The 72,089-nt window shown below is 38.3% G+C and overlaps 4 protein-coding genes across 4 annotated transcripts; 3 read left to right on the forward strand and 1 right to left on the reverse strand.

Moving 5' to 3' along the window:
* Positions 1–9,484: 9,484 nt before the first annotated feature.
* Positions 9,485–31,698, reverse strand: LOC117377868 (alcohol dehydrogenase class-3-like). Its single transcript, XM_033974378.2, has 9 exons — positions 31,609–31,698; positions 30,996–31,097; positions 26,577–26,727; positions 25,498–25,585; positions 18,472–18,691; positions 15,060–15,323; positions 14,060–14,192; positions 13,617–13,755; positions 9,485–10,244 (listed from the first exon to the last, which is right to left on the reverse strand). The coding sequence occupies exons 1-9, from the start codon at positions 31,624–31,626 to the stop codon at positions 10,217–10,219; spliced, it is 1,143 nt and encodes a 380-aa protein (XP_033830269.1). The 5' UTR covers positions 31,627–31,698; the 3' UTR covers positions 9,485–10,216.
* Positions 31,699–32,874: 1,176 nt separating this feature from the next.
* Positions 32,875–35,368, forward strand: gar1 (GAR1 homolog, ribonucleoprotein). The gene is made up of 6 exons (XM_033974379.2): positions 32,875–33,067; positions 33,369–33,523; positions 33,907–33,966; positions 34,252–34,378; positions 34,579–34,704; positions 35,002–35,368. The coding sequence occupies exons 1-6, from the start codon at positions 32,887–32,889 to the stop codon at positions 35,010–35,012; spliced, it is 660 nt and encodes a 219-aa protein (XP_033830270.1). The 5' UTR covers positions 32,875–32,886; the 3' UTR covers positions 35,013–35,368.
* A 1,235-nt stretch (positions 35,369–36,603) lies between these two features.
* adh5 (alcohol dehydrogenase 5) lies at positions 36,604–46,757 on the forward strand. The gene is made up of 9 exons (XM_033973971.2): positions 36,604–36,711; positions 38,052–38,153; positions 38,987–39,128; positions 39,223–39,310; positions 42,240–42,459; positions 44,117–44,377; positions 44,976–45,111; positions 45,615–45,753; positions 46,573–46,757. The coding sequence occupies exons 1-9, from the start codon at positions 36,694–36,696 to the stop codon at positions 46,595–46,597; spliced, it is 1,131 nt and encodes a 376-aa protein (XP_033829862.1). The 5' UTR covers positions 36,604–36,693; the 3' UTR covers positions 46,598–46,757.
* A 1,423-nt stretch (positions 46,758–48,180) lies between these two features.
* Positions 48,181–57,158, forward strand: LOC117377528 (eukaryotic translation initiation factor 4E-1A-like). Its single transcript, XM_033973972.2, has 7 exons — positions 48,181–48,249; positions 49,802–49,905; positions 50,567–50,662; positions 50,741–50,804; positions 53,024–53,137; positions 55,262–55,401; positions 56,759–57,158. The coding sequence occupies exons 1-7, from the start codon at positions 48,232–48,234 to the stop codon at positions 56,871–56,873; spliced, it is 651 nt and encodes a 216-aa protein (XP_033829863.1). The 5' UTR covers positions 48,181–48,231; the 3' UTR covers positions 56,874–57,158.
* The last annotated feature ends 14,931 nt before the right edge of the window (positions 57,159–72,089 follow it).

Raw genomic sequence — 72,089 nt, forward strand, 5'->3', positions numbered from 1 at the left:
TACAAGATAAGCACATTTAAAAACAACACACATATTTGGTTGTAAAAACGTGTTTACAGTTACACAATAAGCACTATTAAAACTAACTGTCTTATCTGTCCTTATTTCATGTTGCTTCACAGCTCACTCCATGCACACATGTACACGATGCACAAATACCACGGAATCGGCTCTCACGGCGTCACAAAGTAAAGCTGCTGAGCGCGTCCTGATTTTGCTGAAAATAAACAACAGTTTGGAGGATTTGTTGTTCTAGCGACATTAAGAGTCTTTGGTGAAACAAATGTGTTCGATGGAGCTCTGACGGGATAATCCTGCAGTATTTCTGTAAAGAGGGGGATTATCCAGAATAGCACAGCGCCCTCTAGTGGACATTCTCACAACTGCAACAGCGACAATAGCATAATTTGGAGACGGTGAAACAGAAAAAGTTGCAATTATTTGAATAACTTTTTTGAAACAGCTTCTTTTTTTTTTTTTTTTTTACCTCTAAGAGTAGTTTTATAACATCATACTTTTACTTGAGTAACCTTTTAAAGAAATTGTACTTTTCTGGCAGCATACTTGAGTGAAAGTGTGTTATTCTTCCAAACAAGTGACAAAAGCTTTGTGTCGACGATATGAAATGATTTGGACATTTGTGTTTCTTGCACCGCTCCTTCAGATACGATTTAGGTTAGGTCTAGGTTAGGTTTCATTTTTATGTCTGCCAGGTTGTAGTTGTTTCCCCTTCTTATTTACCCTCTTGAAGTTATATTTGGAGTCATTTGTGCATGTCTGGGCAATCTTTAATCGCTTATTTTCAAGGCACCATTTTGCTGATCAACCCCCATTTTCACCACCACCAGCATAGGCCAACTGCTGTTTTCGGTGATGTCAGCTCTCGTACGCAGAAATCAGAGGACTTGTTTATTTTATTAAGTCGTTTTAGACGAATATTGCGATTTTAAATGTGCAAATTACAACATAATGATCCAGGGGTGTTATAGATTATAAGCACGATATGTCTTCTTTAAGTTACTCTTACTTTAGTTGTAGTTTTCTCAAATCATTTTCTCATCGTACTTGAGTAATTTTATGGACCACTACTTAGCCCTTCTACTTGAGTAATATATTTTGAAGTAATGTTTCTTACTTTAGTACAGTTTTTGCCTTGTGTCTGTGTTGGGTCTCCTCCTGTTGTCTCATGCCCTTCATTTCAGAGACCGCACCTAAACATAAGACTTTAAGTGCTCCTAAGCAGTTCTAATCACCCGGATGCAACGTTTATTTAGGTGACCCCAAGCCCCCAAGCCCACACAGGTACGAAGATCTGGGAGAGCATTAAAGGAGACATACATTACCTGTCAAAAGTTTAGACACATGCATGTTTCTTCTTCCATGATTCTCACTGGAGGCATCAAAACTATGATAACTCCAAAGTTGTTTTACATTTTAGAATTTGAAAAACATCCATCCTTTGGTTTGATCAGTTGGCATTCCTCTTTGCTACATAATTCCATATATCTTTCACCATATATTTGATGTCTGCTGTGTGTATATAAAATGAACAATGCAGTAAAACATAAAGAAAACATTTGAATGAGATGGTTTGTCCAAACTTTTGACATCAGTGTTTGGAGATCATTATTTCACATTTTGTTCACTGAAAACCACATTATTAGTCCTAAAAAACACACATTAGCACATCAGCTCACACTCAACATTCACATTACAAAAGTTAAAACATATTACATATTTTTAAAAACATAGCACACCGGGAACAAAAAGTGGCTGCTTCAGTGCTGACAAGTCTGACCAGTTCATAGCCATTTTTTTTTTTAGTTATTTTGTTCATTATAGATCTAAAATGCATTAATAATAAAAATGAGAGACACAATGGACTTCCTGTTCAAAATGACAGAACCAATAAGCTCCATTTCACTACAGCAAGCGGATTGTTGATAAATAACTTCATGACGTTTTATTTTTAGGCCAATATGTCTGACCTTCAAAAAAAAAAAAAAAAAGTTAGTACAGAGCAGTGGGCGGGGACAGGGAGTAGGTGAAAACAGATATTTTCTGAGCGCTCAGGTCTCACGTGCAGGACAATACAGGCTTACTCAAACATGCATGATCCAACAGAATTAAAAGTTCATAAAAGTTAGCTTTAATATGTCCCCTCAAAGGTCTGTAATGATATGTTCTAGCCCTAGTTTAGTACCTGTTTTTACACTGCACAATGTGAAAAACTCTATGAAAAACATTTATTTTTTAATTATGTGTTTAAAAAAGGCCATATTATTGAAAATAAATAAATAAATAAAAAATAAATAAATAAATAAATTGAGCTTTCTACCATGTTATAATGTTATTCCCTCATCAAAAATGTTAGTATTAGTATTTTAGCCATCTGTCTGTGCACTATTTGAACCCTTCTTACAAACCTACATCACCCAGGCTCCCACACAACAATTCTCCACAAAACCACAAAAACATGATCCAAAACTGTACACAACAACTTAACAAACCTGATGCGACGTGCAGTACTTTCACTAGCGAGAAGCACACTGACTGTGTTGTGATATCGCTCTGAAGGGGGAGTGACTTAGCGCAGGGAGCAAACAACGTATTAACAAACCATGTCAATACTTGTTGTTTGTTTGTTTTCACCAGATATAGCATTTTCAGAACAGTCAACGGTAACACGCTGATCTAAACGTGTTACGTGTTTGCAGTTAATACTCCATAGAAGTAAGATACGTCAAAATTTGTCAAGTTTTGTGAGCGGATGGGAGTGGGTGCGGGTGGATGGTGTGGGTAAGGGGGTACGGGGGTGGGTGGTGGGGGGGTAGTGGGACCTGAGGAGGGGTGGGTGGGCTTCGGGGGGATTGGGGAGTGGGGGATTATCCATGTGCCAGGGGAATCTAATGCAATTACCAATGTTTGCCTACACCATGTGTCCCCCTCCGTCTGCGCAGAGGCACTCGGTCTGCACCCTCTCTCCTGCTTTCTTTTCTTTCCCCAGCTCTTCTCTCTTTGTCCCGCTCTCTGTCACTCCTTCTTTTCTCCTCTCTCCCTTGTTCTCGTCCTCTCTCTCTCTCTCTCCGCATCCCTCCTCTCTTCTTTCTTCAATCCCTTTCTCCCTCTGTTAATTTTCTACTTCCTTCTCTCACTCTCCTTCTCTCTCCTCCACGTTTGCTCACCTCGTCTCCCCCTCTTTTTTATTCCGCTCTCACTCCTCTTCCCCGTCTCTCCCCTTATTTCTCAGTTTTTTGTTCTCCTCTCTTCCCTTGTCCCTGTTCTCTCCCAAATCTTCAATCTTTCCTCTCTTTCGTTTGCTCTCTCATTCCCTCTCCATCTCTCTCCTCCTCTCCTCCTCTCTCCGCTCCTCCACCTCCCTCTCCTCTCATCTATCCTTGTGCACTCCTGTCCCTCTCCCACTTTAAATTTTCTACTTCCTTCGCTCAGTCTCCTCCTGTCATTTCCTCATTCTCTCTCCCTCCTTTTTTCCTTTCTCTCTCACTCCTCTCCCCATCCCTCCCTTTATTTTTCTTGCCCTCTCTTCCTCTCACCATCTTTCTCCTCATCTTTTTCCACTGTCCCTGTTCTCGCCCCCATCGTTCCTCCTCTCTTTCCGTCGTTGTCTCATTCCCTCTCCACCTCTCTCCCCCATCCCTCTCTCGCTCTCTTACTCCTCCTCCCTCTCCTCTCTCTGTCCCTGATCTGATGTGTTTGTTTTCTGTATTTACCCCAAACTTACCCCTCACCTCTCCTTCCCCCTCCACATCTCTTTTCTAACCCCCAGACTCCAATATTACTAATTAGACCGAACCAATAATGTAGGAGGGGACGGGGGGGCCTACGAAGCGCTTTTTCCCGAACCCTGAGACCCTGTACGAGGCTCCGCCCACAAGCGTACATCATCCACGCTCCCACACGACAATTCTGAATCATTTACAAAAACATGATACAAAACTGCACACTACAACTTCACAAACCTGATGCGACGTGCTGTAGCTTCATTAGCACGTTGCGCACTTGTTGTGTTGCGATACTGCTCTGATGGGGGAGTGACTTAGCAAGGAGAGTTTTCACTTCAAAAACAAAAGCCAAAACTTATAAAACATGTTAATATGGTGTTTTCGGCAAATATAGCACTTTCAAAACAATAAAAGGAAACATGGTGACCTAAATACATTTTGTGTTAGCAGTTAATACCACATAGAACAAAAATACCCCCTCCTTAAGTTATACGATCACAAAACTCGCTTTACCGACTGCAGTTAGTCCAAAACTCTGCTGCACGACTTTTAACAGGAACCAAAAAAACACGATCATATCACACCAATTCTTGCGTCTTTGCACTGGCTTCCTGTTAATTTTAGAGTTGATTTTAAGATTGTATTGTTTGTTTTTAAAGCTTTGAATGGTCTGGCCCCAGATTACATCTCGGACCTCATCAAAATGTACATCCCGGTGCGCGCTCTGAGGTCTGAGGGCCAGCTCCAGCTCGAGGTCCCTAAGACAAGACTTAAAACCAGAGGGGACAGGGCCTTTTCTGTGGTTGGACCTAAACTGTGGAACGCCCTGCCCCCCCCACGTTCAAACAGCTCCCACTGTAGAGTGTTTTAAGTCTCGTCTTAAGACCCACTTTTATGCTCTGGCTTTTAACACCGCGTGAGTTGTGTGGTCCTCTGTGTTTTTTTTAATTTACTTTTATGTGTTTAATTGATTTTATTTTTTATGTCACGTTGTCTCTGTGCAGCACTTTGGAAACAATTTGTTTATGAAATGTGCTATATAAATAAAGTGGATTGGATTGGATACGATATACATTAACTTTAACTTATTATTATTCACCACAGCTGCCCTGGGTCACTGCCTGAAGTGTGGCTGCCAATGTAGGAACCACCCTGACCACCACCAATCACAAAATACTACAAACACATATAGAGGAAATGTCTTGCCTGAGGACACAACAACACATACAAACAGAGACTGAACCCTCAAAGCACAAAAAGATTATTCAAAATCGGTGTTTTCGTAGTTTATATGATAGTTATAGATTTATAGATTAAACAACATGGGACCAACTTAAACAATGTTATACAGTGTTTTAAAATAGACTTACAAAATACATTAGATTTGATGCCATACTTCAAATCAGTGATGGAAGGTAACAAAGTACTGTGCTTAAGTAGAATTTTCATATCTGTACTTTACTTAAATGCATTTTAAAGTGGATACTTTTTACTTTTACATCGCTACATTTGAGCTTAGAGCAAACAAAAATAAATACGCAAAATTCACAAGAAATATTAAGAAAATGATTCCTATTGCTATTTCTGACAAAAAGCAGCATTTTTGTATTGCTATTACTACATTTCACACTAACAAATGAACAATACTTTTTACTCTTTAAGTACATTTCTACACTGGAACTCAAATACGTTTACTTAAGCCGATTGTTTCATGTGATGCTTTTACTTTTACTTCAGTAAGTTTTTACCTCTGTATCTGTACTTAAATTAAGCATTTCATCCACCCCTGCCTAAAATATATAACCTATTAAAAAAATAAGCACGTAAAGAAGTACCAGCGGGCCGGATGCCTGGTTTATTTGGGTGACCCCGGGCCCACACGAATACAAAGCCAGGGCACCCGGAGTAGATCTGATTACTCCCAATAAGATAAACCAATAACACAGGTGGGGGGTGTGGAGAGGAGGGGGGTAAACATCATGTATTTGTAGACTAGATTAAACTCTTCCAGGGAGCCACAAGTCGAGAGCCACAGAGGGAGGGGTGGGGTGTGCACTGCAAAAAATACTAAATAAATGAAATAAATAGTTAAATAATAATGTAGTGTTTTGGTGTGAGGAAACATGCCAAAGTTCTTGTTGTTGTTGTTGTTGTGTTTTTATTTTTTTATTATATTTTTTTTTAACACAAGGGCTGCTATAGGCCGTAACCCACGCCAAAACAATAACTAAATAACATCAGTCTCAACTCACTAGAGCCACTCACCAAAACAGACCAGTAACTGACAAATGGAAGCATGTCGCCATAGCAACCAAGTGCCACATACAAAAGCAGCTACATTAACAGCACATAAACAGTTAAAAGAACAACAAAATATTAGTTCATTACAATAATATAACAAATTAATAAATACATTACATCACAAGGTGGAACAGAGCATTCTGATTTCTCAATACGTGGGCAGACACATTGCAAGATCACTAAAAGATGTGAATTAAACAAAACAACAACAAAGCAGCAAACGACTTGGGTCTTTAAAGCGGGACTACACCTAAACTCTGCCCAATCGAACAGTAGAGGAGGAAGTACAAGGGGCGGGGTCGGGAGGTATAAGGAACAATGTGATTGGTCTAACACAAGCACCGGTCTCTAATCAGGGCAGTCTTGCGTGATGTCACCAAGCACTTGAAATTGCATTGCCTGCTGGAGCTATGACACACTCATTTTTATAAATTTATGACCAGAAAGCTGCAAATCTATCTACTTTGCACTAGAATAACCCAAAAGAAAAGCACTAGGGATGGTAGATAATGCTTTGAAAACCCCAGATACACAGTTTAGTAGCAAAAAAGTTGATTTAGTGTTTTTGTGGCAATGTAACTGTTTCCTGAGATGTTTCCTTCTCCGTCCCTCTGAAGTGTGGATCTGTGAGGGCCCACATAAAGCAGCACTGTAATAACTGTATAATGGGGAGGACCCGGGCTTAGGCTGTCACACAGGCACATACATGTCTGAGCTCATGGGCTCTGGTGGTCTGGGGTTCTATTCTCCTCATCACTGCTGACGCCTCTAATGCCATCACTTATTTTTTTATGAATGAGTCTAGCATTTACCTACTCACTGTCATAGTTTTGTCAGGCAGATTAACATGTAATACTCTTGATGTTTTTTCTTTTTCTTTTTTTTTTTTTTACCACAACTTTAAAGGAGCTGTATCTGATTTTTCCTGTCTTAAAAATGTGAAAAACAGAACTAGCTCATTGTAAACTATTTAGTGGTCTAAGGTCATTCCTCAGATCGCTTATGCATTCTGATCATCCTAATTATTCACTGTGATGAGTTAATAAGTGCTTTTCACAGCTCTCAGAGACCAGAGCAGAATTTTGCATTCTCACATATCACCACTATCTACAGTACTTCTGTCTGAGAGTGTGCCAGCTTTGGCCCGACAGAAGAAGAAGACCAGAGAGAACGGATCTGAGCAATGTATTATTTAATTACATTTTCTTTTTTATTTACTTATTTATTTAGATTTTTATGTTGCTTTCTTAATAATTTCATTGATTGAGTTATAATTATTATCATAATTATTTAAATTAAACTCCATGCCTCTTTATTCTTCTTCTGTAGTGGTCTTGGTGCATTATGGGTAATAAGGCAGTGAATGATACACTCATGTATCCTTGGTAAATTAGCCACATACTAACCAGGGCACATGCCTCTGGAAGACATGGGGATTGGAACATGATTTGGGCAGTGAGTAATGGGCTGGATGCTCTACCATACCAAGGTGAGGAAAGATGCCTTTGATTTGAGAGACAGCCCTGGTGAAGGGAGGGAAGAGGGGCCAGGTGAGAGGAGAATATATATATATATATATATATATATATATATATATATATATATATATATATATATATATATATATATATATATATATATATATATATATATATATATATATATATATATATATATATATATATATATATATATATATATATATATATATATATATATATAAAACTCAGCATTCTTTAGGACCATACACATTTCAGACATGCATAACATGACCCACCCTTTCACTGTCATGATGACACACTCAGCCTAATAAACAGCTCCAAATCTCTTCATCTGGATGTAAATAAAATAAAACGCGAGGCCTCTTTTGACATTCTGCTGTCGGCTCTGCTTTATTTGAGCACTGGCATTTACCTTTGTCTGTTTGTCACTCAGCCCTCCTCTTCCTCTGTCATCCCTCCATCACATGCACAGTTATGGCACTAAAGAGGTAAGGCTAAAGCATAAGCAAATATTAATTAAAGATCATAAAAAAATGTGTTTATTATTTGTTAGATAGCATAAAGAGAGAAAGAAAAATAAAAAAAAATTGGGTTTGTAATGCATGATTTTATATATATATATATATATATATATATATATATATATATATATATATATATATATATATATATATATATATATATATATATATATATATATATATATATATATATATATATATATATATATATATATATATATATATATATAGCGATTTCTCAGGTAAGCATTGCAATTAGATTTGCAATTTGCAATTTAATATTCTAAATTTAAAATAGGATTCTGTTCAAAGTTTGTGGAGGAAAAATGTGGTAATCCAAAATGGCAGTCTCAGTTTCAATTCGATTGTGATTAATCTTACAGCTCTGACTGAGAAATGCAGTTTGTGTAGAGCATTAGCAGTTAATCAAGCTTATAATAAATGACAGTGCAGTTGCAGTTAGAATGCAGCAGAGGGTGACTTGCTACTTGTAGACTTCCTCACAGTGGGAAGAACTCAAGTAAGAGTTCTATTACTTCACTAAAAGTAAGAGTAAAAGTATGCGACTTTAAAAGTACTTTGAAAAGTGATATTTCTTTAAAAAGTTTCTCAAGTAAATGTAACCTCTGAATTTTTGTGTTATAGTTCATTTAGAGAGAAACTTTTATGATTTTATGATTCTCCATGGTGACAAAGAGGATACAGGTCAGGTCTATGGAGAGGTGACCCCACTTAATGTAAGAACTCTGTAAGATTTTAGGCAAAGCAAGGACATTGAATTCCTCTTTAACATTGTCTAATAGATCACTGATATTCAACCAGTGTGCCGGGGAACAGTAGTGTGTCTTGTTGCATTCCCAGGTTTGACTTGGAAAAGTAATTTGACTAAACTGACACATGGATTTTATTGTAATTTTTAGTATTCTGGGTTGGCATTAGCAACTTCTGATCCCACCAAAAAAAAAAATAATAATAATAATAATAATAATTAACATTTTTTGACCAGATTAAAAATAAATTACTTAAAGCTACAATGTGTAACTTTTTAGTCAAAAGCTAGACCAAAATATGTTTTTTTCACTTTGGTTCTGTTTATTGCACTGAAACGATGGGTTCTCACTTGCATCTCCATAGACCTGACTCTTATTTCACCAGGGCTTGTATCCATGGAAATATTAATTTGGCTATAACCTTCCACATTATGACATAAATCGTATCTATCTCCACGGACAATGTTCCAAGGTATGGCTTTAACTTTGTTTCCATGGGAGATACATACTGTAACTTTAATTTTACTTCTTAACTGTTCACAACATATTTATTTTTATTTTATTTTGTGATATTTATAATCACAATTGACAATTGATTATTTAACCTTGACATCTGTAGTTATGGGAGAGCAATGAAGACAAAATGTCATCTTAAATATTTTTATTGAGCAAAAGACAATTAAATATACCAGAAAAGAGCAAACACATTTCTTGTCACACCACGAATAACACATCAAAATGTAACAAGGTCTTTGAAAGTCTGAAAGGTCTACATTTAAATGTAATGCACAGACAAATATTTGATTAATGCTTAAATAGCAGTTTAGTGGCAACACTGTAAATACAAAACAATGACACCATTTTACGTTTTATTGTCTTGAAAGTGCAAAATTCAAGGAAAACACTGTATTAACATGTTTCATAAGTTTTACTTACTGTTTTTGATGCACAGAGCGGAGTGCATTCTACTAATGAAACTACAGCACATTGCATCAGGTTAGGAAAGCTATAGTGAATAGTTTTTTGTTATGCTTTTGTATATTTATTCAGTATTGTCGTGCGGGAGCATGAATGACGTAGGCTTGGGGTGGAGCATTGGACAAAAGGGTTCGAACATGGCTCGGGATAGATGCTAAAATACTCAAACATATATTGATGCCATCTAAAACCTCTTCAGGCATGTTTTTGATGAGGGAACATTGTTACTACATGGGAGAGAAAAAACAAATCTATTTTCATGCTCTTGAAAAGGATGATCTGTGATGATGTTATTTCTGATGTTAGAAGGACATCTAGTGGTGAATTTAGAGAATTGTGCAGTACTTGCAGAGAGCTTCCGAAGACTTCATCTTCATTTCTTCATCAGGACCTCAAGACTTCTACCACAGGCTGATGACTGAACGGATACTACAAAAACAATACGCACAAATTTAAAACATTAACTCTTAAACACAGTACTGTAACACATTATACCAGGGGGTGTCCAAACTGTTTTCATTAAGGACCATATATCAAAAACAGATGACCCAGAGAGCCGACTGATGGCCATAGACTGATGATCATTAAAAGAATAATTCAAATATGAGTAGGTGTAACAGGTCAGACTGTGGTCATGTGGAAATTGTCAATAAAATAAACTGAATATTTGATATGGGCTTTATCAACATGGATTTAAAAAAAAAAACTTACAATAAAAAGTACTGCTTAAGATGTATGGGCTAATTCACCTGGGAGTTTAAGGGGGAACAAAATTGGGCTATAGCTTTGGACACGCCTGCATTATAACATACATACATACATCATATGTTGTATGCAGTAGGTGGTTAGGTGGAAGAGCGTGTGGGAAAGTTTTTAATGACTGTAAAACCCACATGATGTGTTACTTTTTTGTAGAAAAAATACCTTATAAACAAAGATTGTTTTGTGATTGATTGATTGATTGATTGATTGATTACAATAACTAAAACCAATTAGCCTTAAAGCTAGCATTGAGCAATGAGGAGTGTCAGCTGCATTATTCCATGGAAAATTATAATTTGGAACACTCTCCATGGAGATGCATACTCTTGATGGCATACTGTGGAAAATTAGATTCAAAGAAACAACATTTTCATGGAAACAAGACCAAATAAGAGTCATGCATATTTTTTCTATATTTTTTGTGCAATTAAAAATAATAAACATGTTTATACTTGTCTATGTGGGGCTTTAATATAGCCTGAAGGAAGACTGAATTCATGATGAACAACTACTTTATTAAGAATGATTCAGGCTTAGTGACCAACCCAACTGCTAATCCTTACCCCTTAAGTCACTAAGCCTGAATCATACTTAACTATTTGTTCATTATGAATTCAGTCTTTCTTCATGTGTTATTAAAGCAACTCTATTATACAAAATTTACTTTTCAGAGCTTATAATTGTCTCCCCTTGTCATGATTTACCCTTTCAAAACTGTATTCCGAGCAATTCATGCATGTTTGAATCTTTATTTTCCTATATTCAAGATGTCATTGCTCCAATCTGCCCACTGCTCTGTACTTACTTTGCTCTCCAATTTAACTTTTTTAATTTTAAATCAGCTCTGATGCTAGCATAATCTGCAGCTATCCATAGGAGATGCCGGCAGAATATTTATATTAACATATTTATTGTGATGATGTTTAAGCCAATGTCCCACTGGGCACTGCAGTTTGCTAACACTGAAGTCAGCGGACTTGTTTCAAGTTGTTTTTGATGAATATTGCGATTTAAAATGTTCAAATTGTAACATAATGATCCACAAATTTCATAGATTATAACCATATAGCAGACAGAAGCACAATATCGCTTCTTTAAGGTCTACTTGCCTAACTACCAAACAGCAGCATAAATAAACATAGTTCCATCATGTGAAAAACAAAAATAGTTTGTCTGTCCATGGGTTTCAACTTCCTGTAATATGCAACACTTTGTTGCATATTATTGTCACAGTTCTTATTTTTCATTGTTCTGAAACCCATGGATATGTCACTGTCACATGTTGGCTATTAAACCTACTGGTCCAACCTGTTTGACTACAAGCATTATCCCTGTTTTAGTTGAGCAGAACTATTTTTGTAGCAGTAGCAGAAATGTGGGAGTGTTAATGATATACCTCAATACATGTGAGACACGTGAGTATTGTTGCTAGAGATTTCACTGTAAATGGTAAATGGTCATATTTCTACCTTCAAGGCACTCAAAGTGTTTTACTTCAAGGAATTAGTCACCCATTCACATATGCATTCATACACTAATGTACACAGACACTAGGGGGTGAGGTGGGTTAAGTGTCTTAATCAAGGACACAACAGCAGTATTCATCTGTGGGAGTTGGAAGCGCACCATCAACCTTCGGATCAGTGGGGGAAAACTACCAACTCAGCTACTGTCACCCACAGTGTATATATTGTGTATACTGTGTATTTAAAGACACGCCCCAAGTGGAGAGGTGCAGACTCTACTTCACTCTCCCAGTACTACTCGTAATATTACAATGCACACCCAATGTCGCAATATAGCTACCAATACAATTAAAATATGTTTAATAGATGCGCTACTTTACTTTTATTATTAATTATTATATGCTGAAAGTTGTCCGGCGGTGGAAGGAATACTTTGAGGATCTCCTCAATCCCACCTTCGCATCTTCTGAGAAGGAAGCAGAGACTGGGGATCTGGAGGCGGACTCGTCCATCACCCTGGCTGAAGTCACCAAGGCTCCGGGGGTGGATAAGATCCATTCTGAGTACCTCAAGTCTCTGGATGTTGTGGGGCTGTCTTGGCTAACACGTCTCTACAACATTGCGTGGTGGTCTGGGACAGTACCGCTGGACTGGCAACCCGGGGTGGTGGTCCCTCTGTATGAGAAGGGGGATCGGAGGGTGTGTTCCACCTATAGGGGAATCACACTCCTCAGCCTTCCTGGTAAGGTCTACTCGAGGGTGTCGCTGTATCGGTCCGTTGTGGTAAAGACGGAGCTGAAAGGCAATGCTCTCGATTTACCGGTCAATCAACGTTCCTACTCCTCTCCTCCAGTTTGGGGCCGTGAGTGCTCCGATGACCACAACCTTCCAGGCTGTCTCTAGTTCTTCTTTGTGCTCATGTGTTGGTCCATGTGCCCACTTATCTTAGCTGCGATGATGCCTGACGTTAGATCCATGTTGTGGAGAGACAGGTTACTGGCCGATAGTTGGATGGAACTGTACCCTTTGAGGGATTATTCTGTATGAGTATTGTACGCCCTTCGGTTAGCCATTCAAGGTGAGTCCCATCTATTAGCAGCTGGTTCATTTGTGCTGCCAGACGCTCACGGAGAGCAGTCAGTTTCTTTAGCAGCAGTAGGCGTGGATCATGTCAGGGCCTGGTGCAGTCCAGTTTCTCATACCTGAGACTCTTTCCTGGATGCCACTGTGATGGTAACTGGATTCTGTTCAGGGAGGTTGCTGTGGTCTTCTCTCAGAGCCATCAGCCACTGTGCATCGCTGTTATGTGATGCCGCCTTCTCCCATATGCCTTTTCCAGTACTGTTCAGAAGGCAAGTCTGCTCTGGTGTTATTACCCTGCCACTGAGAGAACAATTTCGCTGGTTGTGTTGCAAACAGACGGTTTATTCGTCTAGCTTCATTACCTTGCGTGTACCTCTTCAGGTCGCTGGCCAAGACTTGGAACCACATGTTTGTAACTTTAACATGTTTCATCCGTCTCTAGTCCTGAACAGCTGCAGGCCTACGTGTTTGTAACAGTAACATGCCTCACCTTTCTCCTGTGTTCAACAGCTGTAGAGCTGTGTTGACCTCGTTCAGACTCAGTCTGTGTGTGATAAACTCGTCCAGTTTCAGCTCTTTCTTCATGTATTGGTCTACTAGAGCAGGAACACTGCTCACCCCCTTCCACCCTGTAACACACACACACAACATATACATCTTTTAAAAAAATCATTTTTAGAGTTTTATTCGCTACAATGCACTTTTAAATTAACATTGCTGTCAGGATTTCACTGAGACTTAAATCCGCTAGTACAAGGGTGCCCAAAGAGGAGTCTGTGGGCAAACCTTGGGCCACCAAGTGGTCTGATCAGCCCTGCAAAGTACTGAAGAGATTTGTATGACTAAGAGGTATTTATTCTGATTAGATTTTGTCCTTATGAGTGAATAAAGCACAAAGTTTTGGAGTGACTTTGAGCTTCTACTGTTCCTCACCTCCAAAGTATGTCCCCTTGAGTGTGCGTCCCATGAGTAGCTGATCCACATCGACTCTGATTGGCTCTGAGTCAGTCCAGCCCACCACCACACACACGCCCCACGCATCAATAGTGGACTCCAGAGCATCAGACTGCAGCACACAGAAATAGACAAGGATGATAATCTAACAGATGCACATCACATTATAGTTTCCTTCCTAAACTTCTGAATATTCTTTTTGATACATTCAATTAAAATAAAAATAAAAATACGAGATTTTATCGCATCCCAGAAGCTAAGCAGGGTTGTGGGCACAGTGGGTAGTGTTGCCTAACTATGGATGTGTCCTTAGGCAAGACACTTCAACCACATGGCATAGTATAAATGTGGTGTGTGAGTGAACCCACAGGAGAGTGGGCTCCGTGGGTGAAGGCCCAGCCATCAATTGTTTGCATATGAGCCCTAACTTCAAGCCTTGCTCCAGGATGGGTCCCCAGCCGCACTATACCGGGTGACGTTGCAATCCTCAATTTTTCACTGTTCATTGGAGTAGGGGCTCTGGCCCCTTCGCTCAGGGCTGTGCGGTCCCTGTATGACCGTAACAGGAGTTGCGACCTTTTCTCAGTGTATGTTCAACCCCGCCAGGGTCAATGTACCTACTCTCATCTATGGTCATGAGCTTTGGGTAATGACCGAAAAGACAAGATTGCGGATACAAATAGTAAAAATGAGTTTCCACTGTAGGTTGGCTCCCTTAGAGATAGAGTGAGGAGCTCAGTTACACAGGAGGAATCACTGCTCCTCCATATGGAGAGGAGCCATTTGAGGTGGCTTGGGCACCCGGGACATGCTGGAGGGACTACATCTCTCAGATGGCCTGGGAACTCCTTGGGATCCCCCTGGAAAAGCTGGAGGAAGTGACCTGCCCTGCAAAAAATTATACTAAAATTCTCATGATTACTCTAGAAGTGTTTATAATTATACCTTGACCTGAATAAACACAATAATCGATAATGACCATGACAGTAGCGTTGCCCACGCACTCCAGTGCATAGTCCACCCCTCCTTGGGTCATCTCCTTCAGGACCTCCTGGATGGACTGGGGCTTGTGGTCCTGGGGGTTGATGCACTCGGTGGCCCCTAGCTCTAGAGCCTTGGTGAACTTGTTTGGGTTGATATCCACAGCGATGATCCTGGAGGCACCCGCAGCTCGACAGCCCATCACCGCAGCCAGGCCCACCGCTCCCAGGCCAAACACGGCACAGGTGGAGCCCTTCTCTACCTGGTCAAAATAAAACAGGTGCAGGCCATGTGAATAAGTCAATACAGGACAATAGTACAAAATAATTTAATATTAAAAGGGGGTGAACTCGATTTTAGTTTCATGTAATATCATAAAATTGTCCATTACAGAGCAGTGTTTTTTATTTTTATTTTTTATTTGTTTGTTTTTTGTATATGAACCAGGACGTAATGCTGGTGCACTCTTACCGTGCTAGTTGTTAGCATTACTGTAATGACCTCCACTCTGGTCTGTGAAAGTTGTGAAAAGTGCTTATAAACCCATGGAATTTAATAGGAAGACAGAACAGCTTTAAGCTTTACGTGAATAAGTTCCACCACTGCAACTCATGTTTCATGTTTTAAGATAGATTTTAAGATAGATATCAGGTAGAGCATCCTTAACATAGGGCTCATATCAGTTTAGGGCCAGGCCTCCCAAATGATCTAATCTGGCCCCGGCCCACCTTCCAAATGTTGTCTCTTGTTTACTAGTTTACAGCTGCTTTTAGTCCCCGTTTAATTCTGTTTAGACCTGGTTTAGTCGAACTTTAATTCTGGGTTAGTCCAAGTTCAGACCCACTTGGTACTAGTCATGTCCCAGTTTAATACTGCAGGTTCAGTACTGGATTGGCAATTAGAAAAAGCAACGTATTAATACTGACGCAAATCTAGTGTGGGGGATATTTTGTGTGACCCAAAATACTGTTAAAAGTGCACAGCCCTCCAAAAAAGTTGAAAAGCCCTGCATGTTGATTTTCTAACTTTGTTGCTGGTTTTCTAACTTTCTGTTGGTTAAATCAATTATCACATTAAGCCCTGCTGCTGCTTTGCAAAAATACACTGGATTGCATTAAACCTTTGTGTGCTGCCTTCACTTTTACTTGAGGACAAATTCTGAAAACATACTGTGCCCCAGCTGTTGATTTATAAGTGAGTCACAGTACTAAACAAACAGTAAATGAATAGTGTTACCCAAGTACATATCATTGTCAATCTTATCAAGATCTTATCTGTCCTATCAAGATTAAGATTTAAAGAGAATTTTACTTTTTTTTTTAGAATTTATAAATTATAGCATTTCACCCAAAAAATATATAAAACATAAACATGTTTAGTAAGTTTTACTTTCATTCACTCCCCCTTCACAGCTCTAGCACACCACGATCAGCATGCATCCGGCCAAGGTATCTACTACAGCCAGAAAAAAACAAAAACAAAAAACCTCACATTTGAACAGAACATAGTGTATCTAAATGACTCACACACTTGCCTCACAGAAATAAGGTCCTGGTTGTATGGGTTCTATGTGGAGTTTGTATGTTCTCCCTGTGCCCCTTTCCTACATGTACTCAAAACATGCAAAACAGGTTCCAGCTAGCTACTGATTAAGATTCTGATTCCTGGGGTTGAGTCCATGGGTGTTGCTGGACGATTATCTTGAGACAGTGCCATGAATGAATTTCTTACAAGGACAATACAGTTAAGCATTTAAAGTGCATATGGCTGGTTATAGTACTTTTTTATTAAACCATAGATAACATATTTAAGTTTTGTCTAGTTGTCCAATTCTGGTCAAGTTTTAATTTTATTTACTGGTTGGACATGGGCAGCAGGTATGACATCCATAGAGTTAATTCCATAACTGTTACCTAGCAACCATAGCATTAACAAGGGTCTTGATTTGTCTACATTACATAGTAGTTATGACTAGACAAATAATAATAGTTGACTCCTTTAATTTGTTAAATGAAGGTTTAAACTGTCAGAAAAAATGTATTACTTGAGTGTAAATTGCTGCTGTATTTTGGATGGAACTGAGTTGATGACATAGAAGTAGCTGTGTGTTCTAAAACAGAATACTTCTACCTATTATTATTGTACTTTTCGTCTTAACCTTTTTCCACAAACTGTCACTTAACTATGATCAATATTTACCACCATTACTATTGCACCAAACTAAGTAATAATTAGAAAATCATGAACACCTGTCATATGCACTTGAAATTCTATCCAAAATAGTAAAAAACTCCATGGAATCTTTTACAAAACCACACTTTATGGTTACATAACATGTTTTTTTTTCTTGTTTTTGTATGATTTTGTTTTTCTATGTATATATCTTTATTTAATCAGGATAGTCCCACTGAGATTTGGAGTCTCACGCTGCCCACGCGTCGAACCGAGAAACTTCTTGTTGTGAGGCTGAAGCACTAACTGCTGCAGCCTATGATATAACATATATTTATCCATGAGTAGACTTGCATAGGTTTTGAAAACATATATACAGTTTGTTTAAAAGGGGACATATGCACAATTGACTTTGAAGAGCTTTTTCTATGTTATAATGGTTTCCCTGATCATTTACTCTCTCAAAGTTGACTTTAGTTGGTAATGATAAGTTGTATTTAGAGTGATTCGTACATGTTATTTACTAACTCTTTGGATGATTGAGAAAAGTGACTGTGGGTTCAGAAGATTATCAAAATATATGTGGCAATGTTTTGAGTGTAGATTAAGGCGGGGGAGTTCAAAATGAGTGAAGAGATGCTGCTGGCCTCTAACACTGCAAATCTGTGACAATAATAAGATTAAATTCTTCCAAATTAGGGCTGATGTTTACAGCGGGCCAATTGTAAGGTGTGGCATGTGTGCCGGTGATGGAGATGAAATTAGTTTGTCTCACAACCAGTATGACACTTGAAAGCTCTGCTTAAAAAGGTACAGTGTGTACCTTTCTGGAGGTGGCTCATCAACTGCAGGATTCCATAGAAACAGATACTTAAAATCACACTTTGCAAAATTCTCCATGGAGATACATACGTTTTATGCCATACTATGGAATATTGGAACCAAAGTAACAATATTTCCATACAAACAGAATGAGGCCTTCCTCAGCCAAATAAGAGACAGGTTCGTGGAGATGAATGCTTGCTCACAGTAATGATCCATGTTTATCCAAGTTTTTCAGTGCAATAAATGGAACCAAGTTGAAAACTTTTTTTGGCTAAAAACCTGCAATTTAAACACTTAAAGCCACAGCATGCCAGTTTATGATGAATTAATACATATTGCCTGGAGCTCCATAAGTTATTCTTGCATCACCATTTTGAGGAGTATCTAGAGTATCCCTCTGTGCTCTTCCTCACCTGTGCAGTATTGAGTGCGGCCCCGTACCCTGTGGCCACCCCACAGCCTAGCAGACACACTCTGTCCAGGGGAGCGTCTGAGCGGATCTTAGCCAAAGAAGTGTCAGCCACTACAGTGTACTGGGACAGGGTACACACACCCATGAACTGGTACACCTGCTGCCCCTTCTTGCACAAACGGCTGGTCCCATCTGCCATCACACCCATCTGAGTGGTCTCCCTGCACAAACACACAGGAAAATGGTGAGTAGTGGGTATGGCTGTAGTGCCTTAAGTTGTTTGAAAAAATCGACCGATTAATTGACTAAAGTAGAACAAAATTTGTATTACTCAGCTAATCCTTTCATTTAGATTCTAAGGATGAGAGAACAGCAGAAAGGAGAAGTGTCAGGTATTTTACTATGGAGTATTAGCTGATAAGACATAACGTAAAAAAGTAACATGTAACCATGTTACCTTTTACTGTTTTGAAAATGCTATGTTTGGCAAAAACAAATATAGCAAAAAATATGCTATATTGGCAAAAACAACATACGTTTAACAAGTTTCATTTTTATTTTTTGATGCCAAGTCTCCTCTTCCTTTGCTCTCCGCACCAAGTCACTCCCCCTTCAGAACGCTATCACAACACAATTGGTGTGCATCCTGCTAATGAAATCAGGTTTGTCACGTTGTTGTGTACAGTTTTGTATCATGTTTTTGTATATTTATGGAGAATTGTCATGTGGGAGCATGGTTGTAGGCTTGTGGGCTGAGCATTGCCCAGAATTTTACAGATGAAGGAACAACATTATAACATGGTAGAAAGCTCAAAAGATTTTTTTCAACAATATCCCCCTCTTTAACCCTTCGATTCACATGTTTAATCATCATCAGTCTTTAAATAAATGCATTGTTCCCTAGTACTTTTTTCTGCAGGTGTGCAGCTTGGGTCAGATACATAGACATATGTAATATTTTTGAGAGCTTTTGCCGCGCCCCTTTTTAGTCAACTAATCGATCAACAGGACATGCCTTTAGTTGACCAAGAATGTCTTTAGTCAATTTCAGCCCAAGTACTAGGACACATGTAAAGGGAAAACATGTGTTCAAAATAAAAACTACAATTTCACAGTACTATGATGGTTACATTATGATTTTATGGGTGTTTTAATTGCTAAATATACATTGCAAAACATAATATATATTAGTGTATAGGGTTGTCAAAAGTATCGAAAGTCAGATACTAAAAATTCTAGTTCTAGCAACAAAACTAGATACTCATTGGAGCAGGTATCAATACTATAAAATGTCAAACTCACAGGACTGAAATGAACCTTTCCTGAATAGCTATAGAATGATCTTGAGCTGTATCAGAACAAGTATAAGACCACATAGACTAGTACATGCCCATGGAACACTGGAGCCTACCTGGACCACTGAGGGATAGACAGATATTTTCACTTTCATGTATATTTTATACAGGAAGAGCCCAATGAGTGTAACCAACTCTTTTTCAGGAGCACCCTGTTAAAATACAGAACAATTGAAGCAAAAAAACAAAACAAAATAACTACATAGGTCAGTTTAAAACATCAAAAACAGGTGCAGGCGTGATTATAAATGTTCATCACCTGATTTTTAAAATGCATTAGTGGTATCAATGTATCCAGTTTGTCCTTGAAATGTATTCTATTTTAGGGATGGAAAATAACCAAAAGCCTTTTTTCCCCCGATTTTTTAAAGAAGACAATCAAGAGATCTTATATTAAAAGTTCCCGTATCAGAGTTCAACAAGCGAGACATTCAGACAGTCTCATCAAGTAGCCCCTTATAAACACATTTTATATAGTGTCTTTCTGACAGATAGCAATGGCCAACCTACTTTTTACAGTGTACAGTGAAGGGTTTTAAATTCATCACCTGTTCATCACCTGAAGGTCTGAGTGAAAGGGTCTATCTAAAGCAGGGGTGTCAAACACATTTTCACCGAGGGCCACATCAGCAAAATGGCTGCTCTCAAAGGGCCAGATGTAAAATAACAAATTTTTCAACTTGTTAATTAACAAGTGTTTCTGTATTTATTACTTATTCAAGTTACAAATATTGCATATACATTTGCCTAGATGTAAAAATATGGCTGTGTAACTGCGTATGTCCTGATAAATTGAGATTTTAAGACCATCAGACCTTTTAATTTACCCTGTCGAGGGCCACATCAAATGATGTGGAGGGCCGTATTTGGCCCACGGGCCTTGACTTTGACACATGTGATCTAAAGGTTTCAAGTAGAGGCTGAAGTCTACATGTAGATGATTATATCTCCATGACTTAGTAAAGAAGGAAAAGTTGCTTGAACAATTAATTTTCTATAATTCAATGGAACTGGAACATCCGTTTATGTATATTATATATCTATATATATAAAACTCTTACATAATTCTATATATAGAAATGTGTTTTAAATTATAAGTTTTCGTCAAGCCAAAATCCAACATATCTATGGCTGGTGACTCAATCAGTGTATCATTTACTATTTGAAATTTGTAGGTTGCACATCACTTAAATGTTTTTTTTTTAAGAACAAAAATCATATACTTACTTTTATTTGCATTCAGTGATAATTTATGATTTTTTGGATCTAAATAAAATCTTGCTGCAGTTTTAAAACCTCCTTATCAGCAGAGGGATATAAGACTACATGGTAATATAAAAAGAAACATCTTCTAATTTAATATTGAAAATCAAATTCTATTGTTTAAAGAAAGATTGTTTTTAGTGTTATCCTGGTATCAGAATCAGTATTGAGTACCAAGTCTATGCCTTAGTATCAAGACATTTTGTATAAAAATCAAGAAATTTTAATATTGTGACAACACTAATTAGAACATGTACTTTTTTTGGTTTGAAGGGTTAATTTTATGAAACTATATTTAAAAACACACTAGGAGGAGCTAAGATTACCACAAGTTAATTGTGAATCCAGATAAGAATCTTAGTCTGCTTTCACTCTCTATATTTGAGCATGTTTACTTTATTTCTGAGGACACAGATGGGCAATGTCAGTGAATAATAAAAAACAAACAAAACAACCAACTTCCTTAAAAGTTAAAAAGGTCAGAGCAGGTTATCAAAAGAATATCTTTACATATAGGTGTGTGCATTTGCATGAGCTTAGAGTTAGCAGATGTTGCTGAAGTTGGGCAACCTGTTTGGATAAAATGGTGACACAGTGGTTAGGGCACTAGCCTCACAACAAGAAAGCCTCTACAGTCGCATTCACATATGCAGCCTGCATTTTCCAAGATCAGGGTCATGTGTGAATGAAGCCAAAACACATTTCTCTGCATTTTTAAACTGACAAATTCCCAGGTAAATTACCGGGAATATACAGGCAAGGCGTATGTGTGAATAGAGCCAAAAACTGTCAGTGCCTCAGCTTTGTTTTCTTGGTTACAACATCGGTTTCCTGGTTGCGCTACGTGGCAAAGTCTCATTCTCATTCAGTTTAAATGATGTAGCAGTGTGCTGCCATGTGAGAGAGATAAGAGCAGACCCGGCAATATTCTGAGACTGGTGCATGTGTGAATGGGGGTCACTGCTGAGCGGTCTAATGTTTTGCACCTGGCAATTTGCTGGAAACTATGTGTGAATGGGGAAGTGAAGAGTGCCTTATCTTCCCATATAGCTGGGTGATGTATCAAACAAAAATATCAAATTGAGAAATAGGATTATTTTAACAAACAAATAAATATCTTTTCTTTCTTACCCTCAAGCAAGAGATACAGGAGCATAGCCTCCAGAACCAGTGGCCTCAGAAACAGCTTTCCTTTCTGCGATCAGACAGTTACATCTGAACATGAGCACTGGCACTTTGCTGCTTTAACTGAAGCAATCAGCACTTGTATTATATATTGTATTATTTATATGACTATATGAAGGAATGAAATTAATCTAACCAAGGTTGTTTTGAAATCACATCCCCTGGTTAGTTTTGGGAAATGTTGTAATGCAAAATATATCTGATCACCTTACATGGGACTTTTCAGTTCATGTAATGTAAACAAGCTCAAAAATAGGAGCACACAACACTACAGGCCCATACTGGAACACATACTGACATATGGAGGCCAAACTCAATATGTAGGCAATATACTGCAATACTGTGCAGGTCTATTGGCCTTTAGTTAGAACAAAATGTGTCTTAGTCAACTATTCATTTTATATAGATTTTAAGTATTTATATCAAATTTATAACAGCAGAAAGGGGAAGTTAGTGAGTTAGCTGTTCTTTTATCATTGTTTAGTATTTATGGCAGAAGTCATGATTCGCAAGTTTAATCTGTCTTTATATAAATACATGGTTTCCTAGTCCTTTTCCCTGCATTAATGAACTCCCGTGCAGGTGTAGTCTTGTAAGTGCAGTTTGGGTCAGATACAACCCCAATTCCAATGAAGTTTGGACGACGGGTAAAACTTAAAAAAAAAATACAGAATACAATGATTTGCAAATCCTTTTCAACCTATATGAACTGAATAAACTACAAAGACATGATATTTAATGTTCAAACTGATAAACTTCATTTTTATGCAAATTTTCACTCACGTGTGGTTGTCTGCCACACGTTCCAATAAAGCTGGGACAGGGGCATGTTTACCACTGTGTTACATCACCTTTCTTTTTAAAAACAATCAGTAAGTGTTTGGGAACTGAGGACAATAACTGTTGAAGCTTTGCAGGAACAATGCTTTCCCATTCCTGCTGAATGTACAACTTCAGTTGCTCAGCAGTCCGCGGTTTCCGTTGTCATATTTTGCGCTTCATAATGTGCCACACATTTTCAATGGGAGACAGGTCTGGACCGCAGCCAGGCCTGTCTAGTACCTGCACTCTATTACTACGAAGCCATACTTTTGTCACACGTGCAGAATTTGGCTTGGCATTGTCTTGCTGAAATAAACAGGGACATCTCCGAAAAAGACATTGCTTGGATGGCAGCATATGTTGCTCCAAAACCTGTATGTACCTTTCAGCATTAATGGTACCTTCACAGATGTGTAAGTTACCCATTCCATGGGCACTAACACACTCCCATACCATCACAGATGTTGGCTTTTGAACTTTGCGCTGATAACAATATGGATGGTCCTTTTCCTCTTTGGCCCGCAGGACACGACGTCTGTGATTTCCAAAAACAATTTGAAATGGACTCGTCCGCCATAGCACATTTTTTCACTTTGCGTCAGTCCATCTCAGGTGAACTCAGGCCTAGAAAAGCCGGCAGGGTTTCTGGGTTTTGTTGATATATTTATTTAGTTTATTTATTTATTCATTAGGACAATGTACAATTACATTAAGCACAATGGCAGAGATGCTTGTACCAGATTCTAGCTTTACAGCTAATTTCCATCTGTAGTCCTCAGGGGGAATACAGATGGAAATTAGCTGTAAAGCTAAGGCTTTCACTTTGCATGGTACAGTTTTAACTTGTATTTGGAGATGTAGCGACGAAGTGTGTTAAATGACAATGGTTTCCTGAAGTGTTCCTGAGCCCATGTGGTAATATCCTTTACACATTCATGTCTGTTTTTAATACAGTAGCCCCTGAGGGATCAAAGGTCATGGGCATTCAGTGTCAGTTTTCAGCCTTGCCACATACATGCGACGATATCTCCAGATTCTCTGAATCTTTTAATGTTTTTATGGACCGTAGATGATGAAATCCCTAAATCCCTTGCAATTGCACATTGAGAAACATTCTTAGACTGTTGGACTATTTGCTCACGCAGTTGTTCACAAAGTGGTGAACCTCGCCCCATCCTCACTTGTGAATGACAAAAAACAGTTTCCAATTAACCTGTTCACCTGTGGAATGTTCCAAACAAGTGTATTTTAAGCATTCCTCAACTTTCCCATTCTTTTGTTGCCCCTGTCCCAGCTTTATTGGAACATGTTGCAGACATCAAATTGAAAATAAGTGAATATTTGCATAAAAACAATAAAGTTTATCGGTTTGAACATTAAATATTATGTCTTTGTAGTTTATTCAGTTCAGTGTAGGTTGAAAAGAATTTGCAAACCATTGTATTCTGTATTATTATTATTATTTTTTTAAGTTTGACACAGCATCCAAACTTCATTGGAATTGGGGTTATACATTGAGATACGTAATAGTTTTAAGAGTTTTTCCCACGCCCCCTTTTTAGTTGACTAACTGATCAGCAGGACATGTTTTTATTCGATCAAGAATTTCTTTAGTCGATCTCAGTCCTAATATTTTGAAACATTTGAAAATACATACAATATAATAAATGTGTCTAAACATTTGACTCATTGTTTACACACAAATTTCACAAGAACTATGGTAATGCTGCACTCGACCGCACTGGGTTACGCTAATACCTCAGTTGAGTGACAATGACTCATGTGTTAGTGTGTTGTCACATGAAGAGCAGTCACAGCACGTCATAGGCTATGAGCATGCACTCATGACACCACATGGTCACAATGTACATTTCATTCTTATCATGTTATTATTTAATTAATTGTAAACTGCCTTCAATTACATTTGTATAGCCATCTACTTGTAATTGCACAATAATCCTGCTTTGCAAGTAAGAAAGTCAGGAGTAAACTTTTTTCATAATAATCCTCAATTTCACAATTTTCAATTAACTGTATTTTTTAATAATCTAATCAAATGAATTCAATTAAAAGCCCAGCCATAGACAAACCTGATGCGATGTGTAGTAGTTTCATCAACCAAATGCACACTGATTGTGTTGTGATAGCCCTCTGAAGGGAAAGTATCTTAACATGAATGGAGGGAAGGCTCAGAGCATCAAAAACTAAAATGAAACTTAGATGTTTTTTTCAGCAAATATAGCATTTTCAAAACAATAAAAGGTAACATGATGATCTAAATATGTTATGCATTAGCACTTAATACCCCAAAGAAGTAAAATATCCCCTCTTAAATGTTTTTTAATCCTTTATTTTGCTAAATAAACTGAATAGCCTCCAAAATTCCTATATAGAGTACGCACCAGTTCTTTCTGCATTGGTTGGTCTTGGGGCTGTAGCACCTCTTACACTCCCCACACTGAGGCAGGAACAGAGGGATCACTTTGTCTCCTGAGGGAAAAGAAAAGACACTTTTGATAGTGATGTAGCTCTCAGACATAAATATTAGCCAGTAGCTAGATAGTTTTACAATGCTTTAGATCTGTATCAAACTAGATTGGACTGACTTTTGAAGGCTGTGATTATACTTTTTTAAGTGGTACAGATTAATGTACTGTATTGTCCCTGTATTGTTTATGTTCATGAAATCAATACTAAAATCCATTTTAATGTTTGTTTTGGAAAAGACTAAATAAGTATGAGGAAAGAAGCCGTGGTTAATTATTTTTCCTGTATCTCCCAGCCATGTTACAAACTAATAGATTTTTTCTGCATTTGGGCCTTTTGCCCAAAACACACACAGGAACAAGTGGAAAGACATCAGTCACAAACTAGTGGCAACTTAATTATGCCAGGTGCACCGGGTAGCATAAAGCCTCGTGCCAGCTAGATACAGGCACGCCTCCACAGAGCCGATCACCTCCACTGATGGGTTTTATGTAATAAACACACTGAAGCCACTATCTCAACCTGGTCTACAGCGTTAAGAGACACAGGGAAAACAAAACATCCAAAGGCACTCACAGACCACAACGGGCGGTCTGGTCGCGCATCATCTTGACGGAGGCATCTGTCATCAAATGCAAAGGCGTCCAACTAGAGGTGTCCAATGCGTTTGTGAAGCTCCGGTTTTTCAGAGTCACACTACTAGCATCAAACATTTATGTAAATTTGTCTGAACACACTTCTGTACTGTACAGGAGACATGGCACGTCAATTAGCCAATCAGGACACAAAACACAATGTGTGTTCATACACTGTAAAAAAAAAAGCACGCAAAATTCCCCAAAAACATACGCGAGACCACGAAATGTGAACCGCGATATAGCGAGGAACCACTGTACCTCCTCTTTCAATGGTGATGTTTCTCCTCACAATAAACACAAACTGTGATAATGTGATACAAACAGTTCTAAGCCTACAGAACAAGTCCTTCTATTACCTGGGCTAACGTTGGTGACCTCAGCGCCCACACTCTCCACCTCCCCGGCCCCCTCGTGTCCCAGGACTACGGGGTAGGGCCGCTCCAATGAGTTTGGTCCCGCCTCGTACAGGTAGGCCCAGTCTGTGTGGCACACTCCACTATACAGCATCTGAACAAAACACCTCTCATTAGCAAAACAAACAGAAAAGGGCAGTGGAGTAGTGACAATGAGGTCCTTATTTACCTGCAAGCTTATTCACAGCTGAATAGAAATTTGAATGGTTGCAATTGGTCAGTAATGGAAGAAGTACTCGATTGTGTTAGTTAAAGAGGGTGTTTTTACTTCTATGGGGTATTAATTGCTGACACATGACATATTTACATCAGTATTTTACCTTTCATTGTTTTGAAAATGCTATATTTGCCAAAAACGTATTAACATATTTTATAAGTTTCACTTTTATTTTTGACACTCTTGAGTCTCCCCTACCTTTTCTCTGTGTTAAGTCACTCCCCCTTTATAGTGCGATCACAACACAATGTGTGCATCCCGCTAATGAAAATACAGCATATTGCATCAGGTTTGTGAAGTTGCTGTGTACAGCTTCGCATTATGTTTTTGTATATTTGTTGTGTGGGAGCATGGATAATGTAGGCTTGTGGGCCGAGTATTGCACAAAATCCTACTGGTTCAAATATGGCCCAGGGCCAGATAAAGCTAAAACACTCAGATATACATGGATGCCACACAAAACCTCTTCAGCCATGTTTTGACAAGGGAACAATGTTATAACATGATAGAAAGCTCAAAAAAGTAAAAGAGCAAATATAGGAGAAAATAAATAGTCAAGTAAAAGTATCATATGAAAAAATCCCCATAAAAGTACAGTATATAACTTTCTGGAGATGGCATATCACCTGCATGATTCTACAGAAAAAGAAAACAAAAATAAAACCATACTTTAGAACAATCTCCATGGAGATATGTTTTATGCAGTGGCGTGCGACCAGGGCAATCAAGTAATTAAAATAATAAAAAAGTTTTGAAATATATCCAAATCATATTTTTCCCTTCACTTCACTGCCTGTTTGAAGCATGGTTGAAGTCACGGTGTCCTTTCCTACACCCTACTGGTCACTGAGCACACTACAGCAACCGCGGTTCCCAAATGCCTCATTAACTGGTATTGTTGTTCTGTGCTACAGAAGCCATGCTGCGCCATTATACTTCCATGCGCAACACACTCTCAACATGTCCTTTTACAAGCAAAGAACCAGCCGGTTGCTTTTAAAAGGCATGTGCATGCAAACTGAAGACCGCAGAAATACAGGTCAGGGCTGGGCACAGCCCAAAGGAGTGACATGGAGCCATTCACCTGTGGTCCCACCACCGGCGGGAGGATCTGTGAGGGGCTGGTGTGGAGAGATTTGGATGGCAGTTGAAGATGAAGGCCTCAATGACCGGATCTCTGGATTTGGGAGTCAGGCTCTGGAGACATGGAATGTCACCTCACTGGGGGGGGGGGGGGGGGGGGGCTGAGCTTGTGCGAGAGGTAGAGCGTTACTGACTAGATATAACTAGTCCACTTCCATGCACAGTTTGGGCTCTAGAACCCAACTCCTTAAGAGGGGCTGGACCCTCCATTTCTCTGGCATTTCCCACAGGGAAAGACAGTGAGCTGGTGTGGGTTTGCTTATTGCACCACAGCTCAGCTGCCATGTGATGGAGTTCAGCCCAGTGAACGAGTTGTTCTGCTGGGGGACTTATGCCCACGTGGGCAACGACAGTGACACCTAGAGAGGGGTGATCGCAAAGAACGGCCTTCCTGATCTGAACCCGAGCGGTGTCCCGAGCGATCCATCAGAGCCCTCTGTGAGTCTTCAATGGGAGAGTTTCTCCAAGATCCTGGGGAGGCCTGGGGACATGGATTCCAAGTGGGCCATGTTCTCTGCCTCTATTGTCAATGCGGCTGCTCGATGCAGCCTCAAAGAGATTCTGGCAAACCGTCTGACACCTCAGGAGGAGGAAGCAGTGCTTCACCAACACTGTTTACAATGTGGGTGGAGAGATGCTGACCTAGACTGGGGATGTTGTCAGACGGTGGAAGGAATAGCTTGAGGAAACAGAGACTGAGGACCTGGAGGCGGACTCATCCATCACGCTGGCTGAAGTCACTGGGATGGTCGGCAAGCTTCTCGGTGGCAAGGCTCTAGGGGTGGATGAGATCTGTCCCAAATGTCAGGGACAGATCTGTTTAAGAAGGGGGACCGGACGGTGTGTTCCAACTACAAGGGGAATCCAACCACACCAGGAGAATCCAACATCGGATTCAGAAGGAGCAGTGTGGTTTTTGTCTCAGTCATGAAACACTGGACCAGCTCTATGCTCTCCATTGGGTGCTCGAAGGTTCGTAGAAGTTTGCCCAACCAGTCCACATTTGCTTTGTGGTTCATTGTATTTATGGACAGAATTCCTGGGCGAAGCCAGGAGCTGGAATGGGTCCGGTTCTCTGCTGTTTGCTGTTTACGTTCCTACGTTCCTACCGTCACCTATGGTCAGTGTTGGGAGTAACGGCGTTAAACTATAACGGCGTTACTAACGGCGTAACTTTTTCAGTAATGGAGTAATGTAACTAATTACTTTTCCTAGCGTCGTAACGCCGTTATTGTTACTGACAATAAAATGTAACGCGTTACTTTTAATTGAGTTCACGCTGCTCTTCATCAGAGTCTCTCAGCCGAGGAGCTGCTGTTGTGTTTCTTTGGTGAAAGAGGAGGCTGGGGTGAGATAAAAGGCTCGTTTGAGATGAGGCGGGCGCAGATACGACGCCGTCAATCGGTGCGCGGTGCATGCCGGTTAGTTTTGTGTCCAAGATGCCACCGACTTGCTCTGACGTAACCTGTGCGCCGGTAACGGGAAGTTTTTGAGCGAAGCGAGCGCAGCAGCTCTCCACCGACTGCGGCCGCCTGCATGGACTACAAACGTGTAATGCATGATGGGAAATGATGTCCTGTCCACACGGGCATTCACAGCAGATTAGGTCCAAGTTGTGTTTTGATCAGACTGTGTTTTCTCCAAAGAGGAACAGGCTCAGATCAGAGGTGATTAATATTTGAATACTGGACAGAGCATCACAGTGTGTGGCCAGAGAAGGCCTAAAGGTTTTGTCTTATTTTACATGATTTACATTTGAATGCCTTAGTTTTGCAAAACATGGTAATGAATCTTTTCAGTATTTTACTGAAAGCACTTTATTGTTACTGTTTATTTTAATGAAGAAAATACTTGAAGTTCAGTTGTCTGAAATTGTGTGACATGTTGATTTATTTGCACTTCAAATTAAATGTTTTATATTTTTTTAATTTTTGATACATTCTATAATTTACTTGAAAACAAATGCAATATAATTGCAATCTGTTAAAGTGAAATAAATGTTAAAGGCTCACATCTGTTGTGTTTTTATTGTTTTAACATAATAAGTAACATGGAGTAAAGTAACGCAGAGTAGTTACTTTGCCTAGTAACTAGTTACTTCTCCCAAAAAGTAACTGAGTTACTAACTCAGTTACTTTTTGGGAGAAGTAACTTGTAACTATAACTAATTACATTTTTGAAGTAACTTGCCCAACACTGCCTATGGTCATGAACTTTGGGTAATGATCGAAAGGACAAGCGGTTGAAATGAGTTTCCTCTGCAGGGTGGCTGGGAGATAGAGATAGGGTGAGGAGCTCGGTCACACAGGGTAGACCCGCTGGAACACCTAGGGAGGTGATCCAGGCATGTCTCACTGGGAGGATGCCCTGGGGAAGACCCAGGACCCAGGAGGGACTATGTCTCTTGGCTGGCCTTGGAACGTCTTGGGGTCGAGAGCTAATTACTACCACTGTGCCACCAATAATAACTGGGCAGAAGCACAAGACATAGCAGAGTTACTAGTTAGTGCAATTCTCCTCATGAAAAGTTTGATGAGAAGATTTGCCTAACAGAGGAAGTGAGAATATATGCAGTCTTTCAAATGTATGTTAAATGCTAAGCTTACATAGTTGGATCGCCTAATGAACTGGAACACAGGCTAGCAAGTCCTGATCCTGACACACTTCTTGTGTCCAAGACTCTCCACCAAAGTACCTGTTAGAGCCATATGAACCATCTCGCACTCTGAAGACCTCAAGGACCAGCCTCCTACTGCAGCTAAAGTCTGTCTTCCTGAATATGTGAGACAGGCTACTACTTTGACCATATTTCAATCCAGGCTCAAAACTATTCTGTTTAGCTGTTCATATGACTGAATACGTTTGATCTGCCATCTTTAGTTTTACATTTAATTTGATTATAATTTGTTTCTTCTCACCAGCAGCCTCATTATTTTATTGCCATTTTAAAAGTAGTTTTTGTTACCGTAAGCACTAGTTTGAATGACTGTAAATGCACAGACCTTGATGCGCACTTCATGAGCTTGGGGCGGATCCACCTCTACATCCTCTATGGTCAAAGCTGTACCTGGCTCCCATGCCACCGCTGCTTTACATGTGATCACCTATATGGACAAAAACAGCCATGTTTAACCCTCAGGTTTCCCGATGGACATCTTTTTTCCCTATTGCATTGGAACACTCAGATAAAAAAAAAAAAAAAAAAAAAAAAAAAGGTTAAACTTAGGACCCTAAGGACATAATAGTTTGTTTACAAAAACAGCAGTTTTTCTTATTTGATCCTACACACACACAAAAAAAAAAAAAAAAAAAAAAAAAAAAAAAAAATATATATATATATATATATATATATATATATATATATATATAATGAAACAATGTAATACAAATTTTGGATTTAGACGAAAAAAGTATGAAAAATATTGATCTATTATGATTTTACAGCTGTTTTTACTGACGGTCAACTTATTTAAACACGTGAAGAATAAACACAAGACAAGTGCACTCCCTTATGGGACAATTGCGCACAATACTTACGCGGAACAATATCCAAATGGTGATTTCAAAATAAATACTACTGACTTGAGAAAACGATGAATTATTTATTGGACATACCTTGTCTTTAGTCGACATGTTTACGGAGCACTACGTCGTAACTGACACAATTTCCAACAACCTCCTGATAACCTGATAACTTTTATAAACGTGCTGGGGCTTGCTGTCGTTGAGGGCGGGGCTGCTGCCGTCTTTGCGACAGTTCGTGTGCAACGCGACACTTGCCCTTCTCTTTACGGCACAGGCATAGTTCACATGTGCTTCTTCTGACTCGTGGTGGTGAGAAACGTAAATATCTCCCATTAACACCTCGTTCACGGTAAGTGTTTAACCGTGTGCTTTGTTGTTATAAGGCAGGATACAGGCGTAGTTATAATAGTGAATGTGATCGCGATGTTAGGATTGTGGAAATGTGTTTGTAATGCAGCTGAAATGGCTAAATAGTGTTAGCATGTTGATAGTTGCTAGGTGCTGAGCTCATGCAGCCTAAAATTTGGAAAATTCTTCCTTTGAGGATTTTTTTTTTTTCAAATTTTTTTTAAATGTTTGTGCTAAATTTGGAGAATCAGTTGTCTAGATAGGAGTTTTCATTGTGAAGATGGATAAAGTTAAATGCTTGAAAACTATGCATGGATCCAGTTAAGTTATATACTTGAGATCAGGAAGAAATACCAGTGGAAGTAATTTGGTTCATGGAATTGCTATCTGCTAAAAGAGCCTGAAATGTAATTGAAATTATGAATAAAGCACATCAAGACAGATCTCACATTGAAAGAGAGTAACTAAAAATCTAAAAATCTAAAACGTATTTCATTTCAAGATGTCTATTTCTATATGATAATCCAATCAAAAACATTGATAGTTGTTGTAGTTTTGTTGGAGCATGTACAGTTTGTAATTTTATATTGCTTTTAACAGGTTAATAAAGTCATCTGCTTCTTCTGAAAGTTCACATTTCACATCTTTATTTGGACAAGAGAATCAGATTTTTGGCATGAAATCGTAATATTTTATTTTATATTACCAAGGGCGTATACTAGTTCATATAGTCTTGTAAACGTTCTGATACAACTCAAGATCATTCTAAAGCTGTTTCCGAAAGGTTAATTTTTTTGTCAGGTGAATGTGACTGTTTTAGTATCAATACATGTTCAAATGTGTATCTAGGTTTGATACTAGTTTTAGTATTGATTGTTAGTATATGATTCTTCAATACTTTTGACATTACTTTTCCTGTGTGTGTGTTTGGTTGCATTTTTAACACTGTTGAATATACATGTCATTGGTGTGAGTGTGCTTCTCAAACTTGTTTCATCTCTTCCACAGGGCATAGCAGACATGTCGTTCCGAGGCGGAGGAGGAAGAGGAGGCTTTAACAGAGGTGGAGGAAGAGGAGGGGGAGGCCGAGGAGGTGGAAGCTGGGGAGGAGGAGGGGGACGTGGGGGAGGCTTTGGGCGGGGGGGAGGCAGGGGAGGCTTCAACAGACAACAGGACTATGGACCTCCAGAACATGTCATAGGTGAGATGATGCCACTGGAATAAACATGGTGGTTGTAATTATTTCATGCAAAGTTTGATTATCTATAGAGATACCTAAAAATTAGCAATACTCAGACCTCAAACAATACATTTACAAGCACGTTTTAGCACTTTTTTGAAGAGTTGTATAAATATGATTATTGTTATGGAGACAATCTACATATATATGGAGATAATTTTTGTAAATATCTCCCAACCCTCATCGCATGTTACCACAGATTTTTAGAGTTATGATAGTCCTATGTTTATGAATATAATTTTGTTTTTGTTTGTCTGGTCAGCTTTGGGTGAGTTCATGCATCCATGTGAAGATGACATTGTGTGTAAATGTACGGCAGAGGAAAACAAAGTGCCCTACTTCAACGCCCCAGTGTACCTGGAGAACAAGGAGCAGATCGGCAAAGTGGACGAGATCTTCGGACAGCTACGGGACTTTGTATCCTTTGTACTATCCCCAAACCCCATGGTTCAAACACTGGCGCCCATTTAAGTGAATAGGCCGAGTTGTGTGGTACATTCCTTGAGTTTAGTCTCAGTGGCTAGGTAAATCCGGTAGCTGGGCAGCCCACCAACCATGTGCAGTAGTGCTCTTCTCCCATGCAAGCGTGCACATGGAGCAGTCTGTTGTACCATGTGAGCACTCTTTACATTGCTTACTGGGCTGCAGAGGATTATTCACTCCAGTACCAATGGAGTGGCCATTAGTCCAAACTGGATCCATAGCTGTCCCCCCCACAGCAACTAATGTGGCTGTAACTGTTTTTTTTTTTTTTTTTAACTCTGATTGAATTCTTTGAATTCCTTAAATCTTTGCTTCAGTACTTTTCAGTCAAACTTTCAGAAAACATGAAGGCGTCATCATTCAAGAAGCTGCAAAAGGTATTTTATCTTTACAAGCATGCATTAGCAATAATCATAACTAATTAAAATAGCTATTTTAATTGTTGCAATATTTGTAAAGGCTGCAATACTTTCAAAGTTAGAAAATATGGTCAGACTTTGGATTGTTTATAGCAGTAGCAGTCTAATCACAAATACTTCATACCACATTTTGATTTGGTATAAAGTATTTGTAAATTGTAATTCGATTTTTTTTTTCATGCTGTCCTGGTGTAATTGTTGTTCATCATTTTAGATAACTTTGAGTTTTAATATCTGTTTCAGTTCTACATAGACCCCATGAAGCTGCTCCCCCTGCAGAGGTTCTTGCCCAGGCCTCCGGGAGAAAAGGGCCCACCCAGAGGAGGCCGAGGAGGGGGGAGAGGAGGAGGGCGAGGGGGAGGTCGTGGAGGTACAACTGTTCAAACTTGTTTACCCTAGGACTAAGAATAAAATGTATATTGTCATAAAACAGAAATGTACACACTTCATATAGTATATTATGTTGCAGTTTTTCATTTACATTCCCAATACTGATGCACTGATGAGCGCAGAAATCGAAGCAAATGTGTTTGTTTGAGAAAAGCTCTTAATTATTATTTTTGTCACCAGGCGGATTCCGTGGGGGCCGTGGTGGAGGTGGGCGTGGCGGAGGTTTTGGAGGAGGTTTTGGAGGAGGCAGAGGAGGAGGAGGCTTCAGAGGAAGAGGAGGTGGCGGTGGAGGCCGAGGATTTAGAGGTGAAAATCAATTATTGTTCTCTATGGCCTGTGCTTATTGGCACGTACTACCAAAATACAATTCTTCTTCAGAGCAATAGCTACCCGAGCAGAGCTAACATGGGCTCAGAGCAGGGCTGTGCTAACTCTTGCAAAGCTAACTTTTAGGTGCTTTGAGGATTTAAAAAATCTAACAAGGACAGAAGGGAAGTGACTTATTCAATTCTTACTTGAAAGTGTGTGTTCAAACTTTGATCTGGTAGTGTATTACAGCTGCACAGATCATAATACTAATGCCTACACTTGTATATTCCACAGGTGGGAGATGATCCTGTGAGAGTGTGTGCTCTCCCTGTGCCCTTCCTTAGAGACCCCCCTGCCTGTGCAGAGCCTGGACTGTCCCATATGTGACTTTTCCTTTACTGTCATATTATTTAGTATTTTGCTACATGTTTTTGAGGAAGTGTTTTTATTTAAAAGAATGCTGTGTAAAGTTATTTTCTAAAAGGCATGTCTATATTTTGTACAGGTGATCTCACGACTGCCAAGATTTTACATATAGTCATAACTTTGATGCATTCAAGATAATAGAGATCAGTGATACCATGTTTTTTAATGATTTGTAATGTCTAAGAATAATTTTGATTTGTGTTCAAAGGCCTTGAATAAAAGATCCTTTATATAATTGTGTCTGCTTGGTGTCCATCGTTCAGTCACTTTTTCTCAGTATCTTTACTCTCACTTCATGTATTTTTTTTTTTTTATTAAATGTTTAGTGCTTTGAAGGGATAGAAATACTTGAAGATATGAGGAATGTTGTACTAGGCTACTTCCTAACCATTTGAAATGATTGAGTTGATTTTTGATTTAGTGTTGTGTTGGTCTATTCACCAAATCATTTAAACCACTTCTCTTTTTTGCGCTTTTTAAACTAGAAGTTGCCATAGTAACAAATAAAATGGATAATAGGCCAATGCCGGTAAGGTGGGAATGAGTCATGAATGGACCGAATGCAGTGTTGTGAAGTAACTTGACACGTGTATGGAGAATGTTATTCAGAATACAATTTTTGAGTAACTTACAGTACAGTTACTCTTTCAATTGGTGGAAATGAAAGAGATACAGATACAGAAAACAGTTGCTTTCTGAAAATCATAGGAATGCATTACAGAACTTGATCACACAATTTAGGCTTCAAACTGCACAGTGTTAAAGAGAAAAAATAGAAAACAATGCTCTCGTGGTGTGTGCATGTGGAATTTTTCCTTCTTCGTTAGAAAATGTATAACAGTTAAACATGTTCTAATCCTTTAATCCCCTAATTCTAATTTGAATTTTACACTATAAATGCACCTCTGTGTGAGAGTATTTTAAGTACATAGAATACAGTACCCTGAATGGACCATGTACCACAAAATTTTACATTTTAATGCAGATATTCAGCATTCTCCAACTCTCAAACTATTCTTCATATCACTGACCAACTAAATAATAATGATCTTAATTACACACAGTTTTCACAATTTTATTATTACCAACCTGAGGGTCAGAGGGTTTAATTTATCTTCATGGAGAGTTATGAAATTACTGTAGAAATGCAACCCCACTTACAGGCTTAGCTATTTTTGTAGCAATATATGTCTACAGTAACTACATGCAACTGAATAAAACTACATGGAGTCTACATGTAGTCAAGCCACCACAAAAGTAACACAGTGCACTGCATAAACACTATATGATAAAACAGAAATGAATGGTGTGCAGTCTTTTCAGGTATTATTGCCAGTCAGTGTGAGAAGTATGAAGTGATAATATACAACTAGATACATTTATCCATTCATTCGCAAATAAATGTTTAAACTTGCATAAACTTGAGCGGGTTGGTTTGTTCCTGTTTTTCATGCGTCAGTGAATGTGACACTGCTTTCCTGGCTCCTGATTGGTCCAGAGGGCGCCTCCTTTACGGCCGCTCTCCGCCCCGCCCTCCTGTCTTCTGCTCAGGCTGCTAACATGGACACAGCTGGAAAAGTAAGCACTCTTTAACAAAATGCACCAAAAAATCTGACTCTGATACGAACATGCATGGGACTATACGCGCAAAAAACGTACAAGGTTTAATGAGCTATATTTGGAGTTTTAGTGCGTGGCCTGATTTTGCAACAAAGTATTACAAAGAACTGTTCTGTGTTAGAACAATAGCTGTTCGTGTTGGGATTTGCGCTCCTTAGTTTTGAATGGCAATCAAATTCTTGTTGGGTATATATAACTTTAATAAGCCTAACTGCAAAATAAAGTTAAAAATGACTCCATGCATTAATACAATTATGTTTTCTGACATCGTTATATAATATCTTAAACTGAACCTACTTTTCCCACCTGCCAAGTAGTGTTGGCTAGAAACTCCCTGCTAACAGTTACCCCTCCTGTTTCCCAAAGATGCATTATGTAACGTTTCAGTTCTGGTCAGATTGCTGGTGGACACTGCCTTATATCTGTCTGAAGGGAGGAGCTAACTACACTGAGACTGTGAAGAGCTATTGTGTACAGTTTCAGCCTTAATGACCCTTTTCAAGCTTTAATTGCCCTACTATCGTTCTCTTTGTTTCATTTGTTTGCTTTGGGTCAGAGGATGGAATTATAGACTGGTGAGAGATTATGTCTCATGCCCCCACTCATTTAAGGAAGGATCGTCTTTCCTAACAAAAATAGCTTCTTTAACTCCCCTCTCAATTTAAGAATGCATGATTTTCAGGGTAGTTTTGAGTAATAAAAACACCCACAATGAAATAAATGCTGGAAAGATATATGTTTAATGCTGTACTGTGGAATATTCCCTGTCAAAGCAACAAAATATCCATGGAAGTAAGATGGTGAATAAACTATATAGTGCAACTTTTGTGCATACAAGCTTGCTTGCTTTCAGATTCCTGAGATGAGAATAGCGCCTCAGTATTGTCTATTCAATCACTGCTTTAAACATGTTTGTACTGACTAGTTGTCAGAAATATAAAAACAAATCAAATACTAATTCATACTAAAACTAGTCTAGAATCTAGATATTCATTTGAACAAGTATCGTTACTAAAAAAAAGTCACATTCACAGGACTGAAATGAACAATAAGACCACATAGACTAGCATACTACCTGGACGACTGAAGGATTACACAGATACAGAGGGTAATATAAAACAAAGTACTATGTTTTAATGTTGAAAATCACATGATATTGTTGAAAGAATCTTCTTTTTTATCATTATGGTATCAGGATCAGTATTGAGTCTATTCTTTACTATTGAAATTGAGTTTGAAATTTTAGTATTTTTATTCAGATATCCGATTTTGTGTTGCCATGTTTGTGTCTTTGTCAGGTCATCAAGTGTAAGGCTGCTGTTGCCTGGGAAGCTGGGAAGCCTCTGTCAATTGAAGAGGTGGAAGTGGCCCCACCCAAAGCCCATGAAGTCCGCATCAAGGTATTGGTCACCTGAGCTTAGGTTTTTGGAACCTCAAAAACACAATAGTAGTATTTTGTGCTGGGCGATGTAATAAAAATAAATTCATAACTTTTTTTCATGCATTGGTTGATCTTGATTTTTTTTACTTTTTTAAAATAAACAATAAAATGGCTTTCAGTAATGATTTCATGAACATTAAAGGGCCCATATTATGCTATTGTCTGATCTCTGTTATAATGTTGTTTCCTTATGTGTGAATGAAACAAAACAAAACTCTGGATATGTTTTTCATGTTTAACACAAACCCTGCATATTTAGGCTGAGATCTTCTCTCAAACTGAAAACACTTGTGATGCGTTTTTAAAACACAGTGAAGTACTTCACTGTGTTTTTAAACTCCATATACCTTGACTAGAATCATTTGAATAATTTCAGCCCTGGAATTACCAATCTCTAGAGAACAGAAGGCAAAACGTAGCTGTTAACAAGAAAACCACCACTTCATGACATCACAAGGTGGAACATGGCATTTGTAATTTAATAAAGTCCATTGTTTTGCGTTTGAGCTGCAGTGAAGCCTCTCTCCTGAGAACAGTGTCTCAGAAAGACTGTCTTTAAACAGCAGGCAGTACAGTCCTGATAATGTGCTCAGGCTGGCTATGGTTACATGCACACTCAAAATCAGATTATTATGAGATTGGTTTATTTATTCAAGTATTTATTCAAGTAATTTTAAATATCCAGAAATTATATAATTTAATATGCATGTGAACATGGCAGTGTACCACACATGGAGTATGACCAGGCAGGGCAAATCCATAATTAAATATTTTTACCTGTCCTCTCCTCAGCTGTTTGCCACCGGCGTGTGCCACACTGACGCTTACACCCTGAGCGGCAGTGACCCAGAGGGCCTGTTCCCTGTCATCTTGGGCCATGAGGGGGCTGGCACCGTGGAGAGTGTGGGGGAGGGGGTCACCAAGTTCAAACCTGGTAATGCATTTGCAAATATATGTAGTCTCATGTTTTATTGCTAATATCACTGTTGTGTCAATTGAACCGAGCAGCTTTATTTTCTTTTCCCCAGGTGACACTGTGATCCCTTTGTATGTGCCTCAGTGTGGAGAATGTAAATTCTGCAAAAATCCCAAGACCAACCTTTGTCAGAAAATTAGGTAATGTGGACAGATATCATTGAATTGCATTTTTGGTGATTCACTTAATTAGGTTTGGGATGAGACAGTTTCCATGAGAAGAAAAGATGCACAATTGAGTCCATGAGAACAAGAAGTGATTTTGACATGATTTAAAATAAATTGTGTGGTGAAATTCACAAATTAGGCTCACCATATTATGCATTTAATTTTATGTTTTAGGTGTTATCATTGTAGATCTGCTTTTTTGCACTACAGCTTCTAAAGTGGTCTAACTCCCCAGCACTCAGCCATTTTTTTTTTCGAAGGCAAACTTAATAATATGGGAAAGTAGGCAAGGCAAGGGCAAGTTTATTTGTATAGCACAATTCGTACACAAAGTAATTCAAAGTGCTTTACAGAATAAGAAAGACATTAAAATCAAACAAATAAAAACATAAATACAGAAGAGTATAGAATAAAAACCTTTCAGTCATATGCACAGCTAAACAGAAGTGTTTTGGGCCTGGATTTAAACATTGTCAAAGTAGAGGTCTGTCTCACATCTTCAAGAAGACTGTTCCAGGTTTTAGTTGCATAAAAATGAAATGCTGATTCCCCATGTTTAGTGCCCAGAGTGCGAGATGGTTCATATGGCACTAACATGTCGGAGACTTGTACACAACCAGAGCTGCTTTAAAGTCTATTCTCTGAGACACAGGAAGCCAGTGCAGAGACCTGTGCACAGGACTTATGTGCTTGTACTTCCTGGTTCTAGTCAGGACCCGAGCAGCAGCGTTCTGGATGTACTGCAGCTGTGTTAAGGCTCGTTTGGAGAGGCCAGTGAGCAGGCCATTACAGTAGTCTAACCTACTGGAGACAAATGCATGAATAAGTCTCTGCAAGTCTGGTTTTGACAGTATAGCTTTGATTTCTTTTGCAGTGTTTCTGTGGGCAAAATATTATGACTTCAGTCTTGTCTTAGATTAGCTGGAGAAAGTAATTTTACAACATAATTTTCCACATGTTTGCACAAACTTTTCTCTTGCAAAATCTTTCCCCATTCCTACTTTCAAGCAAAAAGGGCAATAATTGCTTAAAGCAGACTTATTATGCAAAATCCCCATTTCAACCATGTTGTAATTGTTTCCCCTCACCATTTACTCACCCAAAGTTGTATTTGGAGTGTTTCGTGCATGTCTGAGCAATCTTTCAACCATTATTTTCAAGACAACATTTTGCAGATTAACCCCCGTTTTACACGCCAACTGCTCTGTGCTAACTTAATTGTCCAATTTTATTTTCTTAATCGAGGATGCACGTAGGATTCGTCAGAGTCCCATTGTCATTTTGGTACACTGGACCAGCTCTATACTCTCCATCGGGTCCTCGAGGGCTCATGGGAGTATGCCCAACCAGTCCACATGTGTTTTGTGGATCTGGAGAAGGCATTCGACCGTGTCCCTCGTGGTGTCCTTTGGGGGGTGCTCTGGGAGTATGGGGTCCGGGGCTCTTTGCTAAGGGCTGTCCGGTCCCTGTATGACCGGAGCAGGAGCTGTGTTCGCATTGCCGGCAGTAAGTCAGACCTGTTCCCAGTGCATGTTGGACTCCGCCAGGGCTGCCCTTTGTCACCGGTTCTGTTCATTATATTTATGGACAGAATTTCTAGGCGCAGCCAGGGGCCGGAGGGGGCCTGGTTTGGGAACCACAGGATTTCATCTCTGCTGTTTGCAGATGATGTTGTCCTGATGGCTTCTTCGAGCCAGGACCTGCAGCAGGCACTGGGGCGGTTTGCAGCCGAGTGTGAAGCGGCTGGGATGAGAATCAGCTCCTCCAAATCCGAGGCCATGGTTCTCGACCGGAAAAAGGTGGTTTGCTCCCTCCGGGTGGGTGGTGAGTCTCTGCCCCAAGTGGAGGAGTTCAAGTATCTCGGGGTCTTGTTCACGAGTGAGGGAAGGATGGAGCGTGAGATTGACAGGCGGATCGGTGCAGCGTCTGCAGTGATGCGGTCGCTGTATCGGTCCGTTGTGGTAAAGAAGGAGCTGAGCCGGAAGGCGAAGCTCTCGATTTACCGGTCAATCTACGTTCCTACCCTCACCTATGGTCATGAGCTTTGGGTAATGACCGAAAGGACAAGATCGCGGATACAAGCGGCTGAAATGGGCTTCCTCCGCAGAGTGGCCGGGCGCACCCTTAGGGATAGGGTGAGGAGCTCGGTCACACGGGAGGAGCTCGGAGTAGAGCCGCTGCTCCTACACGTTGAGAGGAACCAGCTGAGGTGGCTCGGGCATCTGCTCAGGATGCCTCCTGGACGCCTCCCTAGGGAGGTGTTCTGGGCATGTCCCACCGGGAGGAGGCCCCGGGGAAGACCCAGGACACGCTGGAGGGACTATGTCTCTCGGCTGACCTGGGAACGCCTTGGGGTCCCACCGGAGGAGCTGGAGGACGTGTCCGGGGTGAGGGAAGTCTGGGAGTCCCTGCTTAGACTGCTGCCCCCGCGACCCGGCCCCGGATAAGCGGAAGAAAATGGATGGATGGATGGAAATTAAAATCTGCAGCTTGCTACCGCGATGTGCAGCCATACATCAGTGGTGCTGACAACTTCACAGCTCTTTGTTGTGATGACATTTATAGCAACGTCTGCTCTCATTGGGTACTGCAGTTCAATTCTAATACAGAAGTCAGCAGATGAATATTGCATTTTAAAATGTCCAAATGGTAACATAATTAACTATTGCTGTCATAGATTATAATTATATAGAAGACAATAGGATTGCCATATATAAGACAATAGGTATTTTTTTAAACTACACTACAGACCCCTTGTCAGTATTTTCCCTAATGCTACATGTGTTCTGTTTTCTGAAAGGGTGTTGACGTATTGAGAAGACTGGTAGATGAGACAAACCAGATAATTTCCACCTCACTCTGTAAATTCTTGATTGAATGTCTTGTCCTTCCTGTACCTCAGAGTGACCCAGGGACAGGGTCTGATGCCTGATAAGAGCTCCCGGTTCAGCTGTAAGGGCAAACAGCTGTTCCACTTCATGGGCACCAGCACCTTCTCCGAGTACACTGTGGTGGCAGATATCTCCCTGGCCAAAGTCAGCGATAAGGCTCCCCTGGACAAAGTGTGTTTGCTGGGCTGTGGCATCTCTACGGGCTATGGAGCAGCAATCAACACTGCTAAGGTGAGGACATGGTTCTTTAATCATTAATAGAGTATAGTTTAAAAAAGTTAAAGGCACTGTACCTTATTTTTTCTGTCTTAAAAACCTGAAAAACAGACATTGTCTTTTGTATTGCACTTTTTATATGTGAATTGTTTTTTAATGTTTGTGACACCAAGGACTACAGATAGAAATTAGCATTTTGCTAAATCTGGTGCAGCCATCTATTTAATGTACATTGTCCTTCAAATAAATAAATAAATAAATAAAACTAGCAACTTTCAGAGACGAGAGTGGAGTTTCACTGTCATCACGGTAATGGTAACAACAACTGGCATGCTATCACTTCCTAATTAACAGACAATAAAATGCATTATAATAAGATGCAGACAGCACACAGTGGACTTGGTTTGACCTCAAGAGCTGCTTATACACTATATAATTTTATGCAAAATAGGGCTGGGGGATATGGCCAAAAAATAAAATCTCTTTGCATTTCCATTCTTATCATATTCTATTATTTAAGGAATTGTGCACTGCCTTCAATTACAGTAATCTAATTTTAATACTTTAAATTAGAATGAGTTGTTCAATTGCAAGTAAGAAAGTCAAGAGTACATTTGTTTCATAATAATCATCTATTTCACAATTCAAAATCTCAGTTATTAAAAACTATTAATTATATTAATTTGATTGATCAGGCAATGAGAAAAAGTGGATACAAGACTTTTAATGTAACGTCTTAAAAACACACACACAAAGCATAGAAACCCTAAAGTATTTTTAGTCCGGTAATTTTTCTTATGATCAATTTATAATTTGATTTAAAGATAAGAGATAAATTGTTCATAAATTTTGTCAGTAATGTCAGTAAGTTTACAGCACAATGGAAGCTGGGTTAGACTTCTGCTTAGATTCATGTCTTGCAAAGACTATTGCAGTGGTTGTAAAGATATAAGTTACTTGCATAAATAACTTTCTAGTATAAAGGACAAAGGTCATCCTCATGTTCTAAACCAGACATGGGCAAACTACGGCCCAGGGGCCACTTATAGCCCTTTGGTCTTATTAATCCGGCCTGCTGAATGTGACTAAATTATATTAAAATAGTTAAGGTTAAACCTTGTTCAAAGTTTTTCTGCTGTTTTCATTGAACTGAAATGTAATAAATTAATTATTAATTTATTTAAAGCATTTGGAAAACAATTTGTACAATGAGCCTTACATATTCATGCTTTGCTACATGTTATAGGCCAAATTAATGTAATGTAATATAGACATATATGTATCCTGGCCTGGCCCCTCTGTCAAATTTTAGAACCCATTATTGCCCGATTGTCAAGAAGTTTGCCCACCCCTGTTCTAAACAGCCAAAAAATGTAATTTAAAAAATCTGTACTAACAGTATATTCTCAGCACATGTTTTATATTGTTAGTACGTGTTTATTCGACCTGGGATATTTGTTTTTGTCAAATTAAGTTGAATCTTTCAAACTCCATATGTATGTTTTTTATTTATTACCTTATATGCCCACTAAATGTTGCTGAAGTCTTAATTTTGTTTGTTGGCTTTATCATTGAGATACCATATACAGGAGGAGATTCTGTTTGTTACATATTTGTTCATTTACTGTCATTCTAAACCATTTCCCAACCATGTCCCTTCTGTCCCAATCAGGTCGAACCGGGCTCTACCTGCGCCGTGTTTGGGCTGGGGGCCGTTGGGCTAGCTGTGATCATGGGCTGTAAGGCTGCAGGTGCTTCCAGAATCATCGGAGTGGACATAAACCCAGCCAAGTTCGACAAGGCCAAGGAGTTTGGAGCCACTGAGTGCGTCAACTCCAAGGAGCACACCAGGCCCATCCAGGAAGTACTGGTGGAGATGACCGACGGAGGGGTGGACTACTCCTTTGAGTGCATCGGCAACGTGCATGTCATGGTGAGGAGCAAGGATGGAGGAGGAGAGGAGGTGTGGAAGTGGGCAGAGTAGCTAAAATTGTCATCAAGTAAGAACAATGGGTACTAAACATACCTGGATGACTGTGGGACACTAAGGGATCTAAGGCCACATGGTAATATAAAAGAAATCACTGAGTTGAAAATTGCATTATACTGTCTAAATGAAGAGTGTTTTTTTTTTTTATATGATCATAGTGATATCAAAATCGGAATTGGTATCGAATCTATTCCTTAGTATCGCAATAGACTCAAGTAGCAGAACAAGCGGTGCAAAAACACAAATGTTCAAATCATTTCATATTGTCAACATAAAGCTTTTGTCACTTGCAGATCACTCACAGTGGGAAGAGTAACCCAAACTTTTACTTTAATAAAAATATGACTCAAGTAGGAGCACCTGATTCACCCGAATTCACTGACAGAACACATTGAAACTTGTCAGTTTTGTTTCTTGTGGATATGCCCAGTAATTTCACATTTTAACAAGTTACAGCAACTACTCTTTATAATATTACATGAACAAAACCCATACATGTATAGTCGTGCATTATGATACTGAACAGAGCTTGTGCTTCCAGAGAGCGGCCCTGGAGGCGTGCCACAAAGGCTGGGGGGAGAGTGTGATCATCGGGGTGGCTGGGTCCGGACAGGAGATCTCCACCAGACCCTTCCAGCTGGTCACAGGCAGAGTGTGGAGAGGCACGGCCTTTGGAGGTACTATACATATGGAGGAAATGCAAGGGGACACTCAGAAGTTGTGTCTATTTCAGTGGAATTTTAAGCATTTCAGAAGCAAATATATGTGATTATTTTTAATCAAGAGTATCCAAAATGTATTAAGATATGAATTTTTGTCGATGGAGTTCAACTGTCACTGCCCACCACAAGGTTTCGGAAGTAAATTTCATTCAGTGTTACCTCACACTTTCAAATAAATAAATAAATAGTTTGAAAGCTTGCTTAGGTCTTAACAGCTGCATGGTAAGTGATGACCACAAGACCTATAATTTTATTTAAAACACAACAAGTTATTGAAACAAAATGCCAATTTTTTTTAAATCAATGTGTTTTTTTTCTTTGTTTTACTTAAACAACTGTGTTACCTGTGTGGTTACCTTATAGTTGGTTTGCGTCTGTTGTGCCTTTAAGCTCCTAATATTAGAATTTTTGAAAAGTGTATAAAAAGTCTTTTCTGTAAATGTGTGTGGTGTTTTCAGGCTGGAAGAGCGTGGAGAGTGTTCCCAAACTGGTGGAGGATTATCTGAACAAAAAGCTGAAGGTGGACGAGTTTGTCACCCACACTCTGCCCTTTGACCAGATCAACCAGGGCTTCGACCTTATGCACTCCGGACAAAGGTATGACTTAACATTATTACATACTTTTCATTTTTTCCATTTTATATTTTTATGTCATTCAGATGGAGGACAGGGGTGTGTGTATATATATATATATATATATATATATATCTCTTGGGGCAATCAGATCTTTTTGAAAGAGATTACCTTGCAGAAAATCCACAAGAACATTGTGCCTGCATATCAGTAGGATCATTATGTTTATAATTTGCACATTGTAAATCGCAATATTGATCTAAAATGACTTAATAAAAGAAACAAGTCCGCTCCCTGCATGGATAGCGGCAGGTCACACAAGCAAGTAGTGTTCTTTTTTTTTTTTTTCCTCATTTGTGCCAAAATGACTACGCGACATTGCCGAATCCTACGCACATCATCGATTCAAGAAAATTAAATTGGGGAGGGAAAGTATAGAGCAGTGGGCGTATAACCGTGGCGGTGAAAACAGGAGTTGATCGGCACCACCACAAATTGCCAATTCATATTTTTTTACTTACCAAATATGGGGTATCACTAACATTTTTATTTCACCTAACCTTAGAGTGGCAGGTTCAAACTGCACCAAGCGCATGAGCTACTACTCCTGGGCAAAACACTTTTTCCCCTTATACCCACTTCGCAGAGTAATGGAGGCTTACATAATAGCAGTGTGGTTGATTTCAAAGGAAAGGGCAACAGGTGTAAAAATACAGCTGGTTCACTATGGTCACACAACTGATTAGGCTGGTAATGTAGAATGTGATATTTATTAATGTCGGCATCATGTTATATTATGTATTTTCTATATTGGCTAACTCTTTCCCCTGTCTTTTTCTTTAGCATCCGGACAGTGCTGACCTTCTGATGTGCCACACGACAGCATCAGCCTCTTCACATCCGGCCTTTACACAATCAGATGAAGCACTTATTTGTTATACTGTGAACAATAACTTAGCGTTAGAGTTGTTTTCTAATCTTAAGAAAAAAAAAAGTTTGAACTAAAAATTAAATTGATTTGAAAATTGTCTGTGTGGTTGTTTTGTTATTTACGGTACTTAATGTATTCTATATTGTCAATTTTCCTCATTCAAAGGCAAAGACAGTTATTTAAAGTGGCACTAAACACTAAATCAACTTTTTTTTTTTTTTTTTAAACAGTGTGTAGGTTGCTTTAATTGCATTATCCACTGTTCCTATTTTTTTTTTTTTTTTTTTTTTTTTTTTTTTTATTTATTTTAGTGCAAAGTAGGTATATTTTCAGCTTTCTGGTCAAAAACGTACAAGAATGAGTGTGTCCTGGCTCCAGGGGCTTCTGAAATTTCCAGCATTTGGTGACATCACGCAGGACTTCCCTGATTACAGCCAGGTGTTTTCGATTACAAACACCTGGCTGCAGAGATGGAGTTTAGACCAATCACACCAGTCACACCCTTCCTTATCCCCCCCTCCTGTCACTATTTTCTTTCATCCTCCAGCTACCGCTCAGTTTAGCAGCCCTATTTGAAATGTGGTTGTGGGTGGAGTTTAGGCATTCAGTCTCACTTGAAATGCTTTTTTCCAGTAATGTAGAGCTTTAGAGGCTAAGGTTGTTTTGGAAAATTTGAATCAGAGATGGTTTCATGCAAATTAGATGCTTGAAGATAAAGATGAAAATTAAACTAGGCATTGGACAATACTGAACTTTGGTGTCACAATCATCATGGCCAAAATAACTTTGGTTAACAATGATATCACAATAATTATTAAAGATGCTAATATTAAACATGCAATCATTGATATCCATATAATTTTTAAATATTGTGAACACCTTCCATATTTAAACAGCTGTTATCAAGCTGTACTTTATTATGTACATAACAGATCAATGAAAACAGTGACCTAGAAGTGATAATCATGGAGAAGTAGGTTTTTGCTGTACATTCTGGTGGCAATTATTGATTCTCACGATTATATAAAATGGCCCACAAATGATTATTGTATGCCCTTTTTTATCACAAACGGTATTGTTTATTGTCCCTTCCCTAATTTAAATAAGAGGAACAAAGTAAAGAGCTGTGAGGGAATGGGATTGATCAGATCAAGATAGCTTTGCCATGAAGTATCTAAAATTGCATTCAATGGCTATAAAAGTGTAGCAGGATTTTATGGTCAAATGTATTTATACAAGCCAATAAACAGTTTTTGAAAGTTAAAAACATCATAATAAACAATGATCATAATTAAACAATAAAATAAAAATAAATAAAAGTTCCTTTATTCATAATAAAATAAAACGATAAAAAAATGTTATACTTTATTTATAATAGTAAATGAAATAATATTTGACAAAAACAAACAAACTTTAACTTTAAATTGACATAAGTAATATAGAAAAGTACTGTATTTGAAAAATCAGTTCGAATAAGCGTTCCAGCTGTGTCTGCACATGCGCAGTATCTAACCCTACCTGCTCCGCTCAGTATTTGAACACAAGCTCCAAAAGTGTCCTGATCACGGAAGATGGCGACCGCTCTAGTGGTGAGTGTATCGCTAACTTTACACATCCAAACCTAAGACTTTATTTATGATTCTCCTCGTCATTTATGAAGCCATTTACCTCCTCAAAATCCAGCTACGGTTTACGCGTAACACTGGCGTTGACAGTTAAAGACACGCGCCCCAGTCCACTTTGACTTAACAACTTTCAGCAGAAACTAGTTTGCATTAAATATAAAAGATTTCCAAATAAAAGTAATGGATAAAATGGGAAAAAGTCTAGGATGTATGCTTTTAGTGTTAACGTTTATCCAATTTTGCACATGTGCTCTTGGATTGAATGGTAAATAGTTTTTTGGTGGACACACGTGGAAGATGTTGTCATATGGTTAACAGGACATTTGGGATTATTGCTGCGTTTCAGATCACATTACAACAAGATGGGGCCCTGGTCAAATGAATATTGATGTTTGTTGTAATAGAGTGAGTTGTTTGGTCTTGTCAGGTTCAACATTTTTTAATTTTCCTTTTGGATATTTCATGGTAAAGTGCAATTAGGCCTGTCACAATAACACATTTTAAAGTACCATATATTGCTGAAGAAAATATAGACGATAAACAGTAATATTTAAGTTATAAGTTATTCCAGTGACACAATAACTCTAAAGCAGGATAATCTTTAAAAATATCCAAATTGCAGTACAAGTACAATAAATAACAGAATGAAACACTTAAGTACTTAGTTTGTGTCTATAGTGAGTCTTAGAGGTTTTTATTGAACTCCCTACAGTTCAAATCTTATCGAAATACAGAAAATAACAAGTATCCCCCACTACTACAAAGAAAAACTACCCATGATAAATATTAACCCCCAAAAATTATTATCCCATCTATCATACCTAAGTTGAAAATAATTATGGAGATGGGCCTAAGTGCAGTGTAATCAACTAGTGGCTTTCAGATTCTTGAATGTGATGTTTTAATGTCATGAGGGCAAGAGTCAGTTTTCCTATTGATTACACTGTACTTTGTGAATTTACCTTTTGGATATTTCATGGCAAATGTGGAACCTGATGATTCCTATTTGAGATGAGCCACAAGAACTTACTGGATAAATATTATTGACCTTTATAATGTTATGATATCATCTTAAACAATTCATATGAAAAAGTGGTTCCTACCTCCATCGGGGAATGTGACATCACATACTAGAATCTGAAAACCACTATTTGACATTTTGGAGAGATGATTATATGTGTCAACTTATTGAGTTCTGTTGACTCTATAAATGCCCCAGAACTGTTCACTATAATTGGAGAACAGTTTGGCCTTTTTACTTTTAATTTACTAATGTACTTTTCATTTTATAAAGTATTTTTTTCAACATGAAACATGGCCGTAGTAACTTTTGACTCAAAGATCCCATTATAGAACTCTACTTCTTCTAAATAAAATTTTCCGATTATACAAAATGTGTGAACAATTGCTACATTTGTTATTGAAATTGTACCTGTTATGAATCGTTGGCATCCCAGTCATCCCATCTAAATAGGTCAAAAGGGCATTTAATTGTAATTAGGTTTTGTCATTTTAGGTGTCCACCACAGTTCCTAAAAATCCTAAAAAGGAGAAATGTGAAAAAGCTGCTCCAAAAGTTGTTAGTTCAGAGGTGTACATCAAGCACCCACTGCAAAACAGGTATGTGCGATATATATTTTACATTTTATATATATATAATTTTTTCTTTTAAATCTTGGATTATATTTATTTTTAAATAGCAAAAAAGGTAGCAAATGGTAGACAATCATGATGACACATTACCCCCTGACTTTTTTGCTCGGGTGGTGTGCTTAAGATGACGCCAACTTCATTGGTGATCAGTTTAAATTAATTTCTCAATAATATTAATCTTCCTCCAAAGTTCTAGTGACTATTTTTCTTCTTTTTTAAATGGTAATCTAAATGCATTATGCAACTATTCTGCTTGTCCCCTTAGAGATGTTATTGCTTTGCCTATAATGTATGGCATGAAACTTATCTTGCATTTATTCAACTCAACAGTTTGTGTAATACATTATTTTATGTATAAAATACATGTTTACTGTGAGTGGAGTCACCTCTCCACAGATCTGATCTGCAACTCCACAAGAAAAGTTACATATACTTAATTTAAGAATGCTTGTGAATCCCACAAATATAATGAAATGACTGTCCAGAGGTGTGAAACTAAAATGCTGTATTCAATTAATAGAACAATTTCCTCATCCTAAATGGCTACCTTTTAAAAATATTTACCACAAGAACAAAAAACTGTATCAGAACTACCACAGCTGTGTTATAATGTTCTTGTTGATTGTAGGTGGGCTCTTTGGTTTTTCAAGAATGACAAAAGTAAGACATGGCAGGCCAACCTCCGGCTCATCTCCAAGTTCCACACTGTAGAAGACTTTTGGGCGTGAGCAGCGCTGCTTTCTCTTAATGTATTCAGACTTTAAGGGTCTGTGTCATTAAAATGTCCCTGCTCTGTCCACAGACTGTACAACCACATTCAGCTGTCCAGTAACCTCATGTCTGGCTGTGACTACTCCCTCTTTAAGGTCAGCTTGTTGCTTTGAACTATTTGCTATATTAAAAGTATGTGCATGTATTTGTCATTATGAGCTAATGGAGGACAGGGAAACATGTTGACATAAAGTGTAATGACTGCAGTAAAAAAGTCCAAGTGGGCTGTAGTTTTAAGATAGAAGGTTATGAGTTTAGGAGAGAAATGTAAAAGAGGTTTGGCTAATCTGAGAATTTTTCATCATTGACGATTATTTTCATTTTATGGAAAATTATGAAGATGGACTGAAAATCAAGCAATTACAATTTTTACATAACACGTCCCACACGACAAAGTTCAAACAATGAAGCGCTGAATTACAGCATTTACCACAACCTTATTGGACATGTTGGGCCAAGACTGAACTACATCAGAAAAGTTTGTTTGGGACTCCGTCCGTCACAATAACCAATTGGAATTCACTCTAGCAAAACCTCTGTGTAGACAGTATTGGCATGATACAGCTCACACCTGGTAGAGAGTAGCTGTGTTCTTTCATGGTTGTGTTATTTAAAGCCATTGTTTTCTACTTGATCTAAACCAGGCATACCCAAAGTCCGGCCCGGGGGCCAATTGCGGCCCGTGTACAAATTTCCACTTGCCCGCAGCCTCTGGAATAAAAATAATTATGTGTGGCCCGTTGCACTGTTGACCAACGTAAAATAATAATAATAAAAATATTATATTTCACCAAGGATAGCAGCAGATCCGGGCCGTGCTCTGAGGTTGCGCTCTTGCTGACTTTTAACGGCAATTGGATAAAGACAGGTTTAAAGAAATTCAAACATTTGCTAAGAAAATGCTGAGTTTGTTTAGTTCTCGGTTATGAACTTTAACAAGAACCGTGTGAGGACAAGACTGACTCACCTGCGTGACATTTTGCGCATCCAAACCACCGTTTTTGAGCCAGACCAGGCCTATTTACTACAGTCCAGATCTCAGTTTCAGTCCAGTCTCCAGTCCAGTTTGGTGAATAAATTTGAAAATCTCAGTGAATTAATTTTATTGTGATAATCAAAACCACAGATTAAATGTTCACTTTTTCATATTTATAATCTGTGTATAATTCATTTTGTTTTTGAAAGGTGAAAGCCAGTTGCAATTAAAAGTAAAAAAAAAAAAAAATTAAGTAGTTCATGTGCATTTAATATTAATGGTTCAAAGAATGATCAGGGTGAATGTTCGGCCCCCGCACCTTTTCACCTCACCGAATCTGGCCCTCATTGCAAAAAGTTTGGACACCCCTGATCTAAACTAATCCTCCTAACAGAAAATACAGCAGACCACATCAATTCGCCAGTAAACTGTTCATGCTTTTCAATATTTTATTATAGAAATGGTATTTGTAATGTAGTTTAATCTAATAAACTCCAAGCTTACATTTGCCATGTCAGATATTTGTGTACATATTGCTGTATTAAAGATTTAATTATCATTTGTATGCACACATACCATAATGATAAGATATTGTTTCCTGAAACTCTAAGGAGTTTATCCAAAATTTCATCTATGAATAACTACATTAATTCTTGCAATTTGAGTTTGCAGATTTGTAAACTAGATAATTTTTTTTTTCTTCACTCTTGTTACTTCAGACCTTGTTGTGAAACAACATGAAAACATACATTGCCTGGCCAAAAAAAAAAAAAAAAAAGGTCACACACTGTTTTGTTGGACCGCCTTTAGCTTTGATTACAGCACGCATTCTCTCTGGCATTGTTTCGATAGGCTTCTGCAATTTCACAAGATTTATTTCCATCGAGTGTTGTGTTAATTTTTCACCAAGATCTTGCATTTATGATGGTAGATTTTGACCACCGCGCAAAGCTTTCTCCAGCACATCCCAAAGATTCTCAATGGGATTAAGGTCTGGACTCTGTGGTGGCCAATCCATGTGTGAAAATGACGTCTCATGCTCCCTGAACCACTCTTTCACAATTTGAGCCCGATGAATCCTGGCATTGCCATCTTGAAATAAGCCCGTGTCATCAGGGAAGAAAAAATCCATTGATGGAATAACCTGGTCATTCAGTATATTCAGTATATCAGCTGATCTGATTCTTTCAGTACATACTGTTGCTGAACTTCGAACTGACCAACTGCAGCAACCCCAACCTATTTCCTTAGTTAAATCCAGGTGGTGACATTTTTTTGGCCAGGCAGTGTAGTTGTCAGTAGTAGCTGATATTGATGTGTGTTGCTGTGTTCTTGCAGGATGGCATCGAGCCCATGTGGGAGGATGAGAGGAACCGCAGAGGAGGCCGCTGGCTCATCACTCTGTCCAAGCAACAGCGCAAAACCGACCTGGACCGCTTCTGGCTCGAGACTGTGCGTAGAACACTTGCTTACAAGGCACTACTACACACAAACACACTACACAGTCCAGGTTGAGGTGGAAGCTGACTAAAATGGACCAAATTTGTTTTATAGTTACGTCACAATGTTTCCCTGTGTAGTGTAAAATATTCAGCCATACACGGTTGGATGATGGGTGTCTGACTATAGCCACTTTTCCACTGGCACAGTTTGCTTGGAGCTACATTGTATCGGGTCTGTTATGTGCTGTTCCGTCCAACAGAGTTACGTTTCCATGCCTCAAGCAAGGCTCCGGGTCCAGGGGCAGGGCTCTGCTGCAACACTGATGTCACCCAAACATAACTAATGGTTTTGCTTGTAGTATAAAAACTTTGTGACAATGTTAAAAAAGCAGTTTGACACAGGTCCTGTCAAAACACAATTGCTTGTTCCCTGTAAACAATAAAGGACTTTTACCTTCACTAACCAAGTGCCTCGAACCTTTTTGACCACTTTTTTACTTTGCCACAAGTTTTTTTTGCTACAAGTGTGGTCATTTTCACCATTTGGTAGTGTCTGAGCCCTGTCCTTGAGGAGCACCTGTTAGGAAGTAAGAGCTTCAGAAGGTTCTCTTAGTAAAAAATTAATGTGTTTTTATAAAAAAAAAAAAAAATCTAAATTGTATCTGAATTGGTCATAATTGTATGCCAATCTCAGCATTTCCCAAAAAGACGTTTAGTAATTCCATGTTGGGGCACTGTGAGACAAGGATAAGGCTAGCGTAAACACAAACCTTTTTACTGTATTTTTACTTCTCTGCACCACGTTTTAGTGTATCTTTATGTAATGCACCAGGTTTATCTCCTGTTACATTCATTATGTACTGGAAAAACAATATGTTTAATCTTTTTTTGCGAGTGGTGTGCATCCATAAACGGGAAATCGCTGTTGCATTCACGCTAGCTTTGTTTTGCGGAGCATGTCTGCTCAACATTTAAGTTGCCACCACTGAAAATGCAGCAGTTTATCACAAGAGTAGGTCAGCGTTTGGTGAGAAATGAATATTTTATGTTTAGTTCTGCTTTTTCCCACCTTGTTTTCGCCTGACTCACCATTCCTTCTTGTCCAATCATCTTGTTTGGCCGTTAACCATGCCTGGAGCCGTAATGTACCGCCCCCAGACCATCCAGGGTCTGCTTCAGATCTCTCAAACGGGACGATATGGTTCACTGATATAAAAGAACAGTTAGAGAAAAATATGCAGAGATATTTTGTACATAAATGGTACCTCATCAGTGCTATAAACTGAATGCTATGTACAATTCAAGAGCCATTATTGACATTTATGAATGTTTACAAAACCAAAACGGACCACTCTCGGATCACAATTTTTTTCATCATATTGGACGATCTTGACTTTTGACGCTGAAGTGTATATAGCCTGCACTCTTACTGTTTTACAATCACAACTGAACCTGGGTTGCTAGTACCTTACATATAGAGGAAGCATACATGTTTATCTCATTGGCAGTATATGGACAGCAGATACTGCAGCAGCAGAAGCACTGATTCATGATTGGCCGCAGGTGCTGGGGTTTAGGTAGTGACGATTCAGATCAGTTGGTTTAAACCTTAAAGGACTCTATCTGGATTTCAGCTTTGAAACTGGAAACCCAAATGAAGGACTCATGTTAGGCTCACTCTGCTTTTGGATTGGATAGTTGTCTTGAATACCAAAACAAATTATAACTTACAACAACTTGGTCATCATGTCCAATGTTTTTGTTATTAACAATTGTAATGATTTATTATCAGTAAAAGCTATATATGATTTGAACAAGTTTACCTCGTGATGAGTAAAAGTCAGGCTTTGGCGAAAGAGTTCCTTGTGTTTATAAATGCTAATTTCTGCTCCAAACCACATGTTTTTTTTACAGTTAGACAGGTCTACAGACAACCATTCATTAAAAATGCACAACCATATCACTGACTATTAGAAATGACAGAATCTTGTTTAAAATTTCATTATTACTGGTAGGGGTTGCCATTTTCAGTTGATTCTATTACACAATTATGCCCCAAATGCCCCTTCTGCCATTTTGATTCCCTGTGATAATCTAATGATACTAAGTGACCCTGCCTCCCCTGTGCACTCAGCTCCTGTGCCTGGTGGGAGAGGGATTTGACGACTACAGCGACGATGTGTGTGGAGCGGTCATCAACGTGCGTGCCAAAGGAGACAAGATCGCCATCTGGACCACGGACTACGAGAACAGGGAGGCCATAACACACATAGGGTAAGACACTACACACACTGCACGCTACAGAGAGGCCATCCCACGCAGAGATCTCATGCTGCATGCCTCACCCTCTTTTTTTAGTTTTTACTTTTTAAATCTTTATTTAACCAGATGGGGAAAAAAAACTAAACATTGAGATCAATGTAAATAGTGACCAGGGCCAAAGTGAAAGTGCAGCACACATCATGAAAAAGCATTTACACATTTGCACTAAAATAGAAACATTATAAATTATTTTAAAATGACAACATTTAAGAACTGTGACAGTATTCGTAGCATTCTTGGTCTTGTTTTTTTTGATTAAGTGAAAAATCCTTTAAATCAGTGCACACCAAAGCACGGTGGACTGCGGCTCATCATTTGGCGCATGCCAAACCCACATGTCAACACACACTGAACGCTGCATGTCACAGCTTTTAAAAAGGCTTTAACACAACTATTGAGGTGTGAATTAGGGTTTTATCTGCAGATTGCTTAAAAAATGAGACGGCACGAGGCTCTGACTGTAAAAATGGTCGTTTGAGGATCTTATAGTGAGTAGCGAGACATAAGTTTCCTGCAAGAGAGGAGCTGGTGTTCTACTGACCCCTCAAGCTCTCATACCTCTCCTCAAAGTTTACAGCAGTGCTTTTGTGGGTCACAGAGCAGACGCATGTCTGTACTTATCACAGAAGTATCAAAAGCTTCCAGGATCGCGTTCCAAGTCAACAAATCCAAATTGTGGCGTAGGGTTGAGAGTATGCGCACGCTTTTGATGAAAATGATGAATGAATGGACTATAAAGAAACCAGCTCACAAAGCTTCAGTTCGGATTGGCACCACAAATGGTCTTATAAATTAGAGACATCCAAGAAGTAAACCTCAGCACTCAAAAAGCACAACTCAGCATTTGTCAGGGCAGAATGTTTCATCGGCATTGTGGGTTTTGTCAGGGAGAAAACTTGCAAACTTACAGCACCTGAGAGTCACTCTGCTAGTGATCGAACATGTATGTAAATTTGGCAAGCTGAACGCATTCTGCCCTGCACAGGAGACACGGCACGGAGGAGATTGATTGACAATGGTCTACAGTCCCTTAGCCAATCAGGACGCAGAACACAATGGGTGTTCATATGTTGTTTAAAAAAAACAAACAAAAAAAAGCATGCAAAATTGTACAGAAAAAATCTGCAAGACCGCGAAGGGTCAACCGCGATATAGCGAGGGACCACTGTATATGTGTGAGTATATATGTGTGTGTGTGCGTGTATATATAATATAATATATTATACCCACCAGTGTATCATGTTAAAGGCATTTTCCCACGGACAATAACTTAAATGTGTTGTTCATACCCATTTTCTTCCTCTCCCAGACGCGTGTACAAAGAGAGGTTAGGAGTGCCTCCTAAAGTGATCATCGGGTACCAGTCCCACGCTGACACGGCCACCAAGAGCAGCTCTACCACCAAGAACAAGTTTGTGGCATAAACCAAGTGCACACAACCCTAACTATTAATTTCTTTGGACTTCCCCCTTTTGTTTGTTTCATTCAAGTTCTCTAAAATTGGACGTTAATATATGAAAGATCTATTGCACTGTGAGGCATTAGTTGATTCTTGGACCAAAGATGAGAAAAGCTTGTGTTGAGTTTACTTGAAATTATTTTGTTTGTTGAATACAGAAGATTTGGAAGTGACCATTAAATTTCCCTGAATATGCAGTATTTTAGTTTTGGAGCCTGTACTGAAACTTGGACTATAGCTCTACGTATAGTTGGCAAGGGGAAAAAAAAATCTTTGAGCGCCTTATTCTCATTTTCTGTGAATGTAAACCAGATGTAAATAAAAGTAATATTCATAACATGTCTTTACCTATATTTTACATATTATGGTGAACATATTAATACTTTGCAGCTGATGTCATCAACATTCCCTTGGGATGTGAAGCTAACATGAGGCTCTGCTCCTTCTATATATATGTATATGTATATGTATGTGTATATATATATATATATATATATATATATATATATATATATATATATATATATATACGCACACGCACATATTTTTTTAAACATTATTACTTCTTTTGGTTGCACCATATCACCGAAGCACATTCCTTATATTTTTTTCACTGACATAACAGCTTTTGTGATTCTGATCAAAATACGTAATGAATAATAAAAGTAAAACTCATTTCTCCAGCAGTCCACAGGATGTCAGTAGAGCAGTACTGTAGACTACACTTAGGTTCAGATACACAATGTTAGCTAAAAGCTAAAAAAAAAAAAACGTATTTAATTGTATGACTTTAAAGTCCATACGACGGTTTTGACTACTCATTTCATTTAAAAATATCTGACATTATATTTAAGATTTTACTAAAACGCTTACCTAGTTTTGTCTAGTATTATAATAGCGCTCAACAGCGACAGACTGTTCAGGTTCCTGAAGTACATTTTCCATTCATTTTTCCCATAATATTTGAATTTTTCAAAAAGTCAAAGTCATCGCGATTGCTAACCAGCTACATGCTAACTAATACCCATAATGAAATTGTTTTAAGTCCAAAAATGCTGATTATCCCCAAACAAGCTACCTACTTGGACTTTTTAACTAAAACATAGTTGGCATCATTGCTTTTAAGCTTTTACTACAATTTTTGCCTAGTTTGATTAGAAAAATAAAAATAAATTACAACACCTTGAGTTTGTTCTTCCAGAACAATGTCTTCCTTGTGCATAAATTGTGTCTGCATTTTGGATGGAGGTTTCTGTGTTGATGGCATAGGCAGAGAGATTGCGTTTTAAAACTTGCATCTACTTCCTGTATTTCTGTACTTCTGTAATTATTTTCCAGAAAATGCCACTTAACTGATGTAAAACTATAATAAATATTTGGCACTGGTACTATCTCACCAGACCAAGTCATAATTACAATAGCATGAAAAACTGTCTTATGCACTTTAAACACTTTAAAAATGTACACTTTTACAACAAAAATTATGTATTAGGTGAAAAAAAATACTATTTGTACATGTTATGGATTAAAAAACAAAGTCAAAATTCTGGTGAAATATCAGCCTTTGCTAGCCCATCTCACATCACTCATTTGTAGGGCCAAAATCTTGAAACAATGAATGAATGAATTTGTAGTAAAATTCTTGTTTATTCAGCTCTCAACATGCTTATGCATTTCTCCAGACTTCCTCCAGGTGTCAGCAGAGCTCCACTGATGATTTCACCTCTGTCAAACATACAGCTGCAGAATGTGAGGCCAGATTCTTTATACAGTACCATATGATTATTATGTTTATACCTATGTTTAGGCCAAGATAACTTAAGTGTCTAAGTTCAGTAATTATTTTATGACCTTGTAGCCTTGTTATATTGGTTCTGCCCTTTCATTAACTTACACAAGGTTGTGTTTTGATTCATTCATGCATGTGACTAATCGGTACTATCAGCACTTGAGGCTCGAGACCTCAGAATGTTAGTTTTAACCTACACAATGCAAAACAAATCATCTTAAATAAGATAATGTTGATGGGTTCTTGAATCAATTCAGAGTTATTTGAGTATATTTTGACAGTATTAAAACAGGATTTGCCAATAGAACAAGTATGTTTTGTCTTATTTCAAGTGCAGTAGCATTTGTCTCCTCATTTCAAGTGAGAAAACGCTTGTCGTTTCTTATTTTAAGTAAAACAAGATATTGTATGCTTGCTACACTGGCAAATCTTATTTTAACATAGTCAAAATGTACACGCATCAAAATAACAATTACATGATTCAAATACTTATCAGCTTTATCATATTTAAGATTTATTATTTTGCATTTATCCCTGAAGATGGCATTTCATAACATTTCATAACATAAATTTCTTAATACATACAGCATTTCATAACATAAAATACTGTGGAATATTATAGCCAAAGAAACAACATTTTCATAGACACAAGCATCAGGAGACCCCTCCTCCTGGCCAAATATTACAAAGGACACAAACGAATGCCAATGCCACCCCATGTAAAAGATAGGAAATGAACAGAAAAAGTAAACAATAATAGCAATATAATAATTTTACATTAATCATAACAATAACAATAAAAATATATATAAAGATAATAAAGAGTAAAAAGGTAAAAAAAAATCCTTATATTTAGTCTATCCTCCAGATCCTGAGGAAAAGTTAAATTATCTGTATATTATAAAAAAGGGGTCCCAAGAGCCTCTCTGAGTATAAACCTCAACTACTCAAGCTTAAGGTTATAAAGCACTTCACGAACCCAGCGTACTGTACATATGAAGGAGAATGAGGACGGATCAACCTTCGGGCCAGCTGAACACACGCTGATGTATTTTTCAGTGCAGTAAACATGTTTTGGGGGTTCAAAAGTTACATACTGGAGCTTAAAATGTAGATAATGTATGGATGTAATTAAAGTATAAATAAAATATAATGTAATTGTAGAATACACAATAAGAAATAATATCTAATTAAGTATTTGGACCTCTGTAGCAGTTACGCTATAGGACTGATGAAGTGTCTTGCCCAAGGACAGAACAGTTATACGCAGTCGGGGAAGACAATGAACAGCCAGCCTCCTTCATTAGCTCAACCCTCAACTACTCACGTTAGCCTGCCCTGCTCCCTGACACACCACCGACATGAGCACTCTGGCTGTAATGACACTGTTCATTGGAGTGTGCCCTGTTCATTTAGCAGCTCACTGAGGTTGTGCTCTGCATCATCTACATGTGTGAAATATGAAGCGTTTGATCAGAGGATCTAATCTTTAAATTATTCCACCTGCTGATGTCACGAGGGCGCCACCTTGTGACATCAGACCTTTTGAGAAAGATGGACTGAATCTGAAGATTACTCAACCATTCATCATGAAAATATGATGCATTTAATTTAGATTGTTGTGCTTACATGATTGATAATAACAATGACCAGTTTTAGGAAGAATACTTCGAGAAATTGTGTTTACTTAAAAAGGAGGTATTATGCATCTTTTTTTTCTGCCATATTATGACATTGTTCCCTCATCAAAAACATGCCTGAGGAGGTGTTAGATGTCATTCATGCATGTTCGAGTATTTTAGCATTCTCTCCTGGGCCCTATTCAAACCCTCTTTACAGTACGTTAAGCTGTAAGATTCTGTGCAATGCTCTGCCCACAAGCCTACATCCATGCTCCCACACGACAGTTCTCCATACATATATAAAAACATGATACTGTACACAGCAACTTGACAAACCTGATGCGATGTGCAGTAGCTTCATAAGCAGGATGCACACTGATCGTGATGTGATAGTGCTCTGAAGGGGGAGTGAGTTCACGCAAAGAGCAAAGGGGGAGGGGGGCTCGGACCGTCAAAAATGAAAGTGAAACTATATTCGGCAAATATAGCATTTTTAAAACAAAGGGTAGCATGGTGATCTTAATATGTTATGTGTTAGCAGTTAATACTCTATAGAAGTCTTCTTTAAAAACTACATTAAAATGTCTTTTTATTCTGATACATGGTCCTATCAGAGCTCTGCATTATTTGCCAGGCTCAAGCATGACCATCCAATTAGATTTATTTATTTGACTGATGCATGTGAAACAAAGGAGCTCATTGGTCACTTATTATTTACAAATGAAATTTCATTTCTCTCACCTCAGATTAACAAAGTTTAATGCTTCGCTCATTGATTCGGCAGAAATCCACAATATTTTTCAATCCTCTGTGATATTTTTTCCTTTCTTATTTCCTCAGAAGCAGCCATTTTTGTTTTGCTTTGGACGGACCATGTGGGTCCCTGATTGGCTTATCCGTCTGTCAATCACACCCATCTGAATTCAGGGAGATTCAGAGCTGATCAGACTCACATCTCCATAAAGTATTGAAGTGTGTATGCTGGATCCCAGTATTGTACTGTAATGTTTGTATTACCATTTAATATACACATTTATTTATCATTAATTGGAGAAGTAATAATTGCACATGTATGCAAAACAAGAGCTGTGTTTGCTATTGTTCTCTCTAATATTGTGCAGTTTGAATCCTGCTTGATCAAGTTTTGCCATGTATTACTTTGAATTTTAAGTACCATCAAAAGTAACCGTGTATAACTACTCAAAATTAGCATTCTGAATACGCATTTTTGGTATTTATAATGTATCTGTTACCAGTGGTGGAAGAAGTACACAGATTTTCAGATCTAAAAAAGCTTCAAATGTAATGATTTTGATAAAAGATTTGTGCTGAATTTTATTCAACAGAAACAACTGACTCAGGTCGGGTTTTCCTAGCTGTTTTTATTAGGAATATTTTTGTTTGCTCAAATTATGAACGTGTTAAAAATAAATCTTCAACCTTTTCAGCAGGTTTCAGACAATAGTAAAAAAATACTTTTCCTTTTCAGTCCTGTTCAAAAATGTAGTGGAGTAGAAAGTACAGATAGCTGCTTTCAAATATAGTAAAGTAAAAGTAATACTTATCCACTTTAAAATACAGATACCTACAGTTTACTTCAGTATAATACTTTCTACTTTTACTTTGTTACATTCCAACCCTGTTTGTTACTTCTCAGCACTGACAATTGCTAACTAAAAACTACTATTTGCACATCTTAAACACGCAAATGCACTAACAAAAAGAACCCAGCGCCATTTTCTCTTCTGGATATGGATTATAAATGTGTTTGGGTCTCATCAAAATTCTTAACTGCACAGAAAGCCTTTTTGTTAGTCTGCAAATGAGCCTATGGTAATGTGGCATCCCTTAGAACATAAACAGAGAGGAAATCTGATTAAAACCTTCGGAGAGCGCACACTTGTTTCAAACACACCATCGGGCAAAGCTCCGCAGGTCTTCATTATGCAGATGTGTGTGTCGGGAGAGCAGTTTGGCGCATGCTAGCTTGTCCTTGGGTGCATTGGTTGAGCAGGGTGGTTGGGTGGAGTGGTTGTGGATGGGTACGGCTCCTGGCACGGCTGCTGACCTGCACATCTGCTATGTCTGATCATAGAGACGTTCGCCTGTCCTGTCTCACTATACTCAGACATGGGGAGAGTGGATTTCTCGTTTAATGAGGGGGTATCAAGCTAAATCTTTTATTTATTTATTTTTATTTTTTTATCTTTCTGATATAAATAATGTAAATGAAACAAAACAGAAATCCAGGTATGTTTTGATCAGATCAGTAATATAATAAAGGAAAAAACAAAACAAAACACTGTTTATAAATATTTGCAATTTTTTTTTTTTTTTTTTTTTTTTTTGAGAAAATACACTTTAAAGAGGAGGTATTATGCAAAAAAGAAAAATAATAATAATTTTATATATATATATATATATATATATATATATATGAGCTTTCTACCAATTTATATGATGTTGTTTGTTCATCATGTCTGAAGAGGTTTTAGATGTCATCCATGCATGTTTGAGTATTTTAGCCATCTTCTGAGTCCTATTTGAACCCTCCTTCTGGTTAGCTGTAAGATTCTGTACAATGATCCGCCCACAAGCCTGCATCACCCATCCTCCCACATGACAATTCTCAATAAATATACAAAAACATGATATAAAACTGTACATAGCAAGTTAATGCGATGCAGTAGTTTCATTAGTGATGCATGCTGATTGTGTTGTGATAGCACTCTGAAAGGGGAGTGACTTAAAGCAAAGAGCAAAGAGAGAAGGGACTCAGAGCATCAGAAATGAAAGTGATACTTACAAAACATGTAATATGTTGTTTTTGGCAAATACAGCATCTTCAAAACAATAAAAGACATGGTAACATAGTGATCTAAATGTTAGTTGTTAATATTAGTTGCTTTTTATGTCACAAATGTTGTTTATAAATTGTATAGAGAAAGATATGCTCTGACTCAGCCCGTACATAGCCCCTCCAGGCAGAACCTTATGTAAAACATGTTCCCTGTAGTCCTGTGGTCCATCCATCTCTGCTTGCCTGTGCAGAGTCCTCGTCCGCTGCACTGTGTGACCCACTTCTCTGCTCCACATTGGGGGCACATCTGAATAAGGTGAGAGCGCTGGTGCTGAGGTCAAGTGGAGTTTCTCTGGCATCATAGCAAGGACGTACAAGTGGGTTCATCATGTATCATCATAATGTTCTAATAGGGATGGGGCAAGATCTGGGCCACAAGATACTGCATAATAAAATTGAAACAAGACAAATCCTCCAGCTAAGATAGTCCTGACCAAGACTAGCTCACGTTCAAGGAGATGGGTCCCCGAGCACTATGCTACACTCCACACTGCTCCAGAGGGGGTGCCCCAGCAGCATTAAAGGTCCTATATTATGCCAAAATTGACTCTTGTGAGCTTTAAACCATGTTAGAATATTGTTATCAAAAACATACCTGGTGTTGTTTCATTCACACATGTTTGAGTAAACCTTTATTATTAGTCTGTCTACATTTCCAAAGCTCAAAATGCTCTGTTCCACCTCATGATGTCATTAAGCAGTAATTTTCAAGTTAATAGCTACCATTAACCTTTTATTTAGTAGAGATTGGTAATTCCCGAACTAAAATGATTTAAATGATTTGAGTGAAGGTGACTGGAGTTTAAAAACACAGTGGAGCATTTTCTGTATTATCACGTGACATCACAAGGTCAAGAAGTGTTTCTATTTGAGAGAAGAGCTCAGCCTACATATGCAGGGTTTGTTTATTAAACATGTGTGAATGAAATCAAACACAACTGCACATGTTTTAATGAGGAAACAACATTATAACATATCAGAAAATAGCGTAATATGGGCTCTTAAAGTATGGGTCAAATGCAGTTGACAAATGTCCTTAGCATGAGGACAAGTGTACCTTTACCTTAACGTGCAGAAAATTATGTTTTACATTTAGCTTGGACAAAAAAAAAAAAAAAAAAAAAAGGGTTAGGTCTTGATTAGTTACATTTTGAGAATTTTGCTGACAGCAAACATAAAAACGCACAATTATATATTATGCAAAAACGCAGCTAGACTGAAATCTCATCCTCACTCACAGTAATAATAAATGAAACAGAAAGTCCACATTTTTTCTTCAAAGAGACTTTTTAATTTCAGAATGAAAGGAATGAGATGAAACTCATATACCACATAAATTATATCAGAGCCTGGTCAAGACATTTGGCTCAACCCGAAGGTCGGAGGATCGAATCCCGCTCGGACCAAGTTCTGTCGTTGTGTCCTTAGGCAAGACACTTCACCCACATTGCCTAGTATGAAAGTGGTGTGTGCTCGAATGATTGGTGGTGGTCGGAGGGGCCGATGGCGCAGATTGGCAGCCTTGCTTCCGTCAGTCTGCCCCAGGGCAGCTGTGGCTACAATAGTACCTTACTATCACGTAAGTGCCAAGTGTGGAAATGAATGAATAATGATTATAGTGTAGCGCTTTGAGAGGCTTTGAAAAAGCACATTACAAGTGTAAGCCATTATTATTATTATTTACAATAGTATGTTCCATGATTTATTTATTTAAAAGAATAAGACGATATAGTTTGTGATGAAGGCAACATCCAGATTTTTAGGTTAGGCTATACTGAGTGAAAACAACACATTATGCATTTAAGTCACTCCCCCTTCAGAGCAACATCACATTACAATCGATTTACATTTTGCTAATGAAAAAACAGAACATTGCATCAGGTTTGTGAAGTTGTAGTTTATTGTTTTGTATCCTACTTGTATATTTATAGACGTAGGCTTGCGGGCTGAGCATTGCACATAATTGTACTGCTAACCATAAGGAGGGATGGAATAGTGAAAGATCACCAGATTACTCAAACATGCATGGATGATTTATAAAACTTGCTGACATGTTTTTGATGAGGGAACAACATTATAACATGGTAAAAGTTGATTTTGCATGATACCCTCTCTTTAAGGCTAAGCTACATCCTTTTTAAAGGAAAGGAATTTCTATGCCGGAAATTCAAAATAGTTGCTTATTTTTGTTATATAGACTTCAAATCATGAGCATTTTGATCTGATTATCAGTCAGTTATCCAGAGAAAATGTGTTACAGTCTGCGTCCATTACGAAATTTCGAACATTCTAATGCACATGTGTCAAACTCAAGGCCCGCGGGCTAAATGTGGCCCTCCGCATCATTTTATATGGCCCTAAACGGGTAAATTAAAAGGTATGATGGTCTTGAAATGTCCCTGTTTCACAAAACACGCAGTTACACAGCCACATTTTTACATCTAGGCAAATGCATATGTAATATTTGTAACTTGAGAAAGTAATGAATAAAAAGTAGTTACATTTATTTTACATTTGGCCCTTTGATGGCATTTTGCTGATGTGGCCCTTGGTGAAAATGTGTTTGACACCCCTGTTCTAATGATGCAACATTTTAACAGGCCTATTGACCTTATCAGGCCCTGCCCACTTTCGCCTCTAAACGCTCCAACCTGCAGCTTTCTTTGTGGTAGCTTTTCCGGTTAAGAGGGAATCCCATCCTTTTCAATGACAAATTCAGGAAAAGTTCAATTTGTCACCTCAATTTGTGATTTGTGCAAAATGTTCTATGTTCATGTGTACCAACAAGTCATCACCTAACCAACTCTCTGGGAGGCTTTAAAACGTCTCTGTAGTCTGCATGGAACTATCTGCTGTCACAATTGCCAGCCCTATACAAAATTATACAACCCAAATGGCCATGGCGGCACCCATTGCAACTTCCAGAATAAGGTGAATAGCTTCTTTTACGATTTTATCCTGTTGAAACTGTATTACTTAACACGGGTCAGTCTGAATTTAGCATGTCGGACATTTGTAACTCCGCCTCTAATCTGTGTGCTGTTTAGTGCCGTGTTGTGCATTGATTAGCTGCGCGTGTAATCCTACTCTGTGACAATGCTCAGTGAGATTAGGAGCCTCCAGCCACAGAGCCGCCCCTTTCTACTGGCTAATGGCTAAAAAAGCGCCTTAATTGCCCTTGACTGGTGCAAGTAAATGAATTATTGATCGCTCTCCGGACTCCTCGTCTGTACTTACAAAGCCTTACAAATCCCTTTATCTCGCCCAACACTTCCTGGTTCTCCCTGTTGTTATGCAGGCAGCCAGGGCACGCACCACTGACCAAGCCTGACCACCACACGTATGGGAGAGGCAGCAGCATATGTACTGCTCATCTAAAATATGTCACATTCAAGTAGAGTTTTCTAAACTAGGCAAAGACTTTAGGTATGTTATGCTTCACTGACTTTTTTGAGCTCATATAGTGTATGTTCTTCAACAAACTTTTTTTTTTGTGCATGTCTGCGTAAAATTATAAATAAAAAACTCCTATATTTTAGCTTACTTCATACAGGTCACACTTCACACAGTTTGCCAACCGTCTTTGCACTCCCTTAAAAACGTTATATGATGACAATTTCATTATTCTAAATGAATCTACATGCAGCACCAATGCCAAGGAGGAGAAATGTATTATTTTAACTCAATTTGTTTCATGTCGCAGAAAGACATGAGTTCTGATTCTGAAATTATTTTAAACCAAGCTGAAAGCATTGGAGACTGCCTCAATTGTGCACACTTGTTTTTCACAATCTGTGCTGCTGTTATTGTTGTTTTTATATTATTATAACAATGTTATATGTGACTCCCTTGAAACAGGTTTTTAATCTCAATGTGATTCTCCTAGTCAATGTGACAGTATGTAACTTTCTGGAGGTGTCCCACCACCTGCATAGTTCCATGGAAACAGAACGTTAAAGCCATATTTTGGAACATTCTACATGTAGATTAACATGTTTTATACCATACTGTGGAATATTATAGCCAAGCATTTCCATGACAACAATTGGGAGGAGGTCCTCCTCCAGGCCAAAAAAGAGTCAAGTTTGATTTATACAAATGCACATATTTAAGACCTTTATAATGCTTAATATACCCAATAGTAAAGTGTTGTGACTTCTGTGATGTGTTTTAGAATTGAGATGGCTTCATTCATTTGTGCCTCAGCACAAGTACACTGCATTACTGCAGGTGTTGGTCCTTCGGCATCTTGCTTCTGGCGTTTGCATACACTGGTGTATGAATGAGTGTGTGAATGGATACTCATTTAGCTTGTGCATGGAGTGAATCATTTCAAATGACACTAATAACAATAACTGCTTAGAAATGCAAAACTGGATGTAACAGCGCAGTATGATCATGCTAGTAGCAGAGTAGGAGAGGCATTCAACTGCATGAGCTAAGAAAAAGCCAGGAAAATATGGGACATGTCTGGATGTGTACTCACTCATCTCACAGCAGTGATGCTGATGATAACCATTTTCACTAGCAGTTTTTATGAACAACTATAGCTAAAAATCACTGTTAGTGTTAAAAATCACTAATGCTAAATTACTAGATGCCACTGAACATCTCATTACCTTTGTTTGATCCAGTTTTTTATAAATTTTTGATCTGCTGCAGATAGGGACAAGAGTTGTTTGACTGTGCATGTAAATGTAGAAGTTGTGTTTTTATGGGTTCATCTCTCAACCCAAAACATGCAAATGGGTAAAATCCTCCAGCTAGGTAATCCTGACCAAGACTAGCTGAGGATCTGGAGATGGGTTCCACTGGTCATGACAGGTTTAAAGTGCCTATGACAAGTTAGACTACTCATTTTATTAAAACATAGTTATGATCATTACATTTAAGATTTTGCTAAAAAAGAAAAAAAAAAAAGAAAAAAATCTTACCAGTTCAGCCATTTTTTAGATTTAAATTTGTACATCATGATTGACAATTATGACATCACGTTAGGAAATTCCATAACTGTTAGCTTGCAACCATATTGAACACTGAGCCATTCCTCTAATGTACACAGAAATTATTTCACAAATAAAAATAAAAGAAAACACCTTTATTTTGTTGAAATAATACTTAAAGTATCAGAAAAATTCAGTTTCTTGCATGTAAATGGTGAGTACATTTTTTTTTCAATTATTAAATTGGGAGTAACTTTTGGATAGAATTATCTCTAGTGTGATGACATCATGTGTTTAGAACTCTCCACTTTCTGTAATCTTCAACATATTTTTCAACTTTTCTTTGCAAACGTTTTTTTGTGATTGGTGTAAAACTATAATATTTAAAACAGGTGTTATCCCACAAATTTAAATAAAAAACAAAATTACAGAATCATTAAAACCTGTCATATGCACCCTAGAGGCATTGAAAGATGGGTCAAATACAGCAGACTAATTTCCCAATGGGGATCAAATATAACTCCTTGAATCTAATAAGTGTGTAACTGCTTACATGCCCAAACCAGAAGGGTCATGTATACTCCATTCTCTCCTTACCTCTCACCATAAGTCTCACCCGCATGTCTCTTCCTTCCTTCTCTCACCTTCCACTTCCTTGTTTCCTGTGTTTTCATGTCACCCTCTCCTCCATATTTCACCTCCTTGTGTGAGAGCAGCCTTCTCAAACGTGTTCAAGCAGATGGATAGATGAGGTTTAAGGGTTGTGCTGTGGAGTGTGTGTAATGTAATGCAAGTGTACACAACGGCATCGTTATTCTGATGATTGATTTTCTCACTGGGTCACTGACAGAAAAGCCTAGACCAGATCTGAAATAAGATATTAAGAAAGGGACAGCACAGTAGAGTGTTTGGTGTAATTTTGTTAGAAAGATGATGGGATATCTACAAATAATGTGAAACCAGGATATTGGTTTGGCATTGATTTGGCAAGTTAAGGTTTATAAACTTCAGACACCATTTGACTGTTATTAAAAGCAAGTATGTGTGGAGTATAAACTTTGAAGGCTATTTAGAATTATAGCAATATCTTATTTGAATAAAATAAACTATAAACTATTGTAAAATACTATGTTGGAGCCAAATTGTATGATTGTTGTCAGTTGGAGATGGCGCCCTTCTATCGTGCCTGCAGGGATCAGACCTGGTGTAAAGGTGTGTTTTTGGGTGAAGCAGTTAAGAGTATTGTATGTTTTAATGCCCTCTTACATATGGAAATAAAGTGATTTTTATCTGTATCCAAGAAGTCTTATGGGCTTATGTGAAGAATGGTAATTAGACTCAGTAGCCATCCGAAGCAGCTTTCTAGTTTCAGAAAAGCCAAAGGTGAGGTGCCCAAACAAACCAAAACGTGGATGGACATACTTCAGACTATTTGATCAGCAATACAGACAGACCAGACCTTTAACCAAAGGTAGATATTTAGGCTTGTTCCTCGGTTGTGACACTTTAACCAATCAGCTTGGAGTATTTGTTTGAACGTCCTGATAGGTCGCGATAGCTTTCCAGCAAGAGTCATTCCAGACTGATAATGTGTAGAACTCAAAGTGCTACACATCAGTCTGGCCTCGTCCAAGTTAGATATTTGGTGAATGTGTTGTAAATAATAACAATTAATTTTATTTAATGGCACCTTTCAATCAAAAACACTTTACTAAGGCTTAAAAGTAGGGATTGGACAAGCTCTCATGCCACAAGATCTCATGAGACAAAAATCGGCACAAAATTGGACACATATGGAAAGCTCCTAGTGAGATTTATTTTCCATTTACATATTTACATTTGGATGAGACAAAAAGGGGGTTAATCTTCTGGTAAGTTACATTTAAAAAAATAAATAAAGTAAAAGCAAGAATAGTGAACCAAAAATTGTAAACTGAACCTAACAGTTTGTCTATTATGAACTATGTCAAAATCTTGTTTCATTTTCGTGGGCACAATTTTGTGTCTTGTCTCTTGTGGAAATTGAGTCTTGTCCCACCCCTTCTTAAATAGCATAAAAAGTGGTAACTATCAACAGTCTGGATTTTTAATATGTGATATTCTCATGTATCTGCAAGAATTTTGGATTTCATCTTTCATTAATGTGGTTGTGTCTGGCTCTCTATGCGTTGTAGAATAAACTGTAGTAGCCTGAGAGACATCAGTTCAGAACCAAGCACCCAGAGACATGAGCCCTCAAGACACTGTCGTAGTGTTGTCCATTCCAGTCTAATACAGACCAATTTGGCTGTGGACTGACCTGGCAGTGAGTACCCCCAACACGGCACAGAAATGGAATTTCACTAACACTATTTCACTAATGAATAAATCATGTTCATTTGGTCTTTTAGTTTATTTTATTACATGCCTTTATAAAATGATGTCGTTGTCATAGTTGTAGTTGGCTGCTCTTTTAGCTGGGCGGGATTTTTTTTTTTTTTACTTTTTACACTTTTATCTTACATTTACACTAAATATTTTGGGATGTTGACCAGTTAAGAAGTGCAGCACGTGCAGTTCAAAGGGCACAAGTTAAGGACTATTTGATTGTGTGATTTCAGCAGTTTGTTTTTATGGCAACAATGCATGGATCTAGCTATGCTGACAGGTATTCTGAAACTCTACAGGCTTTTTACAACAATGCAACAGTTACACCAAATATGGCAGAAAACATTCCAGAGGAAACACCTCGAGAAATTGGCCGGCCTCATCACCAACCAAAACAACAGAGCAACATAACAGTGAGACTTCAGAAAAGGGCTTTCTTTTAGTGTCTCCAGAGGTCCCCAGACTCCCCCTGGAGGCTGGCTGCGATGCTGCAGGACCCAGAGGACCCAGAGGAAGCACACTTGTGCTGTTATCTTCCTAAAACTGCCCCAATAATGGATGTGATGAACGTACCAGTTGAGCTGCACATATTTGTTTGAGCTTTTCTATTATTATCATTTAAATTTATTTTTTTTTACTGCTCAATGTGCTTAAATTACTCCTCGGGGGCAAATAAAGTGATATTGATTGATTACCTGACAACCACTATGTAAGCGCTACTCACTTAAGCTCCGACAACACACATACCTGTTATTCCGGTAATTTCAAAATAAAAGTAGAGCATTAATAGTGTAAAATTGCTAATTGATGTGCTGATAATTAGCCATGTACAACTAACTATCTACATCTAAACATCTAACTAGCATCTCAAAATAATAGCTTCAATTTATTTCTCAAGTTCTTAGTATTCAATCTCAAACCAATTTTCCCCAAAACAAACAAACAAACAACCAAAAAAAACAAAAAACTATTAGAATTCATGGCTGACTAGTCTTTGGATAGAGTTTATAACATTTACTTCTACGCTCCCGTCTGCAAAGCGCGTCTCTGAGTGTGTGAAATGAGCCACAGGACTGCTCTATGTTCTGCGCTTATTGCAGGATTTTTCACAGTACAATTCGGTCATGTCGCTGGGCCCACTCGACTGCACATAATTGATTGGAACAGAAGGGATACACGCATTTAGACATACAGACACACCAACGACTCTTGCGAAATCAGACGCTAAAATATGTCAAAATGAAAAATAGTTGTGTTGCTTTTTATGCTCCAAAGTTATTCCTTGGGCTTTGTTGTTGAGGGAGGAAAATGTTTTTTGAGCTTTTTTGATGAATCCATCCTTTATTGTCAGTGCGGAGCTGCAGCGGCGGAGCGATGCTTTCTTCAGAATTGTGTTAATATTTTCATTTTACTGATTGCAGCGTAGAGGATCTTGTTAAACTCCCAGGAGCAGGGGAGATGAGGTGAAACATACAAACGGATGTGTGTTCTTCACGGAAAAATAGTCCCAATCTAAATGCTGCTGGAATTATGGCAAGAAATTAAAGTGGCATTACCCGATGTATTTGAGCAAACTATCTTACCCCAGTACAGATGGCCT

Source organism: Periophthalmus magnuspinnatus, chromosome 10, assembly GCF_009829125.3.
Source record: "Periophthalmus magnuspinnatus isolate fPerMag1 chromosome 10, fPerMag1.2.pri, whole genome shotgun sequence".
Lineage (NCBI taxonomy): Eukaryota > Metazoa > Chordata > Actinopteri > Gobiiformes > Gobiidae > Periophthalmus > Periophthalmus magnuspinnatus.

What these genes read in the sequence shown, in the direction of transcription:
- LOC117377528 (XM_033973972.2), top strand. An exon ending in GTGACTACTCCCTCTTTAAG is followed by an intron (nt 50,805 to 53,023) that starts GTCAGCTTGTTG and finishes GTGTTCTTGCAG; the next exon opens with GATGGCATCGAGCCCATGTG. An exon ending in ACCGCTTCTGGCTCGAGACT is followed by an intron (nt 53,138 to 55,261) that starts GTGCGTAGAACA and finishes CTGTGCACTCAG; the next exon opens with CTCCTGTGCCTGGTGGGAGA.
- LOC117377868 (XM_033974378.2), bottom strand. An exon ending in CCGCACTCAATACTGCACAG is followed by an intron (nt 15,324 to 18,471) that starts GTGAGGAAGAGC and finishes TATTTTGACCAG; the next exon opens with GTAGAGAAGGGCTCCACCTG. An exon ending in CTGTTGAACACAGGAGAAAG is followed by an intron (nt 10,245 to 13,616) that starts GTGAGGCATGTT and finishes TTGTTTTTGTAG; the next exon opens with TATCCGTTCAGTCATCAGCC.
- gar1 (XM_033974379.2), top strand. Translation starts at nt 32,887, where the DNA reads ATGTCGTTCCGAGGCGGAGGAGGAAGAGGAGGCTTTAACAGAGGTGGA. An exon ending in TCGGACAGCTACGGGACTTT is followed by an intron (nt 33,524 to 33,906) that starts GTATCCTTTGTA and finishes TCTTTGCTTCAG; the next exon opens with TACTTTTCAGTCAAACTTTC. An exon ending in GCGAGGGGGAGGTCGTGGAG is followed by an intron (nt 34,379 to 34,578) that starts GTACAACTGTTC and finishes TTTTGTCACCAG; the next exon opens with GCGGATTCCGTGGGGGCCGT.
- adh5 (XM_033973971.2), top strand. An exon ending in GAGAGGCACGGCCTTTGGAG is followed by an intron (nt 45,112 to 45,614) that starts GTACTATACATA and finishes TGGTGTTTTCAG; the next exon opens with GCTGGAAGAGCGTGGAGAGT. An exon ending in CTTATGCACTCCGGACAAAG is followed by an intron (nt 45,754 to 46,572) that starts GTATGACTTAAC and finishes CTTTTTCTTTAG; the next exon opens with CATCCGGACAGTGCTGACCT.